Genomic DNA, 72,089 nt, shown 5'->3' with positions numbered 1-72,089 from the left:
ATTCTCAGGGCAGTCAGTCTCAAGCTGCTCTTTCACTTCTACAAGAGGCAAGTGTTTACGTGTTTTAAAGTGACTGCTGGGTCTTAATACCTGAGTAATACAAAACATATTACATCTGTGATTATGGCAGATCGGATTGGTGGATGAGTGCAGATTTCTTCTATTACAAATATACTGATGTGTCCAGAATTTCCCAAGTAGAATGTAACCTCTTTAAGTACTATGATTATTTTTGTTTTCACATTTCAGTATCTTGAACAGTTATATTGTCTCAGAGTTTTTTGTGTACATATACTTTCTTTCAAACAAACATTAAATTCCATCAAGGCAAGTCTGCATTTTATCTAAACCTTGTATCTGCTCATAAACCACATACACTTTCCCACCCATGGTAAATCATATATATTCTTACCATGAGTAACATAGATAGACATATATAAGCACATATATGCATTTATACATATGTACATGTATGTATGCATATGCATTTACATTATGAACACACACATACACATGCATGTACATGTATATATACAAACATATTTATGTGCATGTAAATCTATGCATATGTACACATATGTGTGTATATGTATATGTGTATACATATATGTACATGTATATAATGAATTGTACTGAATGAAATTTAGTGGTCAACTAGAATTTTGTTAAAATTCTTGTAAATTGAAAAATAACCCTTTCTTCCAGTTTAATTTTTAATTTTCCACTTGTCTAATCTTTTTTCTCGCCTGGAAATCTAACCATTACTGCTGCTATCAGCAACATCATTTACAAGTCTGTTTAGTTGTGAATAAAACCTTAGAGCATGATTTTTCTCTTCAAACTAAAGTTATACTTTGCACATGGATCTTACAATAGGTACAATTAAGGAATTAACTAACTGAAATATTCCCAAATGCACCAAAAATTGATTCTATTTCCAGATACTGCAGGTAATGAAGTGAAGGAAGAGAAATTGTATACATTTAGAATGCCCTGTTTGGTTCATTATCTGGAAGCAATCTATTTACCACTTTATTTTTTCCCAGTGCTCATATAGGTACATAGAAGAAAAACTGAAAACTAAAAATTAACACAAGTAGTCAAAGGCAATTTTTACTGTCAAAATTTTATTTCCAAACTTTTGGCTTGTAATGCAAAACAATTTAGTATAGACACATATGTCTATTCATCCATTTATGTAATACATATATGTAAAGATACATGTATATTTCTGAGTGTATATATATATGTGTGTGTATATATATATATATATACACACACACACACACACACACACACAAACACATTTGTGAGGCACCTACTGGCTCAATGGATAGAGTGCTGGGCCTAGAGTCAGATAAATGTAAGTTAAAATTTTACTTCAGAAAAGCACTAGCTGTGTGATCCTGGGAAAGTCACTTACCCTCTATTTGCTTTAATTCACTGGAGAAGGAAATGGTAAACCACTCTAGTATCCTCACCAAGAAAACTCCATGTAGGGTCATATGGAGTTACACAAGACTAAATGATGGAACAGCAATATGAACCCATAATTATAGCTATGGATAATTAGATCATAGATAGATAGATAGATAGATAGATAGATAGATAGATAGATAGATAGATAGATAGATAGATAGACAGACAGACAGACATAGATAATAGATAGATACATACATGTATAGATGATAGATGGATAGATAGATGATAGATAGATAGATAGATAGATAGATAGATAGATAGATAGATAGATAGATAGATAGATAGATAGATAGATAATGGATTATTGCTATTCCATATATTTTTACAATTATTGTCTGTTAACTGATATATTGACACATACATATTCAAACACTGCAAGCAGGCAGATGATATAGGATTATAACAATAGCATAGAGATTTCTCATACATAATTTATAACTGTTAAAATTTAAGGTGGTTAGTTCCCCTGACCCCCCTTCCTGGACTTTAGGCATAGTGTTCAATTTCAGATAATCCTTTCATATTATTTCAATCTAGATTGTGAAGGTCGAAATGGATGTAATATCCCCTATAAAATCAAATCTAAGGTCAGCCTTTGAATTTTATGATCAAAATTTCCTACAGGACGGTCAACTAAGGACCAGGAATCAATCCAGCTTTTGAAACTACCACAAGCTAATTACTGAATATTCATCCCTTAAAAGGTCTAAGCTTAAAAATAAAAGAAAGGATATAAATCATAGTTGTCTTTTTTAATAATTTGCATATTTAGGTTTTTTTTTCTTAAAGAACAACACTTAAGAGAATATAGAGCCACCTTCGTTATAAAGATTTGAAATAAGTTCTACTTTGCCTTCCATTATTATTTCTCAAGAACAAATTGAAATAGATGGCTGTGGAGGTCCTTTCTTACCTTAAATTTTATGATTCTCTGCATCTCCTTGTCTAAGACTTTATAAAAAATCATTGTGAAACAACCATTTGATATCATTGTCTTCTGCCTAAGAAATATTAAGGCAATATGTTCATTTTCTATTCAATGGTATTTTTCATAGTAAGTGGATTTTAAGAACAAGAGGAGGGGTAGTTAGGTGGCACAGTGGATAAAGTGCCAGCCTTGAATTCAGGAGGACCTGAGTTCAAATCTGGCCTCAGACACTTGACACTTACTAGCTGTGTGACCCTGGGCAAGTCACTTAACCATCATTGCCCTGAAAAAAAAAAAACAAGAGGATAGTTTTCTTATTTTTGTATAAGTACTTATTAATAATGTTTTGAATTAGATAATCAACATTTCTCTGTATGAATGGTGCCTGGGAGAAGGGGGAACATTTAATTTCCATGCATACTTCATAGGCACAACTCAGTCAAATAAACAAGCATTCTTTAACAACCCACTATCAGGCACCTGGGATACCCATCCTATGTATGTATGTATCCTAACATTCTAGGTAGCCAACGCAGAAGTTGCAGAGTACTTAGTCTATATTGTTAGAAGTTTCTCCTTGGTAATTCGTTACACTAAGGAAATCACAGGTCCAGTCCTTCTACCTAAAAGATCTCTAGTTTTCAATATGAGTCTAGATTTACTTTGTTGGGTACCTAGGTGGCACAAGTGAATGGAATACAGGCTCTAGAGTCATGAGGACCTGTGTTTAAATTTGGCCTCAGAGACTTCCTGCTGTGTGACCCTGGGAAAGTCACTTAACCCTGTTTGCCTCAGTTTCCTTATCTGTAAAACGATCTCGTGAGTGAAATGGCAAAGTATTCCAGTATCTTTGCAAAGATACCTCCAAATGGGGTCACAAAGTGTCAGACATAAATGAAATGACTAAAAAAAGTTGTTGAATTTGTGACCCAGGATTTTATACATTTTTATGTATGTTCCATTTGAGACTGGGAAAAAAGTGTATAATTTACATTTCCCAATTGATATTTTCCATGTAGCTGTTAGAATTTTTTCATATTCTATTATGTGCAGTAATTTCTGGTTGGATTTGTCAGGTTTTGATAGTGAAGATTTATATTTCCTAACATTAGAAAAATCAACAGCAGCTATTTCTTGTTGCACACTAATCAATGTTTTTAAATAAATTTAATTGCCAAATCAATAGTTGCATATGTATATCAATATGTTCTTATTTTGAATAGTTGCTTTAGTTTAAGATAAAGTCCTAATTTATTGATTTTCAAAATTTTATTAAACAAATTTGTCTGATATCCAAGTCATTAGCACTTCTCATGAATTAGCAGAAATATAATCAAATTTAGTCCAATATTTCAAATGGAATATAATAAAATCTTTCTAGGTTAACCTCTTCTCTGATAACATATTATTGGATTCATTTTTATAATATTCTGTATGGTTTATTAAAACTTTTATAAATTAGACATTTAGTATTGCAAGTCATAAAACTGGCTTTTCTTCTTCCTCCCCTTCCTGTTAAGGTATCTGGGACCTCTTTCCTTTAGGAAGTTGTTGGCTAGGAAACAAGATGAGCAAATGTTCTTTAGCAGTCTTAGAGCGGTTCTTGGGCTAATGAGAGCTTAAGTAACATGTCCATTGTCAAAGGGTCAGTGTATATCAAAGACTGGGCTTAAATCCTAGTTGTTCTTACTCTGAGTTTGGTTTGCAAACTTCTAGACCATGCTACCTCACTTATTCAAACTATAATTTGATGTAATGAAAGGAAATATATGCTTCTTATTCATATTATTATTGTTAAACTCAATTAAAGCAACTAGGTTCTAGGTTATGCACTTGAGTCAAGAACATATGAGTTCAAATGTAGCTTTAGACACTTAATATCTGTGTGATCCTCAGCAAATCACTTAACCATGTTTGACTCCATTTCCTCATCTATAAAATGCTTTGGTGAGTGAAATGACAAACTAACTACTGAAGTATCTTTGCCCAAAAAACCCCTCCAAAGTGTATGTGTGTGTTGGGAGGGTTTAGAGTGATTGGGGGGTGGGGGGTCACAAAAAGTCAAAAACAACTAAATAATAAAATCTGTGTATATATCTGTCTCTGTCATCTGTCTATCTTTAACTCTAGGTTTTCTTTTTTTTCCTTTTCTTTTCTTTTTTCTTTTCTTTTTTTTTTTTTTTTTGCAGGGCAATGAGGGTTAAGTGACTTGCCCAGCGTCACACAGCTAGTAAGAGTCAAGTGTCTTTGCTAGGATTTGAACTCAGGTCCTCTTGAATCCAGGGCTGGTGCTTTATCCACTGCACGACCTAGCTGCTCTAACTCTAAGTTTTCTACTTAAGATTTAACCTCTTTGTGAATACCCTATACCTCATGCTTCTTTTTTTCCCCGGTTAAATAAGGTGAATTTGTTTGTTTTAGTTTATTATCGAGTATCTAGTGTCAGCCAGCACAATACCCTTAAGGTCCTAATATTTGGATATTAAGACTTTAATCTTGATTTTTAAAAACCTTATTACTTCAAGTTCTTATCTTTTTGACTAAAAGGCTTAGTTATTTTTCAAAGAATTCCTTGAGATTAACATCTTTACAAGCTTTTCAAAGTCCTTAAACTTTGTCAATAATCATCTTTTCATTTCACACACTATAGTGTAAATTTTGTTGGATAAATAGTTCTTTTTGTAGATATGATGCTTTTCATTTAGTATAAATAATATTCCTATCCATTCAATTATTTCTTGCCTTCTTTCAAATGTCTGGTCAAAGTGCAATCAATCTCTCTTGGTATGCCATTTCTATCTTCCCTCAGTTTAAATACAGTCTGTCTAGGAGTATCAATTTCTACCCCTGTATTGTGGTTCTGTTGACTATTCCTATTTGTATTTCATTATTTATTTTTATTAATTTTCATATGTTTTCATGAAGGATTTCCAAGAACGCTGTCCTTAATTGTTATTTGTTCTAAAATTTTCAGAATAGCAGTAGTACTTAAAATAACTGCTCCCGACTTGCCTCTAGGTCTGTCCTGTTTTGAATTAAAAAAAAAAAATCAGTTCAAGGGAGGGTGCTTTGTTCTAAGAAGTCACAGGAATATTGGTTGGTCCAATTTGTGAGAGTTTACCTTATCAAGCCAGTCCCAACATTCAGATATGTTTCACTATCTCTGTCCTTCCATGGTATCACATTTTTGACCCCTTTCTCCACCATTTCTCACAAAAACCCACTCCTGCTTTCTATTTCAGGTTTTAGACATGGCAATAAAATCAATATTACTATTTCTTCCAGAAAAGGTGTTAATATTTACTGCTGGTTGTATAAACTCAATCTTCCTATGATTTATTAGAACAAAACACCCCCTCTCAGCCACTGTTCCCCTAAATATGTTGTCTCTCCATCTAAGATGGTGAGTTCCTTGATTGAAGTGACTCTTCAATTTTTCATTCTGGATTTTATTTCCATTTCTGGCCATATTAAGCACTCAACAAACCCTTTTCTCCTTGATGTTTCTTCTCTCTTTTTCTGACAGTCTTAATTTTAAAGATTGATAAGGCAGGCACTCGATATCTCCTTTGTAAACACCTTTGCTGAGAGTTGCTGTAAGGAATACAGTAGCTTTTCCGCCATTCCACCCCTACCCCTCTAGCCTGCCATACAAATCAGCCAGGGGAAGCACAAAACTCTCCTGATATCAGTCACCTGGTCTGTCTAAAGCCAATAGTATTGTAAAGCCCCTGATTGGGGAGATCCCAATTTTACCTCCTTTGGAGAAGGGAGCCAAGCCGACCTCACTTGCATCCATCATTCTGGCTGACTACCCTTTATTTTGTGAGTGTATCCCTTCCATAACGCTACCTTGTTTTAGTGTATTGTGAGCTACAAGTTTCCTTGTACATGACTACCTGTATTCTGACTTCATACACAGACATATCCCTCCAACAGGCATTAAGACACTTACCTAAACATATTCATTCACAAATATTTTCTAGTGTAATGACTGGATGCTTTGAAGTCATCATATGATAGTTGAAACAGAAAGAGCATTCAGAAAGTATATTAGTCAAACTCTTAGACTTTAACCTGACGGAAGTCTAAAATTATTTCCAGGAGATTGTTATCTTCAATGTATTCCCACAGGAGAACTATGCTTCTTGAAACAGGGACTGTTTTGCAGTGAGGTTTGTATTCTCTGTGCCAAGCACCCAGATCCTGGTGCAAGTATGAAGTAAATTTGTTGTTGACTAGCTGAATAAATTATTAAAATCCTCCAGGAATAGAATATAAGACTAACTCTGGCAAAAGTCTGGTTAATTATTTTATTATATGAGAAGTCTAGAAGTTCTTCCTTAGACTTAACAGAAACCTCTTTGCTTCCTAAGGAAGCCACTTTCCTTGTTGGGTATTCCAAGGGCAGGAAGAGCAATTGATTATCATTTCCCTACAAGAAAACTTTTATGTATTTGGGAATTATAATTGCTCCCACCTTGCTTTTGTCCCTCCCTCCAGGCTAAATTCAATTCAATATAATAAAGATTCATTGAGCACTAATGTTTAAGGCATAGTACTAAGAGCTGAGAAAACAAAGATGGATAACATGGTTTCTACCCACATGAAGCTCACGATTTTGTACTCTAGAATTGACAAGAGCTTGAAAACTACTTTTTCTCTCATTGTATAAAAGAAAAATTTTCATCATTCATATCAACCTTTTAGTTCTCTCTATACCCATTGGGAGTGATTTGGAATTGGGGTTTAGCAAAGCATGATCAATATAGAACAAGAAGAAAAATAATGGAAATTATCTCCTGGTTTATTAACTAATATAAAGTCTAAAACAAGGATGAATTCTAATTGTTATCATCTCCATTCCCCCTTTAATATATGTTAGGATCTCAGCTTTTGACACGATAGTATGACAACAGTAAATTTCACCACCCCCCCTCCCTCTCCCTCTCTCTTTTCCTCTCCCTCTTCTTTACCCTTCGTCTTCTACCCCCTCTCTCTCTCTCCTCTTTTGCCGCTGAATACATACTTGCTGGAAAACTTCAATTTCAAATCATGTCTTTGTTACTTAGTTACCTGATAAAGAGGAAGTTATTTCACTTATGGAAATCAGAGTTTACTGATTTATAAAAGCCTTTTGGGAAAAATAAAGATAAAACAATCATAAAGACAAAAAGCAACTTTTCAACACACTCAGGGACAACTAAGTGATATAGTAGATAGGAAATAAGGCCTGGAGTCAAGAATACCCAAGTTCAAATCCAGCTTCAGACACTTCAAAACTGTGTGACCAAGAGTAAGTCATTTAACTTCTACTTGCCTCAGTTTCTAAAAAAACTGGGGATAAATAAATGGGAATAATTGCAATTTCTATCCCTCAGAATTGGTGGGAGGATCAAATGAAATAACATAGAATATATTTTGCAAAAGTAAAAGCCCTATGTAAATTTTATTTAGCAACATTATCACCACCACTACCAAGTTTCTCTGTTTTATAGTTCTGCTGATACAGTTTTTTTTTTCCTTTTTGGTTCCTAAATTTATGACCTTGGATTTATCATTATTGACTCATGTTTTTACAATGTCCTTTTTTGAAAAAAATTCTATTCTGTTTATCAAGATCAGAGACTTGTAAACTAGGCAAAGCAAATGAGATTCATAGATCCCCATGGAGCCTTAGGCTTCTGTGACTATACCTGCAGAAGAGGTTTAAGTGAAATTGGAAAAACCTTTGTAGACACCATTACCTTGCTCTGAAGCTCAATGATATGCTTGTTGCAATGCAGGAATACTTAAAATTTCTGCGTTCTTTTTCTAGTTCAGTGTTTAGCCAAGAGCTCTATTCAAGGGATATTAACCATTCTATTTTAAATTAAATATTTCTCAGGGAGTTTATTACAAAGAGTTAATAGAATATAATTCATTACATTTGCATTGCTGATGAAATGTCATGTAGTTCTATACTGCATATTATAAAAGAGAGGGAGGAAAACATACATATATGTAAGCCTATTCACTAACACACCTAAAAGATCTAATGTACAAAAAATTTGGAAGGATAATAATGGGTAAGGAAACATTTTTTTAAGAATTGAGATGAGACAATTTCATATATATCTGATAGTTTTATCACTGTAGCAATATATATTCACCCAAATATATTGTGTTTCACATATTATCTGAATGGTTCAGGTATTTGCTTGGAGATTTCAGCTAAGGTGATTATTTCAATCTACATATTATTTTACATTTAGGATGACATTTCCAGGTGTGGATGAGTTTTGCTAAACAATGTTTCCATTTTAAGTAGATAAAATTTTCTTGATCATAAATCTAGAGCTAAAAGGGCCCCCTAAGACCACTGAGTGTCCAATTATCTCCCTTTTCAGATGAGGAAAGGGGAATTCAGGGAGATTAGTGGTTTACCCGAAGTCTCAAATGTGGTAAGCATCAGTGAGAGAATTTGAACTCAGGATTAGAGCAAGTGCTTTTGCCAGTATACAAATTGCTTCCTTGTTTATAACACAAATTGAGTTTATAGGAAACACTGTCTCCATTTTTACAAGTATGTCTAGATAATCTGGAACTAGAATTTTACTCCTCTGAGAGGCATCTTGTCTTTTGGAGCTACTTGTACAACTATCTCTGCCATTACTTTTTTTTTTAATTAATATATTTTTATTTAGAATTTTCCCAATTTCATGTAAAAAAACCAAATTTTTTTCACATTAATTTCTTAAAATGTTATGATCCAAATTTTCTTCCTCCCTCCGTCCTCAACCCTCCCCAAGAAATCAAGCAACTCAATGTGTCATACATATGTAGTCATGCAAAACATCTTCACATTAGTCAAGTTGTGAAAGAAAATAGACAAAGTAACTTTAGAAAAAGGAACTAACAAATAAAATTATACTTCAATCAGTATTCTGATACCATAAGTTCTTTCTCTGTTGATAGTTTTCATTTTCCATATGTCCTTCTAATAGCATCCTGCTCATCATTTTTTCATAGTTGGTATTGATAAATGTATTACCCTCAATCCTATTCGCTCCCCTTGATATTTACTCTGCTTTCTATCTTCTTCCAGTCTATCTATCCTTGAAAGTGTTTTGCTTTTTACTGCCCCCTCTCCCAATGTGCCCTCCCTTCCTTTGCCCCTTCCTCCCTTATCCTCTTCCCCTCCCAGTTTCCATCAGGGTAAAATATATTACTATACCCACTTGAGTGTGTATGTTGTTCCATCTTTGAGCCAATTCTGATGAAATTAAGGCTCACTCACTCCCCTGCTCCTTCCCCATCTTCCCCTCCTCTCTATAAGCTTTTTCTTGTTTATTTTATGTGTGCTATTTTACCACCTTTCACCTCTCCCTTTCCCTTTCTTCCAGTGCATTCCTCTTAACCCTTAACTTTATTTTAAAGATGACATCATGGGACAGCTAGGTGACACAGTGGACAAAGCACCAGCCCTGGACCCAGGAGGCCCCAAGCCCAAATCTGGCCCCAGATATAAGCTACCCCAACCTGCCTGTCCCACAGAAAACAAGGATGAAAAAAATAAATACTTAACAGATATCATCCCTTCATATTCAATTCATACCTGTGCCCTCTGTCTACGTATTTTCCTTTCAGCTCTCCTAATATTGAGAAAGTTCTTATGAAATAGACATATTATCTTCCTATGCAGGAAAGTAAACAGTTTAACTTTTTAATATCCCTCATGATTTCTTTTTTCCTGTTTACCTTATTATGCTTATCTAGGGTCTTGTATTTGAAAGTAAAATCTTCTATTCAGTTCAGTTCTTTTCATTACTAAATGTCTGAAAGTCATCTTTTTCATTGAAGTCCCATTTTTCCCCCTGAAAGTATATACTCAGTTTTGCTGGGTGGGTGCCTTTTTGGTTGTAATCCCAGTTTATTTACCTTCTGGAATATCATATTCCATGCCCTTTTGTCCTTTAATGTAGAAGTTGCTAGATCTTGTGTTATCCTGATAGTAGCTCCACAGTACTTGAATTCCTTTTTTCTAGCTGCTTACAATATTTTCTCCTTGACCTGGGATCTCTGGAATTTGGCCATAATATCCCTCGGAGGTTTCCCTTTGGGATCTCTTTCTGAGGTGATCAGTGGATTCTTTCAATTTCTATTTTACCTTCTGCTTCTAGAATATTAGGGCAATTTCCCCAAACAATTACTTGGAACACGATGTCTAAGCTCTTCTTTTTTTTTTTGAATAAAAGTATTTTATTATTTTCCAGTTATATGTAGAGATAGTTTTCAATATTTGTTTTTATAAGATTTCCAATTTCAAATTTTTCTCCCCCCTCCCTTCCCCTAGACAGCAGGTAATCTGATATAGGTTTTAAAGAGAGAGAGAGAGAGAGAGAGAGAGAGAGAGAGAGAGAGAGAGAGAGAGAGATAGGGATGGAGATACATATATAACATCAAACATATTTCTGCATTAGTCACGTTATAAGAGAAGAATCAGAGCAAAATAGAAAAAAACTCAAAAAAGAAAAACAACAGCACCAAAAACAAAAGAAATAGTATGATTCAATCAGCATCCATACTCCACAGTTTTTTGTTTTTTTTTTTTCTGGACTTGAAGATCCTTTTCCATCATGAGTCCCCCAGAACTCTCTTGTACCATTGCATTAGTGAGAAGAATCTAGTCCATCACAGGTGATCAACACACAATGTTGATGACAATGTTCTTCTGGTTCTGCTCAAATCACTCATCATCAGTTCATGCAAGTCCTTCCAGGTTTCTTTGAACTCCTGCTCATCATTTCTTACAACACAATAGAATTCCATTACATTCATATACCACAATTAATGAGCAGCCACTTAGTTTCCAATTTCTTGCCACCTCAAAAAGAGTAAGCTCTTCTTTTGATCATAGTTTTCAAATAGTCCAGCGATTTATCTTTCCTGGATCTATTTTCCAGGTCAGCTATTTTTCAAAGGAGATATTTCATATTGCCCTCTATTTTTATTCATTTGGCTTTGCTTTATTTTGTCTTGATTTCTCATAAAGTAATTAGCTTCTATTGGCTCTATCCTAATTTTTAAGCAATGATTTTCTTCAGAGAGTTTATGTACCTCGTTTTTCATTTGACCGTTTTGACTTTTCAAGCTGTTGACTTTTTTTTTCATAACTGTCCTGCATCACTCTCATTTCACTTTCCATTTTTTCCCTCTGCCTCTCTTACTTTATCTTCAAAGCCCTTTTTGAGCAATTCCATGGTCTGAGACCCATTCATATATTTCTTGGAAGCTTTGGATATAGGAGATTTGACATTGTTATTATCTTCTTCTGAGGGTGTATTTTGATCTATTTTGCCACCAAAGAAACTTTTGATGGTCTGCTGTTTTCTGTGCCTGCTCATATTGACTGCCTATTTCTTGGGTTCTTGGTTTTTGTTTTTTTACTACTTCTTAATATGTAGCGCTGTTTCCAGAATGCACTGACCCAAGCTATGGGGGGTTTCTGGTGGTACAATTAGGTTTATTCTCAGCCTGTCTGGCCTGTAAGTAACCAAGGCCCATTTTCTCTTTAACCTGAATTCAGGAAATCTGATTGAAATATGTTTTTCTATGGTCGGAAGCTTGGCGTGCCTGTGTCCCTCCTCCACTAGGCTGCTGCAGCGTGAGTCTGCTAACTGGTTAAGAATATTGGTGTTCAACCTTAGATCCAGGAGATACTGCAGCTATTTCCCATTGGCCAACCACTGTACCCCATTACCAGTCCATGAGCCAAGTTTCAGAAGAAGCCACTAAAGATTCTGAGATTCTAGAGGCATGGCCTGCCTGGGGGTAGTTCTGTACTGCTCTGAGTTCTTCTCTCACCCTGAACAGCTGATGATTCCATCTGCCTAATTAAGCCATTTTTGGAAGGAAAATAGTCTCACTCTATTCTTTTGTGGGTTATGGTGCTCCAGAAGTTGTCTTATGGCATTATTTTTGGAGGTATGTGGACAGATTTTTCAAGAGTGTGGGAGAGTCACAGCCTTTCCTCGGCCATGTTGGCTCTGCCTGCCATTACTGTTAAAACCAGAATTCATTTCATATACCATTGAAAAATTTGAGGCCATTTTATTCAAGTCCCCTCTCCTCCCAATTCCAAACCTCCCCATCAAACCTCAACTCTCTCTCTCCCTCTCTCTCTCTCTCTCTCTCTCTCTCTCTCTCTCTCTCTCTCTCTCTCTCTCTCTCTCTCTCGGAAAGAAGTACACCTTCTCCAGCTAATGTCAATATTTCTTGCCGTGCCCTTAATTCAATTTTGTTCTTTCTTTATAGACACCTTCCTCTTCTATCATCCCTCCTCTCCCCAACTTTCAACCTTTTTTGACAACCATTTTTTACAATTGCACCCAGACTTATGCCATATTTTAAGAAAAATAAAATTTAGAAAAACAAACCCCAAATCTTTCTACTTAAAATTTCCATGTCAAATGTTTTCTATCTTTCTCATTAGTGTTTAACAATGGTAACCCCTCCCTTCTGTAAACACTCGCTTCCATGATGCTTCTCTCCTCTTTCTCTGCTTGCATATCCTATCAAACTTTCTCAGTCATTTGGGGCTTTTTATCCATTATTGTAACTTTCTCTCATACACACACACACACACACACACACACACAGACACACACATAGGGGCATACTCCTTAATACATTCATGATCTGTAACAGAGTGGTTACTTTTAAAAAAGAAAGAGATAGAGAGGTAGAGAGAGAGAAGAGAGAGAGAAAGAAAGAAAGAAAGAAAGAAAGAAAGAAAGAAAGAAAGAAAGAAATGGAGGCATTAATAGTTTATAGGAGTTCCTCTGCTTTTCTCTGTCATGTCTATATTTAGAAAACCTGGAGAAGAGTGATGACAAGGAAAAGAACTAATATAGATACAATGTTTTATGGTTGACCAAGATATTTGTATATTTGATTACATTTGAATCTCATGACCATATTAAAATGCTACTATTTCAGCAAGGATTAACTCAGTAAAACAACTAAATATTGCCACCCCACTTGAAGTAAGTAATAAAATGCTTAGCCAGGTGAGAAAACATCTATAGTCAATCCTCAAATTTGCATGTATTATGTTCCTAAAAAATGGCACAAAAGTTTAGAAAAATTCCAAAAATGTTGATACATTGAACCTGTGGAAAATAGGGGATGTAGGTAGGCAGTCAAAATTCTTAAAGGAAAAGTTAAATGTTACAGCAGAAAATAGACAGTAAAACTATACTAGTGGGGCACCTCAACTTTTCCCTCTCAGAATTGGAATATTTCTAACCAAAATAAAAACAAGAAAATAGTTGAGGACATTGATAGAATTTTAGAAAAGCTAGATATGAAAGAAATATTGATGATGTTGAATGATAATATAATGTATCCTTTTCTTTTTCTCAGCTGCACATGGTACCTACACAAAAAACATCATGTATTCAGGCATAAAAACATTACAAACAATGCAGAAAAGAAAAAAAATATTAAATGCATCTCTTTCAGACCATGATGACTATACATATACATATATTCATATATATATAAGTGTGTATAAATATGTACATTTATGCATATATATTCAAGAAAGATTGAAAATTAATTGGAAAATAAAGAATATCATCTTTATAAAACAGGTCCAAATCAAATTATGGAAACTATCAATAATTTCATTAAAGAGGATGACAACAATGAGATAACATACCAGATTTTATCAGATACAGCCAAAACAGTAGTTAAGGGAAAATATTTATCTCTAAATGCTTCCATTAGCAAACTACAGGAAGAGAATATTGATGAATTAGGCATGCATGTAAAAATAAAATAGAAAAAGAATAGATTAAAAATACCCAATTAAACACCAAATTGGAAATCCTTAAAATCAAAAGAGAGAGTGATAACATTAAATATAAGAAAATCTTTGAACTAATAAATAAAATTTGAAAAAAAATAACCATTGATTAATTTGATCTTAAAATAAAGGGAAAAATGAAATTACCGATATCAAAAATCAAATATATGAATTCACCACCATGAAAATGAAATTGTGGCAATTGCTAGGCGCTATTTTGCCCAATTATAAGATGATAAATCTGACAAATTAAGTGAAATGGCGTAATATTTACAAAAATATGAATTACCCAGATTAAGAAAAGAGAAAATAGCATATTTAATCTTATTTTTTTCAAAAAAGAAGTTGAACAAGCAATAAATGGAGCCCCCCCAAAAAATAAATCCACAAAACAGATGGGTTTCCAAGTGTTTCTACCAAAATATTTAAAGAACAATTAATTCCAATACTGTACAATATATTTAGAATAATAGGCAAAAGAGTCCTACAAATTTTATTTTACAACACAAATATAGTACTGTTACCTAAGATGGGAAGTTTAAAAACTGAGAAATAAAATGAATTTCCCTAGTGAGTATTGATGCAAAAATATTTTGAGTAAAATACTAAGAGATTGTTGTTGTTGTTGTTGTTGTTGTTAGGTCGTTTCAGTAATGTTTCTTTGTCACCACATTTGGGGTTTTCTTGGTAAAGATGCTGGAGTAGCTTGCCATTTTCTTCTCCAGCTCATTTTGTAGATGAATAACTGAGGCAAAGAGAGCTAAGTGACTTGCCCAAGGTCACTTAGTAACTGTCTGAAGCTGCATCTGAATTTAAGAAGATGTCTTCCTGGGGCAGCTAGGTGGCACAGTGGATAAAGCCCAGGATGCAGGAGGACTTGAGTTCAAATCTGGTCTCAGACACTTGACACATACTAGCTGTGTGGCCTTGGACAAGTCACTTAACCCTCATTTCCCAGCAAAAACCAACAATAACAAAACAAAGCAAAACAAAAAAAGGAAGATGTCTTCCTGACCCCACCTCAACATTCTATCCACTAAGCCTAGTAGCTAGCCAGCAAGGAGATTACAGCAATATACCACAAAAATCATCCATGATGACTAGGTGGAATTTATACGAGGAATGCAAGGCTGGTTCAATATTAAGTAAAATATCAGCATAATTGACCACATCAATAAAAAACAACAATAACAACAACAACAACAACAGCAACATTATCTCACTAAATGCAGAAAAAGCTTCTGACAAATTACAAGAATCATTCCAAATAAAAACTCTAGGGAGCACGATTAAAAATAGCACTCTTATTAAAATGATAAGTAGTATTTATCTAAAACCATTAGTAACACACAATCATTCTGGAGAACAATTTGGAACAATGCCACAAGGGCTATAAAATTGCTCATGCCCTTTGATCCAGCAATACCACTAATAGGTTTATATCCCAAAGACATCCAAAAAAAGGGGAAAGGGCCTATTTGTACAAAAATATTTATGACAGATATTTTTGTGGTGGCTTAAGTTTGGAAACCAGAGAGATGTCCATCACGTTGAGAAAGGCTGAACAAACTGTGGTATGTGAGTGTAATGGAACATTATTTTGCTATAAGAGATGACAAGCAGGATGATTTAAGAAAAAAAAAACCTGGAAAAACTTACATGAACTGATGTTTAGGGAAGTGAACAGAACCAGGAGAATGTTGTTTATAGTAACAGCAATATTGTTTGATGAAGAATTGTGAATTACTTAGCTATTCTCAGCAATGCAATGATCTAGGACAATCCTAAATGTCTAATAATGAAGCATGCTTTCCACCTCCAGAGAAAGAACTATGGCTGATTGGATATAGATTGAAGCATGCTATTTTTCACTTTCTTTAATTTTTTTATTTTATTTGAGTCTTCTTATAGAAAATGACCAATATGGAAATGTTTTACATAATTGTGCATGTATAGCATATATCTGATTCCTTAGCATCTCAGGGAAGGGAGAGGGAAAGGAGGGAAGGAGGAATAGAATTTTGAACTCAAAAATTTAAATAAAAATGTTTAAAAATAAAATAAAATACAACCATGAGAAAGCATTATATGTAATAAGGATAGGCCAAGAAGTCTTTTCATTAAAATAAGAGGTGAAGCAAGGATTTGTATTATCACTATTATTCAATATTGTTCTAGAAATACTACCTTTAGCAATTGGACCAGAAAAAGAAATTGAATGAAGTAGAATAGGTAATGAGGAAATAAAGCTATCATTCTTTGAAGATGATATGATAGTATCCTTGGAGAATCCTAAAGAATGAACTAAAAAAAGTCTAACTAAAATAATTAACAACTTCAGAAAAGTTTCTGGCTATAAGATAAGCCCTCATAAACCAGGAATATATCTATATATAACCAACAAAGTTCATCAGATAGAGAAATTTAAAATAACTTAAAATAAAATAAAATACACAGCAGTAAATATCTATAGTAATCTAGTGTTTGACGAACCCAAAGATCCAAGATTTTGAAAGAAGAACTATTCAACAAAACATCTGTGAAAACTGGAAACAGTTTGGAAGAGACTAGGTATAGAAAAACATCTCATACTCTATCCTGAGATAATATTAAAATGGTTACATAGTTTAGACATACAGTTTGATATGAAAAGCAAGTTAGGAGAGCAAGGGAAATTTAACCTGTTAGATCTGTGAATAAATAAAGAATTTATCATTAAACAAAAGATAGAAAGCATTATATAATGTAAAAAATTGGATAATTTTGATTAAATCAAACATTGATAAAAATTGCACAAATCCATTGCAGGAAGGATTAGATTGGAAGAAATAACTTGGTGGGCTGAGGGATTTTAGCAAGTTTCTGTGATCAAGGCTTCATTTGTCAAATATGTAGAGAACTGAGTCAAAATTTTAAGAATATAAGCTATTACCCAATTGATAAATGGTAGAAAGATTTGAACAAAAAGCTTTCAAAAGAAGAAATCAAAGCAATCGGTAGTAATATATAAAAATGCTCTAAATCATTATTGCTTAGGGAAATGCATTAACACTGAGGGACCTCCTCACATGTGTCAGATTGGCTAACATGACAGAAAACAAAATGACAAATCCCGGGGGGGATGAGGGGAAATTGGTTCACCAAACAAATACTGATGGAAGGGTAAATTGAGCCATCTCTTCTGGAGAACAACTTAGAACTCTGCCAAAAGGGTTATCATATTGTGCATGACCCAGCAATACCACTTCTAGATCTATATCCAAAAGAGGTCAAAGAAAAAGGAAAAGGATTAATATGTACAAAAATATTTATAGCAGTTTTTTTTGGTGGAAAATAAATGGAAATTGAAGGGAAGCTCATCATTTGGGGAATGGCTGAAGATGTTGCTGTATATGATTGTGATGGAATATTTTTGTGCTATAAGAACTAATGAGGTGGGTGGTTTCAGAAAAAATATCAAGAAGTATAGGAACTGATGCAAAATAAAGTAAGAACAGAGAGATCATTGTGCAGAGTAAAAGAAATGTTTTAAGGATGATCAACTGTGAAAGTCTTGGCTACTTTTATCACTATAACTATTCAAGACAATTTCAAAGAATTAATTATTTAAATAGAGAAAACCAATGAACTCAGTGTAATTTGAAGTATAATTTTGTAAGTTTATTTTTCTTTCTTTTTTTGAAATATGACTAATACGAAAATGTTTTGCATGATTTCACATGTATAATTGCTATATTGCTCATCTTCTTGGTAAATATGGGAGGGAGGGAGAGAATTTGGAAATAAAAATTTTAAAATCATAATAAAATGAATAATAAATAATAATGAAAAAATCAGATTTTTTACTTACTGTCTTTAGATAAGTCCTTCAGGTTCTCTGTATTTGATTTATTAATCTTTAAAATATTAGAGGTTGTATTAATTGGTCTCCAAGTTCCCCTCCATCTTTATATGTCTAATCCTATGTTAGCAAGTAAAAACAGCATAAGGAATCCAATTGAATTAGGCCATATAATGAATTGCTAAATTATCCTCTTTTAAAATGAAACTTCACTTAAATATCTTATTTTAATTTGATGGTTTTATCTACCACATGTAAAAATTAACCAGTCATATTCAATGAAAAATCCTTTTAACTACAATATTTCCTATGCTACAGACAAAACACTGAGACAGTTGATTGAAATACTTAGACCAATGGAATAATGTTTGAACACATCTTTATTTTCATTCAGCTATATAACAAGGTGCATTGCAACCTTCTTTCTACTCCATTACACAAGCTCACAACTCCCTAAAGACTTTGAACAACAAATTTGTGCTTAGCAGAGAAAATTTTGTTTGTTTTGTTTTTGGAGAAAAACAGACTTCTGAATTTTTTTGGCATAGGAAGCTTTTGGCAAATACACTCCTTCTGCCAGTGTAGCTCATTATGTGCTCTTCAACACACAGTCTTAAGAAGTAAAGGGTTGTTTTTGGTGTGGAGGGTGACTGAGAAGTCATGACTTATTCAGGGTTACAAAGTCCATACTGTCAGAAGTGATTGAAATATCTTCCTGACTAGTGCATCTCTATTCACTATGAAATGCCACCTCTCCTATTGAGAGTTATAAACTGTCAGGGTGGAGCCAAGATGGCAGAGGAAAGACATTAAACACACAAAGATCCTGACACAATTTCCCCGAAAACAGCAATAAAACAACTCCTGGAGCAGCAAAACCCACAAAAAGATGGGCTGAGATTATTTTCCAGCCAAAGACAGCTTAGAGGCAGCCTTATTGGGCTGCAAGAAGAATCCAACCCCCGCAATTGTACCAACACGTAACCCAGGGAGACCGTGGCACAGAAACTTAGCCCCAGCCTCTGAATCAGCTGCAGCACCAGCATCTTCTGGAACTAAGCTTACAGTCACATGAGAGGGATGAACAGCTGGTCGGGGTGGGGGGGGGAAGTACAGGGGTGTCTGTGGCCCCTAAGGAGGAATTCAGCTATCCCACCCCAGCAGGGAACTAGGAAGAAATCTTGAGCAGCATGAGGCCCTGGTGGATGAGGGGTGCAGGCTCATCAGAGCTAAGAACCACAGCACACAAAATTTTGCAGGGTGATTAATTAGCAAGTTGGCTTGAGGTTATCTTTGGACCAGAGAACAGGCCAGGTAAGAGAAAAATTTGTCCTTCATCAAACCAAAACACCTGGGACCCTCTGAAGCTTGGGACAGTATAGCTTGGAATTAGGGCCTCACTGTAGGAGGGAGTTAAAAGTCAAGTAAGGGGAGCAGCTAGGTGGCACAGTGGATAAAGCACCAGCCCTGGAGTCAGTAGGACCTGAGTTCAAATCCGACCTCAGACACTTAACACTTACTAGCTGTGTGATCCTGGGCAAGTCACTTAACCCCAATTGCCTCACACACAAAACACAAATACCAAGATGAGCAAGCAAAGAAAGTTGAGAACTAGAGAAAGTTTCTTTAGAGACAAGGAAAATTGAGGTGATCCCTCAGAAGAGAATACCAACCTCAGAGCCCCTACATCCAAAGCTTCCAAGAAAAATATGAATTGGTCTCAGGCCATAGAAGCACTCAAAAAGGAATTTGAAGAGAAAGTAGGAGAGATAGAAGGAAGTTTTAGAGAGCTGGAAGGAAAGGAGGAGGGGAAGAGGATAAAGAGGGAAGGGTGAAAGAAGGAAGGGCAGAGAAGGGAAGGGAAAAGTCAGAAGCAAAATACTTTTGAGGAGTAATAGGGTAAAAGACAGTTATAAATTGTAATTTAATTCACTTTGTTCTAATAGCATTACTTTTTTGTTTGTTTGGTTTTTGGTGGGGCAGTGAGGGATATGTGACTTGCCCAGGGTCATAGAGCTAGTGAGTGTCTGACGTCAGATTTGAACTCACGTCCTCCTGAATCCAGGGCCAGTGTTTTATCTACGCACTGTGCCACCTAGCTGCCCCAGCATTACTTTCTTTTTTTTTTTTTTTGATGAGGCAATTGGGGTTAAGTGACTTGTCCAGGGTCACACAGCTAGTAAGTGTCAAGTGTCTGAGGCTGGATTTGAACTCAGGTCTTCCTGACTCCAGGGCCAATGCTCTATCCACTGCACCACCTAGCTGCCCCTCTAGCATTACTTTTATAAACTTTTTTTTTTTTTTTGGTGGGGCAATGAGTGTTAAGTGACTTGCCCAGGGTCACACAGCTAGTGTCAAGTGTCTGAGCCCGGATTTGAATTCAGGTCCTGCTGAATCCAGGGCCAGTGCTTTATCCACTGCGCCACCTAGCTGCCCCTTCTAGCATTACTTTTAATTACCATTTTATTTAAAGTATTGAATTCCAAATTCTCTCTCTCTCCTTCTTTCCCTTCCCTCTCCTCTCCTTAACGTGGTAAGCAATCAGATGTATGCTATACATGCACAGTTATGTAAAACATTTCCATATTAGTCATTTTTTATAATAAGACTCAAAATTTTAAACAAATTAAAAAGAAAGTGAAAAATAGCATGCTTCAGTCTGCGTTCAATCACTATCAGTTCTTTTGCTAGAATTGGATACTATGCTTCATCAATAATCCTTTGTGATAGTTTTGGTATATTGTATTGCTGAGAATAGCTAAGTCATTCTCAGTTTTTCATCTAACAATATTGCTATTACTGTGTACAATATTCTCCTGGTTCTGTTTACTTCCTTATACATCAGTTCATTTAAGTCTTTCCAGGTTTTTTCTGAAATCATCCTGGTTGTCATTTCTTAAAGCACAATAATATTGATTACAATCATATACCACAGCTTGTTGAGCTATTTCTCAATTGACTGGCAACTTTGATTTCCAATTCTAAGCCACTACAAAAGAGCTGCCATAAATATTTTTGTATAGAAAGGTCCTTCTCTCTCTCTCTCTCTCTCTCTCTCTCTCTCTCTCTCTCTCTCTCTCTCTCTCTTTTATATCTTTGGGATGTAAACCTAGCAGTTGTTTTTCTTGTTCAAATGGTTTCCATAGTTTTGTGGTCTATGGACATAGTTCCAAATTGCTTTCAAGAATAGTTGGATCACTTCACAACTCCACCAACAGTGTATTACTGGCCCAGTTTTCCCACACTCTCTCCAACATCCAATATTTTATTTTTTAGTCATATAAGCCATTCTAATAGTTGTGAGGTGGTACCTCGGGATTGTTTTAATTTTCCTTTCTCTAATCAAGTGATTTAGACCATTTTTCATATGATTACACATAGCTTTGATTTCTTTGAAAACTGCCTGATCATATTCTCTGACCATTTTTCAATTGGGAAATGAATTGTATTTTTATAAATTTTACTCAGTTCTCTATATATTTGAAAAATGAAGTCTTTATTAGAGAAACATCTTTCAAAAATCTTTTTTTTTCAGGGGCAGCTATGTGGCACAGTGGATAGAGCACTGGCCCTGGATTCAGGAAAACCTGAGTTCAAATCCAGACTCAGACACTTGACATTTACTAACTGTGTGACCCTGGGCAAGTCACTTAACCCCAATTACCTCACCAATAAATAAACAAACAAACAAACAAATACATACATAAATGAATGAATAAATAAATAAATAAATGAAAAATCCTTTCTCAGTTTTCTGCTTTTCTTATAATTTTAGTTGTATTGCTTTGGATTTTTTGTAAGTTTTTTAAAAAATTTATATAATCAAAATTTTATATTTTTCATTGTATAGTATTCTCTATATCTTACTTAGTCTTCAATTTTCACCCTGACAGATAAATTTGACAGATAAATTATTCTATGCTCTGTAAATTTGCTTATGGTATGTCCCTTTATGTGTAAATCAGGTAACTATTTGGACCTTATTTTAGTAAATGGTTTGAAATATTGGTATATCCTTTGTTTCTGCTATACTGTTTTCCAGTTTTCCTAGCAGTTTGTTTTTCAAATAGTGAGTTGTTGTTTGTTTGTTTTATTTCCCCAAAAAGCTTGCAACTTTGGATTTATCATATACTAGGTTACTATATTCTTTTACTATGGTATAATTTGTACCTATTCTATTCCACTGAATAGCATTCAAAAATTTCTTAGCTAGTAACAGATTGTTGTTTATTTTTTTTAAAATGGTGCAACTACCCAATTGTTTTTATAGTTATCACTTTATAATACAGTTTGAAATCTGGCATGTGTAGACTACCTTCTTTTGCATATTTTTATTGTCACCTTTGATATACTTGAGCTTTTGTTTTTCTAGATAAATTTTATTATTTTTAGATGTATAAAATAATCCTTGATAGTTTGGTATGGAATTAAATAAATAGATTAATTTAGGTAGGATTGCCATTTTTATTATATTGACTTGGCTTACCCATGAGCAATTAATATTTTTCCAATTCTAAGATCTGACTTTATTTCTCTGAAAATTGTTTTTAGTTCTGGTCATATAGTTGCTGTTTTTGTCTTATGAGCTAGACTTCTAAGCATTTTATACTGTCAACAGTGATTTTAATGGATTTTACCTTTCCATCTGTTACTGTTAGACTTTGTTGGTAATATCTAGAATTGCCGATGATTTAGGTGGGTTTATTTTGTAAACTGCAACTTTGCCAAAGTTGTTAATAATTTCAGTTAGTTTTCTATAGAATTTTCTAAGTATAACATCATATCATATTCAAAGGGTGATAGTTTTATTTAATCTTTGCCTATTTTAATTCCTTCAATTTATTTTAATTTTCTTATTGCTATAGCTAACATTTCTAATATAGGACTAAATAATAGAGGTGATAATGGGTATCCTTGCTTGACCACAATTGAGTTGTGAAGTCTTCTAATTTATCCTCAGTACAGATAATGCTTACTCATGGTTTTGGATAAATATTACTTATAATTTAAGGTAAGCTCCATTTATTCCTATGCTCTCTAGTGTTTTGTTTTGTTTTGTTTTGTTTTTGGTGAGGCGATTGGTGTTAAGGGACTTGCCCAGGGTCACACAGCTGGTAAGTATCAAAGCGTCTGAGGACGGATTTGAACTCAGGTACTCATGAATCCAGGGCTAGTGCTCTACCCACTGCCACACCTAGCTGCCCCTCTAGTGTTTCTAATATGAATGTGGGCTGTATTTTCTCCCAGGATTTTTCTGCCTCTATTGAGATAATCATGATTTCTGTTGGTTTTGTTATTGATATGGTTAATTATGTTGATAGTTTTCCTAATATTGAACCAGTATTGCTTTCCTGGTAAAAATCCTATCTGGGATAGTGGATGATCCTTCTGATAAATTGCTGTAATGTCTTTGTTAGTATTTAATTTATAATTTTTGCATCAATGTTCATTAGGGAAATTGGTGCATAATTTTCTTTCTCTGTTTTTGTTCTTCCTGGTTTGGGTATTAGCACCATATTTGTGCTATAAAAGGAATTTAGTAGGACTCATTTTTCACCTGTTTTCCCATATACTTTATATAATATTGGGAATAATTGTTCTTTAAATGTTTGGTAGAATTCATTTGTGGATCTCTCTGGTCATAGGGATTTTTTTTTCTTTCTAATAGTAAAGGTTGTATTTATCCTAGTGTCAATAGGGAGTTATTAAAGCTTCTGGAGAATGAGAGTTATGTGGTCAGGTGTGTGATTTAAGAATATCCCTTTTGCAGCTATGGGAAAACTGGATTGATAGACTGAGGGCAGAAAGATCTATTGTCATGATATTATAATAATGCAACTAAGAATAAATTCAGGCTTAAATAAGAGAATGGCTGAGTGAACAGAGACAACGATGGAGAGAAGAGATGTTGAGCAAGTATAATTTAGGTAATAAAAAAGAAAAGTTTTTTAAATTTTTTTCATTAGGACAAGAAGGGAATCAATGTTTATTAGGAAGGGATTATCATGACTTTCATGTAAATTAGAGAATAATTTGAAGAAAAATCCATATATATAATATATGTGTGTGTGTGTTGTGCACACATGTATGTGTGTCAGTATACATGTATGTGTCTGTGTAAGTGTGAAGGTATGTATATATGCATATTCACATGCATAATTCTATGTATTTATTTTGACAAAAAATGAGGCACAATGGCTCAGTGCAATGAACCTGCAATTTGTGGTTCCAAGATTTGAGTTTTAATTGCCCCTTCTGCCACTCTTTATCTGTTTGACTTTGTATAAATCATATTACCTCAGTTTCTCTCAACTTTCTAATCTTCCAAATGAGAGGGTAAGACTGAATTACCTCTAAATTCCTTTCCAACTCTAGATCTAAGATCTTAAGGAAGAAAATGGGAATATATGACCATGCAGTGTTTGGAGACAAGCTACAGTGCTTGAGAATATTTTTTTCTTCCAAATTTCAATATCATTTCCAGGGCTCCCCTAAAATTTTTAGCTACATGAAAATGACTATATATAATTTAGGATATTATTTGTTCTGAACTCATCTCATTTATCCATTCAGGAAAATGATTTCAGTTTAGATTCTCTGGTGTTATCAGAAGTCAAAAAATCATTGGGCAATTTATCACCCATAAAGACTATGATTGTTTTTGAAGCTCCACTTGTGCACTCCCCTCCCCTCTGCTAAAGTCTGGCAAAAACAGAGTTTTTGATGTTTATGGATTAGATGTTTCCTTCATTTACCTTCAACTGTTCTTTAAGTTAAAGGATAGAGATTCAAAGAACAAGGAAGTAGGCTGACTTTCTCAACTTTGAACACTAGAACTTGCTTATTGGATTTCTGTTTTCTTAATTTAAATGTTCTGGTGGGAAGTTTAATAGCTATAATGAAGATGGAAGTCTAATTTGCAAAGAAAACATTTCAACTAGAGTGCCTTTCCAATAGCCAAGTCTCCCCAAGTTAATTCTATTTTGAAATGCTTATTTTAATGTCAATATATCTAGAAAATTGATAAGAAAAATGTGAGTGCATCTCTATATTTCACTGGCTAATCTTTGAATCAAGGACAGCAAAAAATGCATTCACGCTTTCCTCAATTTTTTTTTTCCTTTTCTTTCCCTCTGCTTTGCTTTCTTCCTTTCTCCTTTTCTTCCTTCCACCACCATATCCCCTTCCCAATATATATATATATATATACACATACATACATACACACACATATACATATACACATATGTCTATATATATGTATATAGATATCTATGTGTATATATATATATATCTATATGTATATATAGATATGTATACATACACACACACACACACACATATATATATTCTTATCCATTATTAAATAAATGTTTTTCTACTGGTTATTGCCCTTAGAAAAGGACAGTGTAGTCTAAATTTGACTGCATCATGTGAAATCTCATTAAATTTGTGAAATGCCAAATCAGTGGAGCATATTACTCATCTTCAATTGAGGTAAAAGGCTTTTCTCAAGTAAATAAGGTCCTTAGAGGAGAGAATTCAAAATATCCAATATAATAGATAAAGCTCATTCTTTTGTTAGTGATTCTAATGACCACCATTTTTGTTCATATTTAAATTTTTATATTTCTATTTCTGTATATAATTATCAACATATCTATTATTCTCTAAATAGAATATAAATTTTTTGAAGACAGAGATTGTTTTAAATTCAGTCTCTGTTTCTTCAGAAAGGTTTTTCTTCTGAAACCTTCCAGGATCTATTAAGATAGTTCCCTAAAGGGAGAAACTGGTGGTAGTTGGCTAGGATAGAAATTTGAGAGAAGACTGTATGAGATGGTGCTGCTTCCTGGAGTACCAAGAGACACATAGAAAGAGTAGTATATAGACTATTGTAGTTAGAGGAGACAACCAATATAGGCTACTTTAGAGAATGATACCTTTCACATATTAGAATTAATCAATAAACTCTACTTATCTATTGTGAGTGAGATTTTCCTCATCCCTTAGTTATAAAAGATTCACCATAGTTATAAGTGATATGATTAAGATAATAATCAATATGTTAAATAAAAAATTGTGATTTATTCTAATTAATATAGATTATATAAGGTCAAAAGGTTAAGTCTTTTCTCATATTTCCTAATTTTCCAATGTCAAGCATTAGGTAATATCGCAAGATCTAGCAGTCAGTAATGCTATATTTTAATAATCATGAGTGACATACTTTTCTATAAAGAGTTCATGTTGCTGACCAGTGGCCTGACAATGACCCACCCTATTGTCATCATAATGCTGACATTTATGGTCATTTAGGTAGTTCCTTATATTTCCTAAGAATATGTTTTAATTTTAGAAGTACAACTAATGATATAATATTGTACAAGTGTAAATTTTGGAAGGGTATATAAAACCATGGATTGTGTAATTCTGGGTCTTTCAGGTCCAACGCCTAGATGACCAGCTTTATTGGGAGGTTAAAACCCTCTCAATAAACCTATTGGCTTTGTTGGGGGACTAACCCTCTCTCAATAAACCTATTTGTTTCGGCCTGGAAACTTTGTTGTTTTCATTCTTCCATTGGACTTAAAAAATTTTCCTGACACTATAGCACCCTCCAAAACTCAGGAACAGCAAAGCATTATCTAATTATTTGGGGGGGGATTGTTAGTAAACACAAAATGGATACTCAGTTACATATGCTGAGAAAGGATATATATATATATATATATATATATATATATATATATATATATATATATACACACACACACACACATATACATATATACATATGTATGTATGTGTATATATATGTATATATATGTGTGTGTGTGTGTGTATATATATATATATATATATATATATATAAAGTTCAGATGAGGAAAAAAAAGCACCAGAGACCTTTTTCTCCTTACTTTTTGTAAGGACATTCATTAACCTGACATTAGACAAGATTTAAAAGCTTTATTCAGCATTGGAAAGACTAAAGTATGAAAGATGCCCAGAGCACAGGTTTGTGAGCAATGGGTAGAAGTGTCAAAGGAAGAGATTTTGGGGATTGATGGAAATGAAAATGGAATGCAGCTTCTTATGAAATGGGAAAACATTAGCAACTATCTCAGACAATAGGGAGGTAAGGAAAATATTCCTATTTTCATTATTATGCTAAATAGTTCTAAAAATCTTAGCAAAAGGGGCAGCTAGGTGGTGCAGTGGCTAAAGCACCAGCCCTGGATTCAGGAGGACCTAATTTCAAATCCAGCTTCAGACACTTGATACTTATTAGCTGTGTGATCCTGGGCAAGTCACTTAACTCTCATTGTCCTGAACAAAAAAGAAAGAAAGAAGGAAAGAAAGAAAGAAAGAAAGAAAGAAAGAAAGAAATTGAAAGTCTTAGCAATAGCAGTGACAAAAGAAATAAAGTATAAGAGGCAAAGAAGTGATAAAAAAATCCCTATTTGCTGATGAAATGATGGTTTACTTAAAAAAAGTTTTTAGCAAAATAGCCAAGAAACTAATTAGGACAATAAATAGCTTCAGCAAATATGCAAGTTTTAAAATAAACCTACTAAAATAATAGCACTTCTATATAATAACAGAATTCAAAATCCAACATTAGACATAATAATCCCATTGGTAAATGATAATAATAACAATACTATTCCATTAATAAATAATGATCACACTATAGTAAAAGTAGCACAATAAGAATAAAATATTTGGGAGTGTTTGCCAAAGAGTATTCAATACTCGTACAGTTTCATTTATGAAGCCTTCCTTAAAAAATGAGAAATAGCTTCTACTTCTAATGAACAACAAATAACGAATGACGCCGGTGCTGCAGGAGAAGCTGGAGGTCCCGGGGGCCCTGGAGTGGGAGGCTGAGGGGCCTTCTGTGGTAGCTTCAGCAGTGGGGGCTGAGCTGGAGGTCGAGGCCCAGGCAGCAGGGCCCGAGGAGGAAAGGCCAGGAATAAGGAGTGGGTTCCTGTCACCAAGCTGGGCTGCCTAGTCAAGAACATGAAGATCAAGTCTTTGGAGGAGATATATCTTTTCTCCCTTCCTATTAAGGAAACTGACATCATAGATTTCTTCCTGGGGTCTTCCTTGAAGGATGAGGTTCTGAAGGTCATGCCTGTTCAGAAACAAACTAGCTGGACAACACACCAGATTCAAGGCTTTTGCAACCATTGGCGACTACAATGGCCATGTTGGCTTGGGTGTCAAGTGCTCCAAGGAAGTAGCCACAGCTATTCATGGTGCTATCATTCTGGTCAAGCTGTCCATCGTTCCTGTGAGATGTGGCTACTGGGGGAATAAGATTGGCAAGCCTCACACAGTGCCCTGCAAGGTCACTAGGCGCTGTGGATGAGTTTTGGTGGGTGCCTAAGAAGCTCCTGATGAAGGCTGGAATTGATGACTGCTACACTTCTGCAAGGGGCTGTACTGCCACTCTGGGCAACTTTGCTAAAGCTACCTTCCATTCCATCTCCAAAACGTACAGCTACCTAACCCCAGACCTGTGGAAGGAGACTGTGTTTACTAAGTCTCCCTATCAGGAATTCACCAACCATCTTGTGAAGACTCACACTCGGTGTCTGTTCAGAGGACCCAGGCAGCTGCTGTGGCAACCGTATAAGATGCTTTTTATAAACAGTGAATAAACTGAACTATGCCTGCTTAAAAAAAAATAGAAATAACTTTTAGAGTTGTAGCAACATTCAGTCCCATGGCTAGTCTATGTCAATATTATATAAGTGCTAATAGCACCAACGTTAATTTACAGTTTTAATATTATACCAATAACACTCTCAAGGGATATTTAACCTAATTCAATAAAATAATATCATGAGAAATGATGAAAAATGTAGGAGAATGGTAACACTTCAAATCCTTGGACTATATTATAAAGCAGGGCATATCATGCCCACTTGGTATTGGTTAACAAAATAGTGAAGGGATAATAAAAAATACTGGAACAACAATTCAGTGTTCAATAAAGCTGAAAATACACATTACATTACAAGAAATAAATTTAAAATAGAGACAAATTCAGGATCATGTCATAAAAAGTAGAAGCCAAGCTGATCACTCCCTTTGACAGCAATAGATAGGGAGTCATAACTAAACAAAGGATGGAGGTAATCATAAAATAAAAATGATTATGTCAAGATGAAAAATGTTTGCAAAAAGATTAATACATATAGCATAAGAAGGGAAATGGCAAAATAGGAGAAAAAAAAGCTTGGTATCAAATTTTAAACATGAAACATGGAAGATCAAAATCAAATGCTACTACCAAATACATAAGTGCTTAAAGAATATTGAGAAATGATTCTCAGGATAGAAAACTTCTAATAATAGTATAAAAGAATGTTTCTAATTACTAATAATAGTAGACATGCAAATCAAAAATAGCTTTCCTTGTAGTTTTACCTTATAATCAGCAAATTGGCAAAGATGACAAAAGGAAGGGATAGTCAATACTGGACATGGTTGTGAAAAGATAGGAGATTTGATACATTATTGGTACAACTAGAAGTTAGTAAATTTGTAATTATGCAAATAATGTAGCCAAAATACCTATGTGCTTTGACCCATAGACATTCCTTCAGTGACCAAAAGAAAGGTCTTTATGAATCTCAAAATGTTTATAGTAGTACTTTTTGGATGTGAAGAACTAAAAATAACCATTAGATCTTCATCAATTATGGAGTGGCTTAAAATATTGTGGTATATAAATGGTATGTCACTTTGCTATGAGATAATATGAATATGATTGTTATATCGCCATTTGTAAAGCTGCTATTTGTAAGGGGCTAAAATTCTAGCTAAACTGTCTAAAAATCTATTGAGTGGTTGCCATAAATTAGAAGCTCAAGCAAGAGTTTAGACTTTTAAGTATTTTTTAAGGAGCATAAGAATTTGGAGAGGAGAAAGAAGCCAAGATTCCTTCATCTATTTATCTCTGGGAGCCAGCATCTCAGCTCCGTTCAAACCAAGGACCCCAGTAAAAGAACGCTTGCTCGCTCCTTCCTCCTCCCAGAAGCCTTTTGTCAAACAGGAAAGAGGGCAGTCCACACACACACACACACACACACACACACACACACACACACACACACACACACACACATATCTCCAAGCTAATTGGCTGGTAGCTCTGGTTGACAAGTCTAACAGGCAGCTCTTCAGGGAAAAGTTTTGGGATGCCAGACAACTTCTGGCGCTAAAGTCACATGGCATGTAAATCACATGCCTTCACCTCATGGCATAGCTTCCCTACAGTATCTCTCCAGTAGGAGGTATAATTCCAATTCTCAATGAATGAATAAAAAGAAGAGGGAGAAAATTTACATGAATTAATGTCAAGTATGTAATACTGAGTAAACAATATATAAATCACTACAAAAATGTATAACCAACAAGACTAGAAGCAACCAAAACAAATGTGTAAAGTTTGCAGACTGAGCTTGCTCCCAAAGAACTATGAGAAGACACCCCTATCCTGAACACCTTACCACCATCACTACCTCATACACATATACTCCATTGAAGATGTTAGGAAAAGAACATATGGTTGTGAAACATTGAACTATTTTCAGATATTTGTTCTGTTAATTGGTATTGATTGCTATTAAAAAAACATTATTAGTTATATGGAATGGCTTTCTGGGAAATTAGGAGCAGGTCTACAGAGGGAATGTGGTTAACAGAAAAAAATCTAATAAAGTTTCAATAAACAAAAAACCCTTTTAAGATGTCTAAAGTAGTGGGCTTATGATCCTTTTAGGGTTTTAAGTAAAATTTTTAAGATCTTCTGTTGGGTATTTTTTACAGTGGATTGTTGGTCAGTTAATGATACAATTAGGTGACCCTCTGAGATTTGTGATTGTGATGCTAATCAAAAGAAGGCACTCAAGAAATTGGCTCCAAACATATTTTTTTTCCTTTGTTTGTCCATTTACTTTTCTCTATAGTTCTTTTTTATGTTCTTGTTTTGCATTGAGGGCAGGACACCTAATTACCTACTTACAAGCCAAGAAAATAGAGTCAAATACTATAGGCACAACTTGGTCTTAATGAAGTCAGCATTAGAGATGTTATACCTTGCACAAAATTATATGATAACACTAGGAAAAAAACCCAAACCTGAGAGGTCGTGTAGTTCGGTAAGAAATATAACAATCAACAGACAGAATTAGAATTAAAACCCTCCGTCTCTAAATCCAATTTTCTTTTTCACTGTACCATAAATATTTGGCTTTCAAGTAGAATGAATGAAAGCCTTTTAATTAATTAATTAGTTTATTTATTTATTTGTTTGTTTATTTTGTGGGGTAATGGGAGTTAAGTGACTTGCCCAGGGTCACACAGGTAGGAAGTGTCAAGTGTCTGAGGTCAGATTTGAACTCAGGTCCTTCTGAATCCAGGGCCAGCACTTATCCACTGTGCCACTGTGGTAAAATATGAAAGTTTTTAACAGTCGGTTAGGATAACTGAAAGACGCCAGTTTTTCAAGGACCACCCTTTTGGGGAGGAGATGAACAGTCCGCCTGCTGCGCATGTCAGACTGCCTGCCGGGTACAGTCCGCCTGCTGCGCATGTCAGACTGCCTGCCGGGTACAGTCCGCCTGCTGCGCATGTCAGACTGCCTGCCGGGGTTTTTTGACTTCCGGGGTGGAGAGAAGGGGAGTAGCCTTTTTTTTGCCGGCTTGGCGGGACTCCTGGCGGCGCGGGACAGACGGTCTGACTCACTCCAAAGGTGGCCTAAATCGGTTTGGTGAGTTTTTATAAGGAATATAGACTAAGCCTAGATTTAAGACGATTTGTACTGTATTTCTATTTTCCTATCCTTCTAATCAACAACACCTTATATACAATAAAGGCTCTATCTAGAAAACCAGAAGCTTCTTCCATTTACTAGTCTGGGAGATAAATTAAGGGAAGGGTTAAGTAGGGGAGATTTATGATCTAATATCCAATTTTAAATCTCACAGTTTGGCGACCCCGAAGGGACCTTAAGGACCCTCCCACCCTCCCTAGTTTGGCCATAAGCCGGCTAATTCGGTGGATTTTCCAAATACCCCCCCCCCCCCCCCCCCCCCGCGGACTTTCCCTTTGTCTAATCTCCCTTAAAGACTTTAAGCCTCTAAAAGTCTTGCTTTAAACAGAAAAGCCAGCCCAGTTTAAAGGGCAAGATGCTCGAATATTCTACCATCCCTTTGATTTTTCTCATCGGAATGTATTGGGACAGCATAACATCCCGACTTAGAGGAATAGTTTACTCAATGGTCCTTCATAACATTATTGGTTTTTTCCTCATTCAGGCAGCAAAAAGTTTTTTGTATAATAGTATACGTGAGAATCTTTGGGAAAATACGTTTAATATAAGTAGAAATTTTATGCCTGCAATTGAAATACCTTTTAATACCACATCCATAGTTCATACGACTAAGGATTTTATTTTTTTTTGTTGTTTTTTTTTTGTTTTTGTTATTATCATTGTTTTTGTTATTATCATTGTTATGATGTGGGGGAAACTCTCACATATGGAGAGAGACCTCAAAATGGCTGTTTCTACTAGAGATGATCCAAGTTCAGAATCAGATCAGCAGAAACTACTCCCTCTGCAGGAAGCTATAGAACATAGTAAGAAGGGAGTGCCAATTCAAGTCAGAAAATATAGCCCCTTTAGACCAAGTGACTTGAGCGCATGGAAATCAATCATCCCTAGTTTTGAGAAAAATCCAAACACTGTAATTTCACAGTTAAGGACTATATTTAATGCATATCAACCCAGTTGGGCTGATGTTACTTGCCTTTTGGAAACTTTACTGTCCCCAACTGAGATTACAGATATTATCTCAGCAGGAAATGCCCTTGTTGCGAAAGGTAAGGCCGATGTGGAATGGCCTCTAAAGGATCCAGAGTGGAATTATAATGATGATAGGGATTTCCAAAGATTAAAAGATGCTAGAGAAACACTTCTGAAGGGAATGGAATCTTGCTCTAGAAAACCGGAAAACTGGCAGAAATTTTTAAGCCTACCTCAGGAGGCTAATGAAAGACCAAACAGATTTTATGATAGACTTTGTGAGGCCGCTAGACAGTACACCAGATTGGATCCAGTAGATTTAAGAGATTCCTGTATCATTCTCAACACATTTGTTTATAATTCACTGCCAGAAATACGCAGATACTTTCTGAAACAATGTCCAGACTGGAGAAATCTCTCAGTAGATAGAATTAAGGAACTTGCAAATTATGTCTTTGACTCACGTGAGGAAGATCCAGATCACCCTAAACAGAGCATTCTGGCACCAGCGATTCCTAGTCAGCCATGTGGACACTGGAACAAGGACACTAAGGTGTGTTGTTACTGTCGTAAGGAGGGGCATGAATTGAGAGAATGTAGGACTTGGAGAAGAAATTCTAATTCTAATTACAGGCGAAATCAAAATAGAAATAGATCTTTTTGGAGGAATACAGAAAGGCAGTACCAGAATAATGGTAACCAAGACCCCCCTCAGAAGAGGACACAGGAATGATGGTGTCTTGGGGAGGAATGGAACATAGATAATGAAAGCCATATATTCCCAGATCCGGATTTTTTGAATGCACTTGTGCCAGTCCATTCACCTCCCCAGAGTAATGAACCACATGTCACCTTAAAAGTGGGGGAGACTTATTATGATTGTCTGCTAGACACAGGAGCCTCTAAATCAGTATTAGTAAGCAAACCAGATGCTGGGTGTAGACCTGTAGGATTTTTGAATGTAGTGGGAGTCTCAGGAAAGAGCCAGAGAGTGGCAAAATTGAATCCTCGCATGGTATCTATGGGGCCCTTAACAGTGGAACATTCATTTTTACTCATGCCTGATGCCCCTGTAAATTTATTAGGTCGTGATCTCCTTTGCAAGCTTAGAGCAACCATATCTTGTGCTCCAGATGGGGCTGTCTCCTTACAATTGCCAGAGGATACTGTTCATTTATTACCAATTTTACTTACAGAAGCTCAAGGAACAGCAGGGGAGGTATCCAAAATCCCCTCTGACATTCCTGAGTCTTTATGGGCCTCATCCCCTAATGAGGTGGGGCTCCTTAAGTCTGCCATGCCTGTTACCTTTAAAGTTAAGGGGGGACCACCCCCCTCCATTCCACAGTATCCATTGTCTAGGGAAGCAATAGAAGGGATCACCCCTATAATTGAGGCTTTGAAAAGCCAGGGTATTATTATTCCATGTCATCACTCTCCATGCAATACTCCCATTTTGCCAGTTAAAAAACCCAAGCCTGGGCCAGATGGTAAACCTGTTTATCGTTTTGTGCAAGATCTTAGAGCGATTAATAATTATGTTATTCCTAGACATTCCATAGTTCCAAACCCGGCTACGATAATTTCATCGATTCCCTATGAATCTACATGTTTCACAGTGGTAGACCTTTGCTCTGCCTTTTTCTCCATACCAGTACATGAGGACTTCCAATATTTATTTGCTTTTACCTGGAAAAATAGACAGTGGACCTGGACTAGACTCCCACAGGGATTTGTAGACAGTCCCACATTATTTTCCCAAATTTTACAGCAGGATCTGGCCTCTATTACCTTTAAGGGCTCCATACTAGTACAATATGTAGATGACTTACTTTTGGCCTCTCCTAATGCTGAAATTTGTCAGGAAGATAGCCGTCACTTACTGCTGGAGCTGCACAAGAGAGGACACAAGGTTTCCAAGACAAAGGTACAATGGTGTTTGCCCCAGGTAGAATATTTAGGATTTATTTTGGCTGCTGGAACTCGCTCTGTCTCTTCTAAGCGAGTCCAGGCCATTCAACAACTCTCTGCCCCCACTACTAAGAGGCAGTTGAGAGCCATTCTGGGAGCAGCTGGGTACTGTAGACAATGGATACCCTCTTTTGGTGAAATTACTAAACCCCTCATAGCTCTTACAAAAAGTTCTGTTCCAGACAGTTTACAGTTGGATCCCCAGCATCTCTCAGCCATAAAAGAATTAAAACGGGCCTTGTTATCAGCACCTGCCCTAGGACTGCCAGATTATAGTAAGCCTTTCACTCTCTTTGTGCATGAACAAAGGGGGGTGGCTTCTGGAGTCCTGACTCAGTCACTGGGGCCTAACCAACGTCCTATAGCCTACTATTCAATTCAGCTGGACCCTGTAGCGGCTGGAGCGCCACCTTGCCTTAGAGCAGTGGCGGCCACAGCGCTTTTGGTAGAAAAAGCCTCTGATTTGGTCCTAGGTAACCCTCTAACTGTGCAATGCCCTCACGAAGTGGAGGCTCTCTTACTACGTCACAGGACACAAGCCTTTTCAGATCAAAGGCTGGCTAAGTATGAAATAACCCTGTTAGGTAATGAGAATATCACTTTAAAACGCTGCACAGTTCTTAATCCAGCAACACTACTCCCTAACTTACCATTCTCGGGGGAACCGTTGCATGACTGTGCTTCTTTAGTTGATATGGCTGAAAAAACCCCGTGACGATCTTTTTGATACACCTTTAGAAAATCCTGATCTTGTCCTCTATACAGATGGTTCCTCATTTATGAGAGAGGGAACCCGTTTTACTGGAGCTGCTGTAGTTTCTGATTATGACACCCTCTGGGCAGCTTCTCTGCCTTCCCATTTTAGTGCACAGGCTGCTGAACTTGTGGCTCTTACACAGGCCTGTAATATAGCTAAAGATAAGAGTGCCACCATTTTTACTGACTCGAAATATGGCTTTGGCATATGCCACTTTATTGGTATGATTTGGCGTCAACGAGGCTTTCTAACATCCTCGGGCAAGGCTATTGCCAATGGGGACCTTATCAAGGACCTCTTAGATGCCCTAAAACTGCCTTCTTCCCTAGCCGTTGTACATTGCCCTGCCCACACAGGGAATAGTGATCCTGTTTCAAAGGGAAATGCACGAGCCGATTCTGCAGCCAAGCTTGCTGCATTAGAAGCTCCTGAACATGTATTTAACCTTTCACCTTCTGAGGATATTCCTTCCAACCTAACCTATGACGATTCTGAAGTAGAAAAGTGGAAAAAGAAATTTAAGGCGAAACAGATCAATGGCATCTGGGTGTCTCCGGAAGGTAAGCCATTTCTTCCCCGGAAATTCTACCACCAGGTATGCCTCTCTGTTCACAGAAAAGGCCATTTTGGTACACAAGGCATTGTAGACTCTATTAAGAGAACCTGGATAGCACCAGGTGTGACTAATACAGCATCTCGAATCTGCTCGGGCTGCTCCACATGTCAGTCTTATAATCAGTATGCTTTTAAGGCCAAAGCTTATGGAGGGCGTCCTCTAGCATATACACCTTTTGAGCACTTACAAATTGATTATATTACTATGCCAAAAGCAGGACATTATAAATTTTGCCTTGTTATAGTTGATCAGCTCACTCGGTGGGTGGAGGCCTTTCCCAGCCCCCGAGCCACAGCTGCCTTTGTTGCCAAAATTCTTCTTAAAGAGATAGTACCTCGTTTTGGCCCACCAGCCCGCATCGATTCTGACAAAGGCACACATTTCACTGATTCGATTTTATCCCAAATCTACTCTTTCTTGGGAGTGACTCCAAAATTCCACACGCCCTACCATCCACAAAGTTCAGGCCAAGTCGAACGTATGAATAAAGAGCTTAAGAGTATGATTGGCAAATTATGTACTGAAACCCATTTGAAATGGCCTGATGTTCTACCATTGGCATTATTCTATCTACGAAGTAGACCAAGAGGAGAACTTCATATATCTCCTTATGAAATGCTTTTTGGTCACCCTCCTATCCAAGCTAAAACTTTTTCCCCAGTTTATACATCACTGGTGGGAGGTGATACTTCTGTTGCTTCCTATATACAGGAATTACAGACCAGGCTACGTGAACTCCATGAGGCAGGAGCTGTGGTCCAGGCAGGACCATTAGACTTTTCATTGCATAACTTCAACCCAGGAGATAAAATATATGTAAAGAATTTTCAGAAAACCAGTGGAACTCAACCTGCCTGGGAAGGACCTTTTCAGGTATTATTGACAACTCCTACTGCCATTAAAATTGGTGAAAAAGACTCATGGATTCATTGCTCTCATATAAAGCCTGCACCATTCATAGGTGAAGAGATTTCAGATAGACCTGAGGTAGACGCTAAAGAGGTAAAAACCCTAAAGATAGCAACTGTTAAAGAGCAAAGAGAGTTCAGAGGAAAAAGGCAGTTCCCATTTAATAATCCCACTGATCAGTTAAATGCTTTGGGACTCAGTCTTCGTAAAGTATCAGGAGACGGAAATTGCCTTTTTAGGGCTTTAGCAGACCAGCTAGAAGGTCACTGTAGAAATCATCTCAGACACAGACAAGAAGCTGCTTCTTATATGATTAACCATAGACAAGAGTTTGAGTCTTTTATAGTAAATGACTCCCCTTTTGAAGAATATGTTGATGAATTAAAGAAATTTGGAAAGTGGGGAGGAAATGATACAATTGTAGCATTTGCTAAGCAGCATCAGCTGAATGTTGTGGTTCATCAATTAAATCAGCCTTTATTGAAAATCAGTGGCACAGACAAAACTGATGCTAGAGAACTCCACATTTTCTACCATAAAGAACATTATGACAGCATTAGAAAGATCAATGACAATTCAGAAACCCCTGCCACTTTGGCATGCAGAGAATTGGGGAACCAGTTAAAACAATGTGGCATACCCCAAACTCTAGCAGCTTAAATACCTTAAAATTTAACAAGCATTTCCTTCCACAGGCAAAAGCACTGAAGCACATGGCCTAGTTTTCTGGCCCACCTCAATTTCTCCCACCCTTTTCCCTACCCTATACCTATTTTTTTTTTTTAATCCTTTTTGCTTTTTGTTTTGTTTTGACTTTTGAAAGGCACTGAAAAGACCTGGAATTCACCACACCTTTAAATTCTTTAAGAGCACAAAAGGGTGCTTAGCGAATCTTTTGCCTTTTATTTTTGGTTTTTGGTTTTGCTTTGTTTTTGTTTTTTTTTTACTTTTGTTTCTTTTGCTTTTCTTTAAAAACCCGATTTTGTGAACTAAGTGACTTTTCAAAGGCATTTTAAGTATATGCTATTGAATATTGAATCTTGCTTATTGAAGTCTTATTTCTTTTTGATGAATTAATCACCACTTTAAGTATCTGCTACTGTTATACTAGAGAATTCATGTATAAGATGATGTGGTCTACTTGCTAAAAGAAGATTATGTAATAATGTCTAAAAGAAGATTATGTAACAATGTCTAATATAATCAGCTATTTACATTCGTTTATTATTTATATGTCATTATACTCTGGGTATGGTTTGGAATTATTGTATATATCACTAATATATTCTCAGTTATGCAGCATAGCACACATTTTTACCATCATATTGTCTTTGGTGAAATTAATGAGATTTCAGAAATATGGAAACTTATCATTTCAGAGACTAACTTGCTGTGAACTCTGATGCAGGTCCTGGAGAGAATATATGTGCAACAAAAGGAGAGACAGGTATACATAAGTCCATGGTTTGCTTATGATGGTGACTATGTAGAGCACAATTACTAGGCACAGTCCAGTATTCATCCTCTCTCCCTCCTAATTTAACCTAATTTAACTGAACTTACTTATCTTTTTATCTCACTCAGTTGAATTCACCTGTGGCCTAGCACAATCACTGGCTGTCTCGGAACCATGAGATATGGTATGATAACCTTTCCATAACATTTTCAGGTGTCATGAACACATACTAAATTTGACTTTGATCCAGACACATGGTGGTAAAAAGTGTTACTGATTGCAAAATGCTATGCTAAGGTTTAGTAAAAAAAAAAAAAAATACAGCAATTCAAACAGTTAAAGAAGAAATCCAGCTTTCCAGACCAGAGTCCAGAATCCAGAATCCAGACCAGAGTCCAGAATCCAGTTTTCCAGACCAGAATCCAGTTTCCTCCTGATGACATCTTACCACTTCAAGAAGACAAGAGAACTCAGAGACTTTATATGAACTGTTTTGCTTTATTAGCTTTTACTATCTCCTTTCTGTTATATACTATCTGTAACATGTACTCTCTGCAGAGGCTCTCCCTTTGCAAGACTAATGTCAAAGCGTTGGTTCATGAGGAAAGAAAAAAAAATCGCCCCTCTGGACAAAACTTTCCTCTCTTCCTTTTCTGTATTGTTGTTCGCATATTATTAGTCAGCAGAAGTTATTATATTCTTTTTACTGTTCCATCAAGGAAACATTCCATTTCTTGAGGAAGCAAAGGGGGGAAATGTGGTAAAATATGAAAGTTTTTAACAGTCGGTTAGGATAACTGAAAGACGCCAGTTTTTCAAGGACCACCCTTTTGGGGAGGAGATGAACAGTCCGCCTGCTGCGCATGTCAGACTGCCTGCCGGGTACAGTCCGCCTGCTGCGCATGTCAGACTGCCTGCCGGGTACAGTCCGCCTGCTGCGCATGTCAGACTGCCTGCCGGGTACAGTCCGCCTGCTGCGCATGTCAGACTGCCTGCCGGGGTTTTTTGACTTCCGGGGTGGAGAGAAGGGGAGTAGCCTTTTTTTTGCCGGCTTGGCGGGACTCCTGGCGGCGCGGGACAGACGGTCTGACTCACTCCAAAGGTGGCCTAAATCGGTTTGGTGAGTTTTTATAAGGAATATAGACTAAGCCTAGATTTAAGACGATTTGTACTGTATTTCTATTTTCCTATCCTTCTAATCAACAACACCTTATATACAATAAAGGCTCTATCTAGAAAACCAGAAGCTTCTTCCATTTACTAGTCTGGGAGATAAATTAAGGGAAGGGTTAAGTAGGGGAGATTTATGATCTAATATCCAATTTTAAATCTCACACCACCTAGCTATCTCTGAATGACAGTCCTTTCAAAAAGGAACTGGTGGTCTGCATAATTTCAAATCCTAAATGTGGCAACCACAGAAAAGTGTACTGGTTGGTACATGAGGAAGAGATAGGAGTCCCTAGATGGGAAAGTCATTGAAAAGCTTTCGAGCAACCCAAATGATTGTTCAGTCATTTTTCAATCAAGTCCAGCTCTGATTTCATTTGGCGTTTTCTTGGCAAATATCCTGAAAAGTTTGTCACTTCCTTCTCCAGTTCATTTTACAGATGACAAAACTGGGATAAAGAGAATTCAGTGACTTGCCCAGGGTCACACTGCTAGTAAGTGTCTGTTGGCTGAATGTGAACTCAGGTCCTCCTGATTCAAGGGCCAGTGCCCTATACATTGCGCCACCTAGCTGCCCAAATGATTAAGAGCCTTGACATTGTTTCTTAAAAGAATAGTCAATATCTAACCTGAAGAAGCCATGACTTATGAAATGTATAACTCCCTTCATATTTTGGAAGGCCTTTTATTTTTATTTTTCCCAAGAGAAGGAACTAGGCAGGTAGCATGGCCCTTGCAAAGAGGAAATCTGAGGGGAAAATTTTTTTCTAAATGAAAAAAATATGTCTCCAAAGTGGAATTTGATGTTTTAATGTAGATTTTCAAGCAAAAGGTGTAGAATCACTAGTCAGATACTTTGTAGAAGAGGTTATTGTTCTGGAAAGGATTGGATAAGGAGGGCTTTAACAACCCTCCCATCAATGATCTATAGTTCTCAAGATTTCACCTAACCTAATCGTTTTTTCTCTCTTTGGTTAATATGGGATCAGAGACCTAAAGTTTATTTTAATGACAGCTTCTTCTGCATTAACTAGAGCTGGGTAGAGCAGAAATAGAGAACCAGACCTGGAGTCAGGGAGACTCATCATGATTTCAAATCCAGCCTCAGATACTTACTAGATATGTGATCCTAGGCAAATCATTTAACCCTGTTTGCCTCAGTTTCCTCATCTATAAAATGAGCTAGAGAAGGAAATGGCAAATCAGTATCTTGTCTAAAAAAACACCAAATGGGGCCACAAAGTGTCAGACCTGATTGAAACAACTGAACAACAAATATACTGCATTTCCTAAGTTTTGTTGTATTATTTCAACGGCATTCCCTTTCAAAACAGTTTCATCATTATTTTTCTTGGCCTATTCATTACTTAGAATAACATGACTAAGGGCTTTTTCCTGCCAATTTACAGGTTCTTCAGGGGTATTTAGAACATTTTTTTTCTCATAAGGACTTAAATGAAACCTTTCAAATTGTGTAACATGTTTGAAAAGTAGAAAACTTTGTCCCTATTCTCAGGGACCTTACAATTTAAGAAGAGCTGTGAAACTCCACAAACTCACTAACAATACCTCAATTTGTGAAAGTAATAGAAATGTTTAGTAATTTCTTCTAATTTTGACCATAACATGAACCAAGTATCCTGGCCCAAAACAAAAAGCATTGATTTATTCATTTGAGGGTACAATATATAGATTAAAATGTGGAGAAGAATGATTCTGAGTCACACATTTTCAGATACAGAAAAATTAATATTATATTGTTTAGGGGCAGCTACATGGAGCAGTGAATTGTGGTAAAGTAGCTTTTAAAGGACCACCCCTTTTGGGGAGGAGACCTCGACGAACAGCCATGTGCCTGCTGCTGCCACGGAGAGTGTGGCCAAGCACGCGGTACTTCTGGGACACCAACTTAAAACTGAGTAGTAGAATGGAAGTTCACTCACTCTAGGTCTCACACTCTCCGGCTTGAGGACGTGTTCTTGTGATCAGATCTGGTTCTTGGTGGTGGCACACGTTTGACACTGGTTCTCAGCCTGAGAGGCAGTTTTGGGATTGGTTAGTTTTGGGATTGGTTAGTTTTATAAAAGAATATAGACTAAGCTTAGATCTAAGAGTATTCATTTGTATTTCTACTTTCCTATTTCCCTATTTGGTATCAACCTGTTTGTTGTCTAAATAAAGGCTAATCCCTCTCTAATTAAAGCTCAGAGGCTTCTTTTCTTACTGGTCTGGGAGATATATAAGGGAAAAGTTAAAAGGGGGAGTTTAATGCTCTTATAGTCAATTTTAAATCTTGCAGGATAGACCACCGGCCCTGGAATCAGGAGTAGCTGAGTTCAAATTTGGCCCCAGACAATTGACACTTACAAGCTGTGTGACCCTGGGTAAGTCACTTAAATCTCATTGCTCCACAAAAACAAACAAACAAACAAACAAATAAATATATATATATATATATATATATATATATATATATATATATATATATATATATATATATTTAAATTTGAAAACTGCTCTATGTTTCTTATTTATATATTAAAGCCATTTTCTTCCTTGAGGGGAAAAAGACATTAGACATTAGAGTAATACCTGAATTCAACAAATGAGACTCTTATAATTGTTATCATTGCTTATAAAAGAAGTATAAGTTTCCTTTCCCAAATCAAATCTTCAACAAAATCTCAAATAATAGGCACCCCCTCCATTCCCCAACTCTGTTCTCTAGACATCAGTTATTCACTTACTAAAATAGAGGAAATTTATTGACTGATATATAAATACTTCAAATCTTCTCATATCAGTTAACCAATACTTCCTGGGTAACCTGAAGGTACAAAGGAGTTTCAAGAGTTAGCCAGTGCTTTTATCTGGTTTCTGACAAACCCAAATAAGCAAAGCTAACATACATCTTAAGATAAGCATAAACCACATATCATTAGCCTACTGCTGCTGACCTTGGGAGAGTAAGCAGCTCCCTGCTGGCAATCTAGAAGAAAGGTCTTCATTCAACAAATATTTATTAGTATCTGCTGAGCATACAGCCCTGTGTGAGGTGTTGTGGGAGCCTTGGAAAAATTCTCAGTGTTTGTTTACAAAATGTTTTTATAAGTTTTATAGATTTATTTACTTTTAATGTTCCTTAATTCTTCGGCACATTTAAAAGGAAGTGGCGATTTTATTAGGCAGAAGGAGTCAGGTTACACAGTGTTACAGTGCTGGACTCAGAGTCAGGAAGACTGGAGTTCAATGCCATTTTCAATTCTTGACTAGCTATGCCTCTCTTGGCATGGTGCTTAGCCTAGGTCTGCCTCACTTTCTTCATTGGCAAAATTGGAAAAGTAATATCATCTACCTCTCAGGGTTGTTGCAAGAAACAAATGAGATACCATGTAGCTTTTTTCCATATAAATGCTAGTTATTATTATTTTTATTGTTTAGGGTTCATGAATCATTTTGCATCCCTTTACATTTTAGGAATAAGGAAATGAAGGTCGGACGAGCCAGATGACTTGCCTAATGTCACAAAAGTGACAAAAATAAGAACTATTATTACACATGTGGCAAGTAAAACTATATGTGGTCGCCCTATTACTGTCCCGAGTGTGCAGAAAATTAGCTGAGTTTTATCATATATTTGCTACTTAGAATTTAGAGGCTGCTGCACCAGTTTTGGGGCATTAAGCATTTAATAAGGTACACTAAATATTAGCAAAGAGAGTGCGCATGACTCTGAAAGATAGGAAAGCCTAGAGAAGAGAGAAAATGGGGAACCCTAGAGGGCTGTGTCTGCATTCATCCCATTCCAGAGCCAAAAGAGAGCTAGTGTCTATGCAAGCTTGCTGAGGGCTGGAGCAGATCCCACCCAATCCCATTGTTCAAAGCTAATTGGTTAGCATCATTCAAATCTATTGTTTCACTTGATTTTAGGGCAGTCCATGAGTAGCATGTGCTGAGGTCAGAGTTCAGAGAACATCCCCCCAGGCAGGAACAAGGCTTTCAGGTAGGGGTATTTTGTTTGTTTGTTTGTTTTGTTTTGTTTTGTTGGTGGGGTAATGAGGGTTAAGTGACTTGCCTAGGGTCACACAGCTAGTAAGTGTCAAGTGTCCTAGGCCAGATTTGAACTGAGGTCCTTCTGAATCCAGGGGGTGATGCTTTATCCACTGTGCCACCTAGCTGCCTCAATGGTCCAACCATTTTTTCTGCCTGGAGCAATGAGGGTTAAGTGACTTGCCCAGGATCACACAGCTATTAAATGTCAAGTGTCTGAGACTGGATTTGAACTCAGGTCCTGGTAGGTGTGGTTTTGAGTGAGGTAACTTCCTGACTCTGAGCTGACCTTAAGAAAGGTCAGGCCAGGCTCAGCTGGGCCTCTGGGGAATCCCCAAACCCCATTATTTTCCCCCACATAGAATGACTGATGCTAAATTTAGCGTGATTTCCCCTATAACCAGGTTGGAGTCAGCTCTGAAAGGCTCTGGAAAGCTGATGGTTAAATTGTAAGGATTTAACACCATAGCATTCACAAATGTTGCAAATCATGGCTTGATTTATTGTTTTGTTAATTGTCCTGAGCATAAGAAAAGAATGGAGGAAATATTTACAATGTGCATTAGCTTAAAAGTGTGGTATCTTGGGGCAGCTAGGTGGTGCAGTGTATAGAGCACTGGCCCTGGAGTCAGGAGGACCTGAGTTCAAATCCTACCTCAGACACTTAACACCTACTAGCTGTGTGACCCTGGGCAAGTCACTTAATCCCAACTGTCTAACTAAAAAACAAAAAATTAAAAAAAAAATGTAGCATCTCTATAATTCTTGAAGAGTCGATTGTTAACATTTACAAGCAGCCCCCGCCCCTAAACAAACAAACAAACAAAAAACATATAGACTCTCTCTCTTGGAATGGATTCCTAAGGAGGCAGGATAAAGTAGCAAAGGGTCTGGAACACTGAAATTATTGAATAAATGCTTAATTGACTTACCCATTGATTGATCACCTTTGAGGTTCATTACCACTAACACATTCTATGTATCTATGCTTGTAAGAGGCTAAGTACTTAGATTGCAGAAGTGAAAACTTGACATGCTGGAGGTGTTCAGGCTCAGAGATAAGCAGTACACCTGTAGCCTCACCTGCCTTTTTCTGGTGCCTGAAAGGAACACATGGAAAAGTAAGACAGGGTCTTTAAGCTACAATAAAGCTTCTTAGCTCCAGGTGGGGGCCAGGAGGAGAAAACAATAATGTATTAAGTAGCTACTAGATACCAAACACTGTGCTTAGCTTTTTGCAAATACTGACTTATTTGGGGGACATAAGTTCTTGACTTAGAGGAACAAAAGTGAATAAGAGCTTTGCAAAGATAAGAACACCCTAACCTTACCTTGAGTTAATTTTAACTTAATTTTTCCTCATATTTTTTCTACAAATAATATGTATTTTAATTAAAAATTACAAATATGTTTACAAAGAATCTAAATTATTATTCATCAACATTCAGCATCATGTCTAGAATAACTTGCAAATAGTATTTAATATTGTTAATTATTGAAAAAAAAAGTCATGAACATCAGTGTGCAGTAGTTACAAGGTCACAAAACCCTATTAAAAACGAAGTAAAACAAAATAAGTTCAATTTTACTAAAGTCTTTTAAAATGTCATTATCATAATAGGAAATATAAAGAGTGTTATTATATTGACTTTGTCTCAATCTTGAAGCCTGGTTGAGGATAAAATACAGACATAAATCATTAAATAAATTATTAAATCATTAAATAAGTAATTTAATAATATGAAGAAAGACTATATTAAAATGCATTATATTATTAAATGCCTCCTCCATCTCTCCTCCTTCTCAAAGTGGTATAGGCATTAAGAATTAAGAATTTAAAAGCACAAAAGATTGAAGTGTTTCAGGGATGACTACATGGAGAGAGTGAAATGTGAGCTGTGTCCCAATTTTTGTTCCACTTGGAAAGTTAGAAAGGAAGAAAGAATGAATTCTATGGAAAGGAAATAAATTGTGAGAGGCATGGGCATCATTAGTTTGGTGTTAGTGAGATTAGTCTGAAGGGAGTGAAAGATTAGCTCCCATTTTATTTATTTATTTTTTTTGGACAAAGAAGTTATGCCATTGTCTCTGGGAAGCTTTGATCATGAACTTGAGATCAAGGAATTTTTCACTCAGACTACAACATATCTCTGCCCTGGGGAAGTTGGTTATACAATTTATATTGATAAATTTGATAAATTGATAAATTTATTAAGTACCTACTATGTACCAAGATTTGGGGATACCAAAACTAAGATAAAATGATACCTGCTCTCAGGAAATTTATGTTCATAGAGTTTCTAGCTGCCTTATATAACAACCATATGCATGAGCCAGGTCTTCTCAACTTAGCTACTCTCTGGTTCATATTCAGTTCACTAAGGATGCCCTCTTTTGACCTGCTCTCTCTCTCTCTGTCTCTCTCTTTCTCTGTCTCTCTCTGTGTCTCTCTGTCTCTCTCTCTCTCAGGTCCTCCTGAATCCGGGGCCATTGCTTTATCCATTGCACCACCTAGCTGCCCCCTAAAACAGTCTTTGACCTCGAGGAATTAACATTCTACTGTGGCAGATAGAATAACTGTGTGTACATGCGTGTGTATAACTGGTCAGTGTGTCAGTGCTCTGTGTGTCTTTGTGGGTATCTATGCATTCAAATCATATATAAAGTAGTTAGTTAATTCAGAATATCCCTAACCAATCAATTCATTCTCTCCACAAATGATAAACGTCATGTCCCTCATTTCAATGAAGTATTATTAGGTATACCCTAGGAAAAGATACTCTTCCTCTTCAACTAATCAATACATATTTATTAAGGACTTCCTATACACCAGAGTCTGTGTAAGGCATTGCAGAGGATGCCTTTTGTTCTCACCAGTTTTTATGTTGGGTTAGAAAAAACACTGGGTGGAAATAGAGTCGGGACATGTTGACAAGTTCCAGCCTTGTTAATTACTATGTCCATGAACTTGGACAAGCCACCTACCCTTGCTCAGACTCAAGTTCCTTTTCCATTGAAATGAGGGATTTGGATAACATGATTTCTGTTTCCATCCAGTTCTGAAATTGTGAAACTATGGCACTTTCATAGGGAATAAAAGTAATTGACCCAGATGAATGGGTCAAAAATCCCAACCTCTTAATCTGAAGATTTCTTACTCTTCTCTTAAATGAGGTGCTCATTGAATATCGATAGATGTATTTAGTTGGAATTTTACCAGTTTACTAACTCTCATATTTTATTTATTTTTTTTTTGGTGAGGCGATTGGGGTTAAGTGACTTGCCCAGGGTCACACAGCTAGTAAGTGTCAAGTGTCTGAGGCTGGATATCCAGGGCTGGTGCTTTATCCACTGTGTCACCTAGCCACCCCTCTCTCATGTTTTTAAATTTTTTTACTCACTGTAACACAGTATAAGTCATTTGGTAAACCCACTCCAGCTTCTTATAGCTATCCATTCATACAGGATGATCAAACCTCCAAAGGACCGCCTACCTTAAGCATCTCCAGTCCTAAGCCAGTATTTCAGCTAAACCCAGGAGTCCTTGCCAGGTTTACTGCTGAGAAATATCTTGAAGTGTAGATTCCATAACCTGCCTTGGTTCTTCATAATATCCAAACCAAATCCCACTTATTCCAATAGCAGAAAATATATTATCTTTCCAAGACAGACAGAGTTCCTACCTCTTGTGGATGAAATATGCCCCTCCCCCTTCCCATTTACAGAAACTTATCATCAGATTATCCCTTTCTTTAAAGGTTAGATAGAAGCTCTATTGTAGCTATAAAAAGGTACCTAGAAAGATATGTCGTTAGAGCTTGGATCCAAACCCTTAACAATTGGACTATGATGTGAGTTGTGCTTCTGACATCTTTGTATTTCTATCTGTCTTGTGCATAAAGGGAAAATAAAATCAAGTATCCCATAGAATAACCTTAAAGGGATTTTTCCTCTTATGTTTTTGAAGTTTGATATTTAATAACTTTAATGGTGTATAGAAGTCTATTATTGGCCAATAAAAATTTGAAAGGAAGAATTGTAGAGGTAGAACACCTTGGTCTGGTTCTTTGTTTCAGCAAAATTTCTAATTGGATGAGTTGCCTTATGATTCTGTGTCTGTTCATTTCTCAAATGGGACAAATTATACTTGCATTGTAGCAAAGTGATCATATATATGGAAGGCTGAAAAGGTAGGAAAAGGATAAATTCTGAAGAGCTTTAAATGTAAGAGAATATTTTGTATTTGTTCCTGGAGGCAAAAGGCAAAAATTGGAGTTTACTGAGTAGGGGGAGGGAGAGTGGCAGAGGAGATAAGGAGGTATAATTTGAGAATATGAACCAGTTGGAAGTAGACATTGTTTTGGTTGTCCATTTGTGTAACCAATGCTTAGCATAGTAAAATACATTCATTCATTTCATTCAATCAATCATTCATTCATTCATTCACTTCATTCATTCATTCATTTGCTCCTCCTTGACTTCAAAGACTATATCCTCTGTCATACCACCTCTCAATTTTTCACTATAATAATGACGTTTTCTTTCATTTGGGGCATCGTAATTGTTGCATTAAAATCTTCAATGAAAATAGTGTGAAGAAATAGATGTGTGAATCTAGGAATAAGAAATAAAATTAAAGTTAAGAAAAATTGCGACTATTCTGCTCCGTGTCTCATTATATAAAAGGGCTATTACACCAAAACTGTATGAAGTTCTAACAAAATATATTTGAATGACTGTGCAAATAATCATAGCCTCAGGTAGGAGTTTTGTTGTTTTTGTTTTTTTTATTTTATTTTTTATTTTTTGAGGCTTTTGTATGGGCTGTAGATATAGAAACAACTTTAAACATGAACTTACTTGCATCCTACAAGTAACAATGGGCAGGGTTTTTTTCTCTTTGCATTAAGTCCACTCTTGAGAAAGTGCAAAAAGAAACATGACTTTTAATAATATTCTCATACATATTCTATGCAAATGGAAGAAGACTCAAAGACATTAATTGGCAAAAATCCAACAAATTATAAAATTATTTTGTAACTGAATGGGAGTAAAAATTCTTTCTCACTAACTTTGAGTAAAATTCCACTTACTAGATTGTGCGTTACAAGAGTATAAGACAAAAAAAAACATTGACTTTACCCTCCTGGGAAATTCAATCTTATACTGAAGAAAAACCAAAAATATAGGTCCACTAATATTGCTAAAGAAATATATTAAGAACATTTACTTTACCTTCAAATCCAAGAAGAGAGAAAGATTTGCTTCTAACCCACACATTTTCTGTTCTTTTAACTAGTGACCCCCTAGTAAATGTCTATATGGTAGTAGAAAGATGTAACTATGTAGCAGACCTGCCCCCTAGTGACAGGAGAGTGAAAAAAAATATATACACATACATACATACACACGCATGTATGCATGCATGCACACATGTTTGTATGTATATGGTGAAATATATAAGTGTGTATGTGTGTATGTATACATACACATATACACATATGCATACACACATATAACATATACACAGATATACACAGATCAACAAATAAATAGACATGAAAGCTTACAGGTTACATCCTTGTCAGGAACTATGACTATTTTGTTTGTTGTTTTTTGTTTTTAATTAATAAAGTATTTTATTTTTTTCCTGTTACATGTAAAGATAGTTCTCACCTTTTGTTCATACAGGCTTTCCAATTTCACATTTTTCTCCCTCCCTCCCCTCCCTCCCCCCTCCCTAGAAAGCAGGTAATCTGATATAGGTTTTATATATATACACACATAACATTAATCCTATTTTTGCATTAGTCATGTTATAAAAGAAGAATCAGAGCAATGATGAAAAACCTCAAAATAGAAAAAAAAACATCAGCATCAAAAACAAAAGAAATAGTATGGTTCATTCAGCATCTATACTCCACAGTTCTTTTTTTTTCTTGGATTTGGAGATCCTCTTCTATCATGAGTTCCCTGGAACTCTTCTGTATCATTGCATTGGTGAGAAGAATCTAGTCCATCACAGTAGATCAACACTCAATGTTGATGATACTGTGTACAATGTTCTTCTGGTTCTGCTCATCTCACTCATCATCAGCCCACGCAAGACCCTCCAGGTTTCTCTGAACTCCTCCTGCTCATCGTTTCTTACAGCACAATAGTATTCCATTGTATTCATATACCACAACTTGTCCAGCCATTCCCCAATTGATGAGCATCCCCTCAACTTCCAATTCCTTGCTACCATGTAAAGAGCAGCTATAAATATTTTTGTACATGTGGGTCCCTTTCCCCTTTCCATGATTTCTTTGGGAAAAAGACCCAAAAGTGGTATTGCTGGGTCAAAAGGTATGCACAGCTTTATTGCCCTTTGGGCATAATTCCAAATTGCTCTCCAGAATGGTTGGATCATGAACTATGACATTTTAACCTTATCTCCAATTTGTAAATATTCCTCTTGGAATAGGCATAAATGCATATGGACTAGAGAATTGAGGAAAAATATTTTTTCAAAGCTTCAACATGAATTCAGTTATATAATATGTATGTATATATAATATATTATATATATATATGTGTGTGTGCATGCCATAATAAGCATCTACTATGGGATAAGTATTGTACTAAGTGCTAGGGATACAATTAATAAAAAAGATAGTGCCTGTTCTCAAGGAACTCAGAATCTAATTAGAGGTCAAGTATACTCAAAAGGAAGCAGAAAAGAAGGGAGAAACAAGGGAGTACCCCATACACAGACATTTTGTTCCATGGAGTTGAAATCAGAGTAGAAGATGTAGAATTGAATGATTCCAAAATTCCAGTTTCTTTCCTCTATAAAGGAAGGCATTGGGAGGAATTTGGCACTCTACCCTCCAGTCTTCCAGTCAGAAGACAGAGGGGAGTTAGGGAGATAGTGTCTATCAAGATTTGGGTTAACAGCATCATGATGATATCAGAAGGGGCATTTTGGTCCCTGGATTTACAATGAGGCAGAGAGAGCACTACTCATACATGCATCTAGTCATTCATTTATTTATCTTCCCAATTTGTTTATTTACATATATATAATGTATGCATGTATGCATAAATATGTTTGTATATATGTGTTTATGTATTTTATTCTTTGATTTAAATGGGTCCGATCTCTGCCTCAAGCCTTTGTCCCCAAAATGAATACATTATTTACCAATGACTATAATGTTACTGTATAATTTCTTTTATTTTTTGCAAACTTTGCTATTTAGAATGTGGGTTAAATGTCATTTCCCCTTTGACCATTTACCCCTAATGACTTAGTTGGCCCTTTCTATAAATCCTAAGGAAAAAGAAAGCCAAAAGGAAAAGAAGCCATTAAAAATGGAACTCAAGTTTAAGAATAATGGGTAAAAAATTTGGCAAGATGGGGGAAAGGTTCTAGGTAGTTTTTTTTTTTCTATTTAGCCTGTCTTTTTGCCATGAGAGTTGGTAGGAAACAAAAGGACACAAGGAACAGAGAAAAGGAAATCACTGACCTTCAGAAGTTCCCTTTTATACTGAATTTTGAGCCTGCACCCTATGAAGGGAGAATTTTTGGTTTCAGAATTATTCCTGTAGTAGTCTTGAGTCTTTATCTTATGGTCAGCCCTGATGAAAATTTGAATTAAGCATCAGCTTTGTATTGTATTTTGTAATCTATAATCATTTTCCCTTTAGGCAGAATGGCCACAGAAGCTAAATACAAAAAAAAAAAAAAAAAAGCACATTTCCCAGATCTCCTTGTCTCTCTCTCTCTCTCTCTCTCTCTCACACACACACACACACACACACACACACACACACACACACACACACACACACACACACACTTATATTGTGTGAAGACTTTGGGGAGAGACTGAGAGTTTAAAGCCAAGTAGTAAATATTTTATTATGTATTTTTATTGCTGTTGTACATTTGGTTTTATTATTTTTATTGATTCTATACCAACAATATTGAAAATCAGGATTATATATAGAAAATCAGAATAAGGATTTTTTAAAAATATATTCAGTATTTAAATGCCAAAACAAAACATTTGCATACACATAGCAAAATGGAATAAAGGAGTTTCCATATTGAATCAGAAACCCCCAATTCATACCATTTTTATAAAGTTTATAACAAATGCTGTACATTATTTTTAAAACTACCCTATTTATTTGTAATTCCTTTTAAAGTTCCTTTTGTGCATTGAAAAAATGGCTTTCATTCTTTAAAATCACACTTTGTAAAAAATCATTCCTTTTCTTTATTAAAAAAATGTGGAGGAAGGGGCAGGTAGGTGGCATAGTGGATAAAGCATGGGCCCTGGATTCAGGAACAACTGATTTCAAATCCAGGCTCAGACACTTGACACTTACTAGCTTTGTGACCCTGGGCAAGTCACTTAACCCTCACTGACCTGCAAAAAACACAGGAAGAAAAAAAAAAACCCTTGTAACAAGTACAGTCAAGTAATAAAAACCCATATAATGACCATGTCCTAAAGCTTGTGCCTTTTCTCATGCATCAGGTCATTTATGTCTCCATCAGAGGGTGGGTAGCATGCTTCATAAGTTCTTTAAACATTTCCTTGCATATTGCAGTGATCTTAATCCTTAAATCTTTCAAAACTGTGTTTAAATTTTGCTCTCCTTATATTAACTGTTCTTGTACTTTTCATTATACTGTGTCAGTCCATTCTATCTGGGATTCCCTGAAAATGTCCCTTCTGTCCTTTATTATCTTGCAAAAAATATTCCATTACATTCTTTTGTCACATTTTCTTCACACATTCCTGAATTTTTTGGAAGGCAATCTAAGAAACTGCTTTGTATCAGGAAACATTTTCTTTTCTTTTTCTTTTTTGTCCCTAGTGCCTAATGACTTTTAGTTTTCTTGAATGGTTCTCAACTGTTTCTTAAATGAATGAATAATTTTAAATTTATATGACTTTAAAGTTTAAACTAGGACCTGTAGGAAAGATTGTATAAGGTTGTGTACTATAAAGACATAACCCTAATAGCTGAGTTCAGAATGGAGAAAGCTGATAAAGGCATGCACTAATAAAGAGGATAAAATGTTCTATATAATTATCTAGCCTCAATAAAATTATTCTTCCTTTTTTAAAGCCAGCTCTCTATCCATTCTATCACACTTCCATGAGGGTCTGGGTTCTGGTCTCAGCTACTATACATTTTGCCTGTGTGACTCTGGGCAAGTGGTTTAATCTCTCAGTGTTGTTGTGTTTTGTTTTTCTGTTTGCTTTTATTTTGTCTTTTGCAGGACAATGGGGTTTAAGTGAGTTGCTCAGGGTCACACAGCTAGTGTCAAGTGTCTGAGGCTGGATTTGAATTCAGGTCCTCCTGAATCCAGGGACAGTGCTTTATCCACTCTGCCACCTAGCTGCTCCTGTTATTGTGTTTTTTTTTAAATTATTTGGGGCTAGACTGGGTTTTTTAAGATTATTTGCCATATATATTAATGGCTATTTTAATGGCTCTTGCACCTGTTCAGGCAGTATTTATTGTTAATTAATATTGAATATCAGTAAAATATGGACTGCATGACATTTAACACAAGCAGAGAATACTCAGTGCCATATTGTCTCTAAGAGAACACATGGCCTCCCAGCCTACCCTATCCTAAAAGGAGATTGCTCACCAACCCACAGCAGGTCCAGGAAGCCTAAAAAGCCAAGAAGCTGTGACCCTTCTACAGGTGTGGGCTTTTATCCTCTTTTGATAGAGGCAGGTCATTACACACTGGTAATAGATAATAGATAATTGATTAGCACCATTCAGTTCCATTGGGTGATATGACTTGAGGGTGGTCCATATTAAAATAAGCTGTATGACATGACAACATGATATAATGACCTAATGGGAGGAACCCTCAGTCTTTAGGTGTGGTGTAATCCCATCTGTTCAATTTAGCTAGACAAAAGAATTCATCTCCATGTTCTTGGGCTCCCCTGAATAGGATTAAACTTCCTCTTAAATTATGAAATAAAGGGTAGAGAAAGCCAACTAAAACAGGGTCCCTGGGTCCCCAATAAACTGGTTATTAATAATTATTTTCTCATAAGCTAGAGCAAAGCTTCTTAAACTGTGCAATGTGACCCCAAATGGGGTGGGGTAACTGAATGTGAGGGTCATGGAAAATTTGTCAATAATGTTAGATTTGTATGCTATTTTATATACCTATATACCTGGGATCACATAAAAATTTCTTAGGTGAAAAATGGGTTGTGATTGGAAAAAGTTTAAGAATCCTTGCCCTAGACAACTCTCTAAGTTATCTACTATGTAATGGTAAAGGGAGTTTCTTCACCTGGGAGTTCTGCATTTCAAGGAATACATAGGGCCAGTCCTTTTCTATGATTAATGATTATCTTTTAACTTTCACTATTTTCAAGGGATTTGTATATACAGTTAGACTCTTCTCCCACCAACACCCACCATCATCCCAGGTATCTAAAAGTGAACTTTCTGCTTTGGCATGTTTAATGCATATACAAAGCATTGCTGCAAACCACAGCAAAATATACATAGGAATAGCAATGGCCATAACTTACTAGTGTGTGCATGTGTGTGTGTGTGTGTGTGTATGTAAGGAAAAAAAACAGAAACCAAAATAAGGTCATTGCACATTAACAGTGGGAGACTAAGAAGTCTCTTTTCTCTTTGATATGTCTTGGAGGGTGGCCAAGCTTTTTTCTTTCCACAAAATATCAGCTAATAGAGTAATTAAAGTAAATAACCATGCATTAAATTTTCTATACTAATGAAGTCCAGTTCAAATCCTTGATCCATATAATTATAATATTTTTATTTTCCTCTTTTCTGAGTTACAATTGTATATATTATATTATTTATCATTTGGGTACACTACAGAAAGTCCTGCCTCAATGCCCAGCATCAATCTAAAATCTAGCAAGCATTTTCCCTGAGGAAAGGAGAAATTTTGAACTGGTCTCAGCAAAGCTTTAAGAGGAGAAATCTAAAGGATAAGCTAATGTGATTTATATATTAGCCCTTTTTTATAATTATGACAATCATAGTAGTAGCAACAACAGGAGGAGCAGCTGCAGCAGCAGCAGGAGTACTGGTAACTAAGATTTATGTAGTTTTACTCTGTGCCAGGTACCTAGTTCTAGATCTCAGGACACTATGGATAAGAGTGGAATACATAGACAGTCTCTTGATTATTCTTCATTTGCCACCAGTTGCTCTGCTTAGTTTCAACGCCACCACCATCATCATGCTCTTTCTTCCCTCCATGATAACACTTCCCATCTCCAGGAAGTTCATGATCGTGGAGAATGAATGCTTCAGGCAAAACCTCCTCACAATATTTCACTTTATAGAGACCTTGGAATCTCAGTCATTTCCTCATTTACCACCAGCTGCTCCATTTGATTTTGACTCCACCATCATTATCATGCCCCTTCACCAGGGATTCTCTTCCCTGGCTCTGACTTCAGCTTCTTTTTGCATATTGTCTTCTGCCATTGGATCATGAAATCGGAACCTCCTTGAAAGCAAAGTATATCTTTCCTTTTTTTTCCCCCTTATTTCTATCCTTATCCCTTAGCACAATGAATGGCACATAGCAAGTGTATGTATGTTTTAGCTAGCTAGCTAGCTAGTTAGCTAGCTAGCTAGCTAGCTAATGTAAAGAATTAATTGTTATTTGAAGTTTTTATGCCTCTGTGCTCACTGGCCTGGGGCTCCACAAACGCATGGTGCTCCACCCACTGGTTGTAGCCCTTGCCAGGGCTCTGGCACCTCAGGTCATCACCACTCACCAACGCCTACACAGGCCTGGCAAAATTATAATGATTGGAAGCCTAGTGAAGGCAGTCATGTGACTGTCAGAGTGGCCATCCCATTGGCTGGGGCTGTGTGGGGGTGTTTCTAGGTTTGGGGGAGGAGAATTGGGCATTAGAGGTGGAAGCTGGAAAGGGACCGGCGTTTTGCTGCTTATTTTCAGCTGATTCCTGGGTGGTGGTATTTTTTCAGGTACTATAATTTCCCTTTCCCCATTTTATTTCCTTTCCCTTGATCCTACTGATCCTCTTTGTGTTTTTCTTTTTTTTAAGTTCGTTCTTGTTAAAAAAATCTTGTTCTGTTTTGAGGGAGGCTGCCGGTCTCCTTCCTTGCCCCAATATTGATTCAAGCCGCTTAGCTAGCACTCCCCAATTAAAAATTGATCCCCACACTAGCTAGTCACATACATAATAGGCATATGCACATATACATACACATACATATTTGCACATAAAATTGCATTATAGTATAATATTTTATTCTATTACAATATATTCTATTATTCTATTGTATTGCATTCTTTTCCCTCTCAAATGACTGGCCCAATGCTTTGCCAGTTATAAATTTCTCCAATGTTATTTTTTCTGGTCATTAGTACTATATCCAACAATCAACATGACAGCTATGACTTCCATCTTTTGATTTCTTTTTTTGTCTATTGAACACTGGACACAACCCCAGTGGAATATACTTTTTTTTTAAAGTAAAAAAGTGACTGAAAACATTTGAAAATGGTTTTGGAGGAAATGACACCTTGAAACTTTTTGAAGATCTATTTGAAAGGCTCATCCAAAAGAGGGGAGAGAGATAATCCCCATGAAGACACCTCTCCTTCCTCTGATATGAGAAAATCAGAATAGGAGATTTGATGGTGAAGATGCAACAATAAGAAGCATTTAATATTATCCACTACTACAAGGATCAAAGAAAAGACATGGATCAAATTAAGTCGCTTGGGGTACTAGAAGAGAGAATGTAATATCAACACCAAATTATTTAAAGAATGTCAAGAATGTACACAAATGCCACAAATGTTATATTTAGATGTTTCAGCTCATTTATCAATAGCATTGGGGTATAGGGAGTGTTGAGGGAGGACTAGTACCTCTGTTGTGAGGACTTATCAAGCTCTTTTTTAGGGATGTTCATCCATATCTGATCCATCCATTTTTCTTAGGAAGACTAAAAATGACTCAGGAAGAGATAGTGAGGCTGGTGACTTTGAGTGACTCTGCCTCACTTGCATCTAATTCATGCCTGTCAAGTCATTAGCCATAATGTCTTGGTCTGCTTAAAAAATGAAGGATAAACAACAACATCAATCCCATTGCATGGCAGAATAGAAAAAGCCCTGTCTTTAGGAACAGGAGAAGAAAATTTGAGTCTCCTTTCTGCTATCTAACACCTTCATCACCTGGAACATGTTGTACCCACAAAGGATCTCAATTTCATGGCAAATAAGGAAAGATAAGGGTAGTGAACTAAATTATTATATAAGATCACTTCTTGTTCTAAATTCTCTAATTCCAAGAAAAAAGAGCCAAATAAATAGTTTTTTTTAAATTTTGAAATAAAAATCATAATTTGTCACGTAAAAGACCAAAATAAAAAATAACAATGGTTCCCAGAAGCTTCCCACTATTCTAGTAAAGGCAATAGTCACATTCTCATTAACTATAAGCTAAAAACATTATTCTGCATGTGAAGACAGCTACAGAAAGTGTGGAAACCTATAACACTGTAACTGTCCAGCTGCCATGATGAAGTGGATTCCTGAATTCACTTGGAGGTTGGTTGGACTAGATGAACAATATACAAGGGGATTGTCAAGAGAATGAAGATGACTGTGGTTTCTATAGATTGCAGCATCATAAGAGCATCTTAAATAACAAAGAGGTAGGTGTGTGTGCATGTGTGTGCTCGCGTGCGTATGTGCATGTATGTATGAGAGAGAGAGAGAGAGAGAGAGAGAGAGAGAGAGAGACAGAGAGGGGTGTATGTTTAGATGTTGTGGGGTGAGTGGATATTTAATTGACCTATAGTCATTTTCTAATTTTCTTAAGAGACCAAATGTCTAAGTATCAACATCATATATCTCCTTATCTCACGATATATATCTTGAAAGAGTTAAAAAAAAAACAAAACAAAACCTTTTTTTCTTTTCTTCTTCTTTTTTTTTTTTTCGAGAACAATGAATGCCAGGATTATAGACCTGGAAGAGATCTCAAGAGAAAATCTTTTAAGGCACCCAAATTCAGGCACGTAAATGCCTATATTTGCCAAGATATATTATTACCTCAAATTTCACCTTTAAAAACCTGTCAGTTTTAAAACTATATATAAAATGTGTACATTTTACATATGACATTTTACTTGAATATTGGTAATTCAGGATCATTTTTTAATGCTCCATATGAGTAAAGTCTTTGACTTCATATACATGTGGATTCTGAGATATTCACCCTACTGTGTAGATAAAGTACTTTTCAAAAATCAACACAATCTAAACACTTGAGGATAGAAAGTGACATTCCTTTGGGCTATCATACATTATGAAATTGAAAATGATGAACTTCAAGATAGTTTCAGACATGCCAAGATAAGATTGGAGATGATTCAGACTGACATGGCTATCAGCAATTGTTGACAAAATTGAAGAGAACTTATAACCTACTATAATAGAGTTTATGACACTCTGTCATAAGATGAAGTTAAAAATAACTATTATATATCCAAAGCCATATTACATCTTTATGTGTGTGTGTGTGATTTAATAAACCTAATGCATACAAAAAGCTTCATGTCAGAGAAACATATTTCATACATGTGAATGTTACAGTAACTGTACATGTCTAGGTTTGGAGGTTGTTATTGTAGTTTGTTTTTGTTTTGTCATGATGGTGGTTAAGACAACAAACAATTTTTCATATGAAGTATGTGCTGATATTTTGGGACCATCTATGTGTCTAAAAGAGGACCATGATATGACTGATACAGTTATTTTAGTTATGTGAATGAGTGATGGATATTTCAATTTGATGGGGATTAAAAGAGGCCGTGGTAACCTTGGCAACAGAATCACATGTGACATCAAACTTTTCAGACCCTCTAAACCACATTTGTTTTTCTATCTTCCTTATACCCTTAGGAATTCATGGTCTGTGCAAAATAATTGACATCAAAGAGCTACAAATTAGTTTGAGCTATGGTGTGGTGGGATAGAGAGCTGTACTTGGAACTTAGATGGATCTGAGTTTTTATTCTCTCTCAAACTTAGTAACTCTGGGACCCTGGTCAAGTCCAAACTTCTGTCAGTCTGATTTTTTTTTATCTGTAAAAATGGGGAAATAAAACACTCATCTACCCCACGGATTTGTTGTGGGGGAATCAATTGTGATATGTGTGCGTGTGAGTGTTAAGCTTTAGGAATTATATAAAATTTAGTATTATTATTATTGGTACCTTATTCTATTGTGGTCTATTCATATCTTTTCTCCATAAGTTGGGCATGTACATACATAACAGGCATCCAAGTGTCGCTGTGGATAGAGTGCCAGGCCTGGAGTCAAAAAAACCCTTCTCTTCCTGGATTCAAATCTAGCCTCAGATACTTGCTAGCTGTGTGACCCTTTGCAAAACATTTAACCTGGTTTTCCTCATTTCTTCATCTGTAAAATAATGTGGGAAACGACATGGCAAACTACTTCAGCATCTTTGCCAAGAAAATTCCAAACAGGGTAAAAATCATCAGATAAAATTGAACAACTAAATAGCAACAATATTCATAATAACACCACTACATTTTCCTTTCCACTCATAAAAATATTGCTAACTCTTGTCCTACTTCCTTAGGACCCTCTTTTTATGCTTATATGATTAAACAAAACTTTATTAAACATCACTAGTATTTATGGGTGCATTAAAGTGGAGATTTTAAAATGGTCATGTCAGGGAGTTTCCACTTTAGTGGAAGAAATAAGATTGGCAAAAAATTGAAAAAGTCACCTTGAGAATCCTAACTCAGTAGCATATCCTGCAAAAGAGTAAAGCTGTGCTTGTGAAGGGTGGCAAGTCTATGCTATATGAAGATCTGATGAATGAACTGGGAATGCTTTGCTTCAAGAAGAGGAGAATCAGGGGAGACTTGCTAGGCATTTTTAAGAATTTAAAGGGTTGTCATGGAGAAAAAGCTTCCCAGAGAACAAAAAGAGGAGTGAGAGTTAGAAGATGTAAAAAGGAACATTTAGGTTTAATACTGGGCCTGGGAATCTGCAATAATGAGAACCATCCAAAACTGGAATGGGATATAGTGGGTTTTCCCTATTTTGGATACTTAAGTGTTTATGTAACAATATCACCTATATTATGATAGAGGTTCCTTTTCGACATGGGTTAGGCTAGTTGGCTGTTAAAATCCCTTCATCTAAAAAATTTGACATTTGTGTATTCTTCTATATTAATACACTAACATTTTATGAAAGGCTCTATGGAGATACATTTTCTTTTAAAAATTGAAATATTTTGATTTTAGATTTTTAAATATATCCCACCTAAATCTCTTCCTAAAGAATACAACAAAGAGTAAAGAAGAGGCAAACAAAGAACTGTGATAAAATAATGGGGCTTGGCAGATGCCCAGGGGCCCCAACCTGAAGATTGATTTGGAATTGATTTAATTGGGTGATACTGAGAAACTGAGAACCTGCTTAAGGTTGAGTAAATCAAGATCACACCTGGCTGGCCCTGAATGGGGTTTTGTTCTCAGAAGTTGAACCTACTTAACGTTGATTAAATTGAGATCACACCTGGCTGGCCCTGAGTGGCTTCTTGTTCTCAGAGGCTGTGGACTACCACATCAAAAGGAGACCACCCTCAACCAATTAGTTTGAAGGACCTCCCCTTTCAAGGGGGGAGACAGGAAGTAGGAAGCCTAGGATGACTAGCTATTTTCTCTCTTGTTGTTCAGGAACAGGCATGTGACAGCAGGGGCAGAACAGAGTAGAAAGATCTACTCCACGTGTTCTCTATAGAAGTGTGGATGGCTAAATAAAGGTGGCTTTCTCAACTTCTCTATCTTCACTGACTTCTAATACACTTTAATAAATATTTAAATGCCTAAACTCTTGCTGAGTTCATCAGTAATTTTAGCCAGCTTCCCCCAAAAACTGGGGGGAGGAGGGGGCAGATTAGAACCCACATTAGATTTTAAACATCATAGAATAAAGGGGTGGGGGGATTATATAGTAAAACTAACTAAAACCATGTGGAACAGGAATGTTAACCTCAACCAACTCTCAAATTAGTCAGTGTTCTATATCCATAGTTCCCCACTAACACAATGAAAGGGGGAAGGGAAAGTTATGGATGGGGAAGAGAGTTTTCTTTTTTTCTTTTTTAAAGACAAGCTTGCTTATTATAGTTTTGTAATATTGAGGTTTGATTGATTCATTGAAATTCTTCTCTCCATTTACATTGTTTATAGTGTTTTCCTGGTTCTGCCTCCTCCATTTTCTTTAAGTTCATATGAATTTTGCTATGTTTCTTTATATTTTTCCTGCTAATTTTTAACAGCCCAATAATGTTCTGGGACAATTACATACTACCACTTATTTAACTATTTCTCAATTAGTGGGTATTTACTTTATTTCCAGCTTTATGATACAGCATGTGCTGCTATAAATATTTTGTACAAAATGGACTGGCTTTTTTTTTAATCTTAGAAATTTTTTTGATACATACTAGAGAAATCTTGAATATTTTTCATTACAATACCTAACATTTAAAATTTTGAATTTTACAAAGTTGTTTTAGGTGAATAATAAAAGATTATTTTTCTCCATTTTAAAGATAAAGAAATTTAATCCCAGAAAGGTTAAATTATTCCAAACCACAGAGATAGAAAACTATAGAGATAGAACTAGAAATCAAGTCCTTTGCATCTATGAGTGTTTTTGGTTTTTTCTATTAAATGTTCATTAGAAGAAAAATCCAGGGGCAGGAAATCTTTTAATTCCCCTTAAAGGATTCCATGCAGATAGTTGTAAATTTTACCTATATCTAGGGGTTAAACTTATGTATTCCACCCCCATTTTTAGTATTGTGAAACCATATTTCACCTTATCAGTACTGTCAGCAACTGAAATGATTTCATCTAAAAAATATTCTTTAAACAAAATAACCCTCTCCTTACAACTATCTAAGAACTCTTCTTGAGAGCTATCTACCTTAGGAAGAAAAGACATATTTATTGAGGTTACAAATTGCAGCATGCAAATGAGAAGGAAAACATTAATCCAAAGCATTCATTCCACTAGACCATTCCCTGACCACACATAAAGTGCCTATGTACTATAAGATTTAAATCCCATTGTCAGTACCCTAAATGGACTAAGTTTGAATTCAGCTGACTCTTTACTCAAGTCCTAGGAGAATTCCACTGGACCCTTCCCTCATTTATCCTTTTTTTAGCCAAAGGGAAATTTTCATGAACTAGACTAAAATTGAAAAGAGACCCTGGGATAGGAAGTAGAGGGATTATCTTTCTGAATAAATACATCTTGATGTCCTAACTAGAATATATGCCTACTTCCAAGAAAATATGGCCTTTTAAAATTCCTAACTTCTTTTCACCAGGCTATGGATTTGACTTCAGTAAGGCAGTGCCCATTAGGTGTTAGCAGTTAGGTGGATAGAGAGCCTGGAAGACCTAAGTTCAAATCCCTTCTCAGACATTTGCAAGTTGTGTGATCCTGGACAAATCACTTAACCCTGTTTGCCTCAGTTTCATGATCTCTAAAATGATTTGGAGAAGGAATAACAAATTACTCTAATATCTTTACCAAGAACATTCCAGATGGGATCATGAAGAGTTGGACATACTGAAAAAATGACTTAATAACAAAAACCATCAGGTATGGCTGGCTTGGGTCATAATTAGTTTATCAGGATGGTAAAAGCATCCAACATGAGAGGATGGGCCTAACTGACTGGTTAGGGACATCAGAGCTGGCCAGGGGTACTAGTTTAAACAGACAGAAAATATAAAACCAAAGCTTGGCAGATGGATTAAATAATATTCAGAGAATGTAATTGCCTAGAAATCTGATTGTGTCACAATATGAGTCTTTACTGAGATTGATTAAAGATTCTACTTGCCAACCCACTCCTTTTGATGGCTCTGTCTAGTGCAGTGGAACTTTTCTTCCCAATGTCATTCCATTTTGTTCTTCAACTCCATCATAGTCATTGTTGTCGTCGTCATCATCATCAGCAGCAGCAGCATCTTTGTCATTTATATAATTATTTAAGCTTTGCAGACACTATGCGCACACACATGCACACGCACACACATGCACGTGCACACATGCACACACACACATATGCACAGTACACATGTACACTTCTTTTCCTTTGATCCTAAAATAGTTCCTAGGCTTTCTCACTACAGCTGTCTTTGGGTATGTGGGTGTGGGGGAAGAGAATTATGCTTTTTCATTAAGAGGAAACCTTGGACTGAATGCTGGTCACTTTTTGTATCTATGAGGGAGTAAAAAATCTACTGTGAATAGCCTCTGGGATTTCTCCACCGTCTTTATTCCTCAAGACATTGTCCACCATAAGAAAATGGGCCCTTGGGGTAGAAAAAGTACATTGGATGGTGATAAGGACCCATCCAAACCTAACATAGACTTTGTTTTGAATCAACAGTTGTGTAAAAGTATGCAGCTCATAAATTGTAGAAGCACTAATACATTCCTAAAATTAGTTTTTAACATACCTCTGCTGTCTCATCACTTTCTACAGTAGAAATTCAAATATAACAAAGTGTTACATTTATGATTTTTAGTGTTTTGGTTTTCAGGTTCTTAAACTCAGGATTTTGCAATCCGATTGAACGTGCTGAAGGTCAATTTCTATTTTCAATTTTCTGGTTCCTGTAGCCAGCAAGAGTATTACTATTCATTATTTGTGGGTTTTATACATGAATATGCCCAGAAGCAATGGGCATATGTTATTAGGATTTCTAAAAAAATATATAAACTCAAAAGTAAATAAGTAGTGACAATGTACTCAAAACTTTCATTTCAAATGTATGCAACGGATTAATCTTAATGCCAAGTCATTAACTGAGAACTGTATAATACTAAAATTATAATTGCTTTCATATGAATTTATTAACCTTCAAAAATATATACAGGTGTTAAATTTGTGTTTAACAAGATATAAATATCAAATTATGTGTCAATTAATTGATTAAAACCAACTGATATTTGAAGAGCTATTTTTAAAAATGACATTCAATAAACACCTAGCAAAGAAAGATCAAGTTTTGATTTGCTGTTCACCTCTTTCTTTATCCTTAGTCTGTCTTGGGAACATTTCCACATATTGCCTTAGGCATCTCAAAAGTAAAATGTCCAGAAAAGAAATAAATATTTTTCTCCTGAACACAGTGCTCTTCCTAAATTCATTATTTCTTTCTAAAGTACCCACCATTCTTCCAGTCATTCATTTTCTAAGCCTAGAAATCATCTCGACTCTTCACCTTCACTTACTTTTCATGTCCAATAAATTAGCAAAACTTGGAGTTTCCTCCTCCACAGAATCCTTCCCATTGGTCTCATTCTTCACTCACACAGAACTACCCTATACTAATTCTCATCCTCATCAACTCTTGCCTGGACTGTTACAAAAGGTTCTTAATGGGTCTCCCTACTTTCAAATTACTCTCTTATACAATTTCTATAGAGCAGTAATTAATACTCCTAACAACACTATCTATTTCATTCCCTTACAGAAGTAGCTTCAATAGCTATCTGCTGTGTTATTGATAAACTACAAACACATATTTAACATTTTATGAATTATATTTTAATCTTTAAAAACAGCAAAATTAAATATCCTCTCAGTTGATAACCTTGACTTATATTTTAAACAAAAATGGAGGCTATTCCCCATGAAATCCCTCTTCCTTTATCTTCTTTATCTCATATTGCTCATACATCTTCTGTTGCTATCTTCTCCACCTTTTTTCTCTTGGGATGAGGTAACCTCACTCCTTAGAAAGATAATCTCCTCTACTTATTCAAGCAATCCTATTCCATCATACCTCCTCCAACTTGCTGACCCTCTCTGTCTTTCCTACTCTATCATTCATTTTCAATCTCTCCATGTCTACTGGTTCATTCTCTTTTGTTGTTGTTTGGTTATTTAGTCACGTTTGACTCTCCGTGACTCCACTGACTATAATTCACCACACCCTTATATGCTCCACTATCTCCTGGAGTCTCTTCTTCAAACTCATGTCCTCTGCTTCCATGACACAATCTAGTAATTTCATCCTTTGCCATCCCCTTCTCCTTTTGCCTTCAGTCTTTCCCATTATCAGGACCTTTTCTACTAAGTTCCATCTTTTCATTATGTGGGCAATATGTTTAAGCTTTAGCTTCAGTAGTTTTCCTTCTGATAAAAAGTTTGAATTAATTTCTATAAGTATTGACTGATTTGATCTCTTTTCTGTCCAAGAGACTTAAAAATGTTTTCTCCAGCACCACAATTTCAAAACATCAATTCTGTAGCTCTCAGCTTTCCTTAGAGTCCAACTCTCACAGCCATTTATGAATATTGGAAAAACAATAGCTTTGACTATGTGGACCTTTGTCAGAAAGCTGGTACCCTTACTTTTTAGTATGCTATCCTTATTTGCTATAGCTTTGCTTCTAAGGAGCAAGAGTATTAATTTTATGACTGCAGTCACCATATGCAATGATCTTTGAACCCAAGAATATAAAATCTGACACTGCTTCCATTTTTTCTCCCTCTATTTGTGAGGAAGTGATAAGAACAGTTTCCATGATATTAGTTGTTGTTGTTTTTGTTGTTGTTAAGTGTCAAGCCAGCTTTTAAACTCTTTTTTCACCCTCAGCAAGAGGCTTCTCAATTTTTCATTTTCTGCCATCGGAGTAGTATCATCTGCATATATAAGATTGTTGATATTTCTCCTGGTAACCTTAATTCCTCCTACTTCATTTAATGATCTCCTCAGTTCTCATGGATTTGTGTTTTTTGTTTTGTTTTGTTTTAATTACCATCTCTCTGGTGATGCTTCTCAAATCTCCATATCTTCCCCTAACCTCTCTGCTGACCTTCAATTTTTCCATTCTAATTGCTTTTCAGACATATTGAATGGGACATCCAGGAGATATCTTAAATTCAACAAGTTCAAAACAGAACTCAATGTCTTTCTCTCTGGCTCCGCTTCTGATTCTACCTTCCTTATTACTACAGATGGCAATATCCTCTGAGTTCCTTGGGCTTGAAATCTAGGCATCATCCTCAATTCCTCTCTATCTCTCACTGTCCCCCATCATATCCATCACCAGTGCCTATCAATATCACCTTTGCAACATCTCTTGAATATGATCTCTTCCCACCTGTGACACTATCAAACACCCTGGTGCAGGCAGTCATCAGATTACACCTGGTCTATTGTAGTAGCCATTTGTCAACCTTAAAAAAATCCCCATTGCTGAGCATAGTGCTTGGCATGTATTAGACACTTATAAATATTTATTTAGTGAGTGGTCAATTGAGCATTTTCATATGCATATTAGGAAAGAAAAGGAGAATCATATAGGAAACAAAATTTCTCATGCGGAATCTGCTTTTCTTTTAGAAAATATAAGAAGTTCTCAAAGCTGCCATGAGGGCGTGTTCTGTCTTCTGACTTTCCTTCTCTTTATTTTTGTTTCTTTAAACAAAATGCTTCAATGACCTTCTTTTTTAATTTTTTCCAATATCACTTTTTTTGTAACCTTATATCTATCTTCTATTACAACCAAACCCCAACTTAAAAATAAAAATAAATAAAACACAACAAAACCTTGTAAAATAAATGCATTGTTGAGCAAAATGTTTATCATTTAAAGCCCTTCTCTATGTTTGAAACCTATAATTCTAGGATGATTACACTGTATTACCACTTTTATACTCTATTTTTTAGCCAAAATGGTCTACTTGTCATTCCTCACGCATGACATTCCATCTCCAGTATGCTTTAGCACAGACTATCTCTCATACCTACCATTGCCTCCATTCTTGGAACCCTGAATTATTAAGGCTCAGCTAAATTTTTTTTTACTAAACCCATTTGCTATTTCCCCTAGTTGCTACACACTCTCTTTCCCCTATCTTCCATGAATTTTTCTTTGTATTTTTTCCCAAATATTTTGCATTTCTGTAACTGTGGACAGGTTTTATTGACTTAGGACCTAATTTTTTCCCCTTGTAACATGAATGACTACCATTTACTGGTATTAAACATAGAATTACATCCTATCCTAATGGACATAGAGAATCATACACTTATGATCCTTTTATTACTCACTTTCAAAATAGCTACTGCTTTGGGCAAAAATTGTGTTATTTTCTACCTGCCCTTGAATGACTTATACACTAGAAAGTATGGCACTGAGTACAAAGTGCTAGTTCTGGCAGCAGAGGAACTGAGAGTGACTTCCCATTTTTTTTTTTTATTCGTAATTAAATTCTACATAAGTCACTGAATCCTTTGACTCCAATTTTTTTTGTTGTTGGTAGTATTAGGGGTTTGGACTCTAGGTCATTTCTAAGCTGCCTTTGAGTTCTAAAGTCTGGGATGCAAATTGTATCTAACTTTTCTTGTGTTTGATTCTTTCCAGTTTGTGCCAATATTTATTTATTTCCATTATATTCCCAACATTAATTCTCTGTTTTAAATAAATTCATTGAGTTATCACTATTTGTCCCTTGATTAGTTTCAAGTGTTATCAATTACTTATTTCCAATTGTATCACCTGATCACTTTTATTGTCTGCTTAATTTTAATCTCTAAGATGTATTGGTTGTTCCAATTTTATGACTGTTTTTTCATTACCACATTGCTTTCCTTAATTATGCAATATCATTTAAATTTTGTTCCATTAATTCCATCCTCTCATTTTTCCTGTTATAGCTGAAAATTTAGGACTAATCATGTTGTATATGATGCTTTACCGAGCCTGGGTATCATGAATCTGAGTTCGAAATGATTTGGATTATAATCTCCTTGAAGACAAAATATAATGGCTATGACTCCCACTAAGTCCCAATTATTTACATAGAATCACTATAAACCAGGACCCCAAGGTTGGTAGCACAATAGATGTTTATGTGAAAACTACATTTTGAAAAGAGGGAAGAAGGAAAATATAGAGTTCCATGGCCTGAACCAGAAAAATAATTGCCTGAGAGATACTTTTGTTGATATAGCAATAAACATTTAAGTGAGGAAAGGGGCTCATACTAATACACTGAAACACTCACATTTCTAAGGGTACTATACTGAACTAGGATAGGTCTCTATGAGTAAATTTAAGAAGACCCCAGGTAGAAAAGGACAATTTCACCTATTATCAAGTCCAACATTTTAATCAGATAGATTTAATAAATAGTGTTGTTTTAACCTTTGTTGATCTTAGTAAAGAAATAATTAGCATTCATAGTTAGAAAGGGTCATTGAGCCAAATAGGAAACCAGAGGCCTCTTAAAACATTCTCAGGGGCAGCTAGATGGTGCAGTGGATAAAGCACCAGCCCTGCATTCAGGAGTATCTGAGTTCAAATCTAGCCTCAGACACTTGACACTTACTAGCTGTGTGACCCTAGGCAAGTAACTTAACCCCAATTGCATCACCAAAAAAAAAAGAAAGAAAGAAAGAAAAAGAAAAACATATTCTCAAGGTCTTCCATTTTTATAAAATTATATACCTAGTGCCTAGTGCCAAGTATATAGTAAATACTTGATTTTAAATTTGCAAATTCATTTGAATTTAATAGGAACACTGGATTAGATATGGAAGGTCTCATAGCCATATGATAAAATAATTGTTGATTGAAAACTGGAAGGAGCCTCAAGGTCATATAGTCGTTTAAGAGGTTCAGTGAATAGAGGACTGGATGTGCAATCAGGAAGACCTGACTTCAAATCCTGCCTCATATTTAATTTTAGTATTACCCTGGGCAAATCACTTCATGTCTAATAATCAATTTCCTTAGCAGTGGGAAAAGAATAATGGTCATGTCAAACTCATAGGGTGATGGTGAGGATCAAATGAGATAGTATATGGGTTTTGCCAACACGAATTCAAACCTCTTATTTTACAGTCAAGGCAACAGGTCTAAGTGACCTATCACAAGGGTAGTCTCAGAGACAGGATTTGAATCAAATTGGTCTGGTTCCAGAGTTAGTGACCTTTCCACTATAATTATGTCCAAAATATTCATTTTATGGAGGAGGAAAATGAGAGATGAAGTGATTTGGCCCAAGGTCACAGAATGTTGCAATTCAGATTCCTGTCCTCTGTATCCAAATTCATTACTCTTCCCATGACACTAAATTGAGTTGTAAAATAGAGATTCTCCTGCAAAATATTTACACTGAAGCCATTAGATGAAATAATGACTTTTGACCATATTGATGTCTTTAAAAATTCATCATCCATTGATTTCCTAATAGTTCTCCTGAGATTAGGGACATTAATCTCTAGTATATGCCTATCCTGATATTTGGTCTGATTATGTTTTTCATAATTACAACAAGAATTACATTTTAGAAAACTGCCTTCTGAAAATTTACTTGGTGTTAATCTTGTGTTTTGGATTGAGAATTGACATAACCAAAAAAGTGAATTCTGGCAAGAGTTACTTTTCCTTAGTAGCACTTGAGGGGGGAAAATGCCAGCATTGCAGAAGGTCACTTAACACATTTCATGGAAAAGACCAGAATAATGGTCTAGAGGAGTGTCAGATCATATTGGTCATTTGCCTCCGGAAAATGAAATGAAAGCATACTTCAACTTCAAGCAAACAGGATAGGAAACAAGCACACACCTGAAGGTAGTGAAAATTGTTATGATTCTCACAAGAAAAAACAGATTTTGGTCTTCACAAAAGGAATTATAGCCATGTTCCCTTAGAAAATAGTTTTCCTCTACTGTTTGATAAGCCCAAAGACACCAGCTTCTGGGATAAGAACTCAGTATTTCACAAAAACTGCTAGGAACACTAGAAGATAGCATGGCAGAAACTAGGCATAAACCAACATCTTACACCATATATCAAAATAAGGTCAAAATCGTTACATAATTTAGACATAAAGGGGGATACCAAAGATGAATTAGGAAAGGAAGGAATAATCTACCTCTCAGATCTATGAAGGGGAAAAGAATTTATGACCCAACAAGAGATAGAGAGTATTATGAAATGCAAAATGGATGATTTTGATTACATTGAATTAAAACGGGTTTGTACAAACAGAAGAAAAATAGACAAAATTAGAATGGAAGAAGAAATCTGGGAAAAAATTTACAGCCAGTGTTTCTGATAAAGCTCTCATTTCTAAAATATATAGGGAGCTGAATCAAATTTATAAATATGTAAGGAATTCCACAATTGAGAAATGGTCAAAGAATATGAACAGGCAGTTTTCAGATGAAAAAATCAAAAGTATCTAATTTCATATAAAAAATGCCCTAGATTACTATTGATTGGAGAAATTAAAATTACAACAACTCTGATGTACTACCTCATACCTATCAGATGGGCTAATATGACAAAAAATGAAAATAAAAGATGTTGGAGAAGCTGTGGAAAAATTGGACCACTAATTCATTGTTGGTATAGTTGTGAACTGATCCAACCATTTTGGAGAGCAATTTGTTACTATGACCAAAGGACTATGGGACTGTGCTTACCCTTTGACCCAGTATTACCACTAATATGTATATATCTCAAAAAATATAATAGAAAGGGGAATAGAACCCACATGTACAAAAGTATTTATAGCAGCTCTTTGTGGTGGAAAATAATTGGAAATCATGGGAATGCCCATCTATTGGGGAATGGCTGAACAAATTGTGGTATATGAATGTAATGGAATACTATTGTGCTATGAGACATGATGAGCAGGCAGATTTCAGAAAAAACAGGAAAGGCTTAAGTGGAATGATGTTAATTGAAGTGAACAGAACCAGGAGAACATTGTACACATTAACAGCAACATTGTATGATGAACAATGGTTATAGACTTAGCTCTTCTCAACAACACAATGATCCAAGACAATTCCAAAGGAGTCATGTTGGAAAATGCTCTCCTCATCCAGAAAAAAAAACAAAACAAAAACAAAAAAACCTATGGGATTTGAATGCAGATTAAACCAGACTGTTTCTACTTTTTCTTCTTTTTTAATATTTTTGGCTTTTGTTCTGATTCTTCTTTCACAACGTGAGTAATGAAGAAATATGTATAATGTGATTGTACATATATAATCTATATCAGATTGCCTTCTGTCTTAAGGAAGGGGAGGGAGGCGAGCGAGGGAAAAATCTTGAACTCAAAATCCTATGAAAACAAATGTTGAAAGCTATCTTTATATGTAACTGGAAAATAATAAAATAATTTTATGATTAAAAAATAAAGGAGTTTTCCTGCCATGTTTAACAGGCAATAGGTAATTAATTTTCCATAAGCCTACAAAAGAAACAGGGAGGAGGGAAGCCATCACCCACTGAATATCAAAAATGAAGGTACAGAAGATCTGAATAAAAAAGAAAATCGATTCCAGGTATAAAAATATATTTCTACATATTTTTTCAATTACACATCTATTATGGAAAGTGAAGGATGCCTTATGTTCTATCAAAATATTTCTTGATAATCTACTCTGATTTCATCAGAGAAAATCTAAAGTCTTCTTCCTTCCTTCCTCCCTCCCTCTCTCCCTCTCTTTCTTTCTTTCTTTCTTTCTTTCTTTCTTTCTTTCTTTCTTTCTTTCTTTCTTTCTTTCTTTCTTTCTCTCTTTCCTTCCTGATTGGCAAAACACAGTAACTAGAATATAATACATGATTAATAAGTCACTATTGATTATTATGATGATGATTTTTGCAGTACCAGGAGCCATATTTGAGGGAGGGAATAATCAAGCTGTTGAGTGCCCAAAGGAGGAAAAGCAGAATAATGAAGGGTCTCGATTCCTTGGCTTCCAGCATGAAAAAACAACTTTAAACTTCAGCACAGTTCATTAAGCATTGTTGTTGTGATGATGGTGGTTTTCTCCCCTCCTCCTCTTTAATTGTTCTTGTGACTGATGAAATTTAAATGATTGTCCATGAAAATATTGCATTAATTACATATTGATGAGGGCTATGATAAAGTCAAGTCTTTAGGGGTTTGTCTCAAACTCTGAAAATATAAAAGAGAAGCTAGAGATCATTTTCATAAACCTAGAACTTGTATCTATATTTTTATGATGTTACACACTGTAGTGAAATTGGCATTGGCCTGAGGACTTTAGGGACCTATGTTCCCTTCCTAGGTCACCATAACTACCTGG

The sequence above is a fragment of the Dromiciops gliroides genome, chromosome 3, assembly GCF_019393635.1.
Source record: "Dromiciops gliroides isolate mDroGli1 chromosome 3, mDroGli1.pri, whole genome shotgun sequence".
In the NCBI taxonomy this organism is placed as follows: domain Eukaryota; kingdom Metazoa; phylum Chordata; class Mammalia; order Microbiotheria; family Microbiotheriidae; genus Dromiciops; species Dromiciops gliroides.
The sequence above is the reverse complement of the archived record's forward strand: the minus strand, read 5'-3'. Positions refer to the sequence as shown.